The sequence below is a fragment of the Phyllostomus hastatus genome, unplaced genomic scaffold (assembly GCF_019186645.2).
Source record: "Phyllostomus hastatus isolate PE091 unplaced genomic scaffold, TTU_PhHast_1.1 phas_contig_40, whole genome shotgun sequence".
In the NCBI taxonomy this organism is placed as follows: Eukaryota; Metazoa; Chordata; class Mammalia; order Chiroptera; family Phyllostomidae; genus Phyllostomus; species Phyllostomus hastatus.
This window is the reverse complement of record NW_025333872.1, coordinates 78861768-78933550: the sequence shown is the minus strand read 5'-3', so window position 1 is coordinate 78933550 and position 71783 is coordinate 78861768. Positions and strand designations below refer to the sequence as shown.

At 42.3% G+C, this 71783-nt stretch overlaps 2 protein-coding genes across 2 annotated transcripts; both read left to right on the top strand.

Annotated features, from left to right (window-relative positions):
• The first annotated feature begins 16347 nt into the window (after positions 1-16347).
• On the top strand, positions 16348-34460 carry IFNGR1 (interferon gamma receptor 1). Its single transcript, XM_045843536.1, has 7 exons — positions 16348-16537; positions 24018-24132; positions 25103-25266; positions 26833-27005; positions 28916-29096; positions 31753-31880; positions 33300-34460. The coding sequence occupies exons 1-7, from the start codon at positions 16456-16458 to the stop codon at positions 33873-33875; spliced, it is 1419 nt and encodes a 472-aa protein (XP_045699492.1). The 5' UTR covers positions 16348-16455; the 3' UTR covers positions 33876-34460.
• A 9272-nt stretch (positions 34461-43732) lies between these two features.
• IL22RA2 (interleukin 22 receptor subunit alpha 2) lies at positions 43733-59031 on the top strand. The gene is made up of 5 exons (XM_045843497.1): positions 43733-44010; positions 47474-47609; positions 49973-50151; positions 55992-56161; positions 57140-59031. Exons 1-5 carry the CDS (start codon positions 43950-43952, stop codon positions 57287-57289), a joined length of 696 nt encoding a protein of 231 aa, XP_045699453.1. The 5' UTR covers positions 43733-43949; the 3' UTR covers positions 57290-59031.
• The last annotated feature ends 12752 nt before the right edge of the window (positions 59032-71783 follow it).

Sequence of the window (71783 nt, the reverse complement as noted above, 5' to 3'; positions counted from 1 at the left end):
TCTAACCCACCTGGCTGGCAACATGCCAGGGGAGGAAAGATCAGGGAGAGTTTGAGTTGCATGACCAGTGATAAGAAAGGTCTGGAGGTCTAAACCACATATATAATCAGCAATATGTAATGTCAGAGGGTTTTAAACACATGACCAGCAATATACTAGGGGAAGGAAGGTTACCCTGGGGGCAAGGTCATGTTTTCCCAGTTTTGCCCCTTGATAGACACCTGGGGCTTTTCACCCTGGTGACCTTCTGTACCTGGCCCATTGGCCTCCCTCTGTCCCTGTGTGTCTAACTGCGTACCACAAATTGTAATTCAAAAATACAAACAACCATTGTCTAATTCATCTATTTTCTCAGTAGGGAACTTAATTCATCCCACTACAACAGGCAAACAGTTAAAAAAATAATAATAACAGTGTATACCTTAATGCTAATTAGTCCCAGATTTTCACATATAACATTAAATACCCCAAAAAGCATTTAAAGGCTAGCAAAAAAAATATTTAAGGAACATACATTTATGGAAAAGAGTTATGCTATGAATGTAACTTATCTATGCATGTCTACTGGTGAGAAAATGGATAGCTCTTTCCTTCAAGGCAACGAGGTTTTGCAAACAGGTGAAATGCTGGAGGAGAATGAGGACAGCCAAAAAAAAAAAAGAGAGAGAGACCAACAAGAACACACCTGAGTATTAGTAGAACAGTTTTCTTTGAAAAACTCCCAGTGAAGCATATGTATCAACACATGTATTAACATACAGTGTAGATAATTAAGGATATGGGGAGCTAAAAAAAATTAATACTTCCCCCCCACCTTCTAAATTCATCTAACTGGGCTAATACAAATTAAGAGAGGTAGATTAGGAGGAGAAAAACAAATTTTTAATACATGTGCATGAGAAATTCACGTAAGTATGAAAATTCCAAGACAGTGAGGCAAGATTGGGTATATATGACATGTTTGGACAAAGGAGAAAGGGGGACTTGGGGTTTCAGATTTCAGAAGTGAGATGGCTGATTTACAGGAGTCGCTGATGAAGAGCAGAACATGCGTGGCAGGGAAACCGTTACTAGGCGACTCAGAAGCAACAGGGCATGGGGTGGCAGGCTTGGCAGTCTTCCTGACCTACGCCAGCGTGAATATTCTTGAGATGATTAAGCCAAGGCTTCCTTCCTGAAACAGGTTTTTCTGTCTAAATCTCTTGGCTAGGAAAGGGGGGAGATCAAAGGTCCTTTCTGAGTCTTTCGTTTCTTAATAAACAGGTTAAAATCAGTACCCCAAAAGGCAGCTTTAGAGTAGCAAAACTTCAGTCCCCTTCAAGGGCATGGTATAGAAAGCAAAACACAATGTTGGGAAATAAAATTAATTTTTAATTGATGAGCATTTTTAGCAAAAACATTGTTAAAATTAGTAAGAAACATGGCCAGTGGGAAATGTACTGGGAAGTACATGCTTCAGAAGAGAGAAGGGAAAATAAAAACTAGGTGTCCATTTTCCTTCTCTCTTTCGCTTGTTTTCAACATCAGGAAACTCTCACCACCCTCCTGAAAAATCCCCGAACTATAATCTTGGCTTCCTCAGTCTTGAAACAATGACTGATTTGTTTAGCAAAGCTTAAAATTTCCTCTTCCCACGATCCAAGTAAGGAAGGAAGCAAAGTGAATTGGACATTGTTGAGCATAAGCAACCAGGGATCAGAGGGCTGTTTGCTTCACCAGGAAGCTACAGCTTCACACACTCCAGGGGATCACAGCATTGTAGGCCAAGGATTAACATGCCTCCTTCCCCACCTCCTGTACCGGTTTGATGAGCGGAGGAGAAGGAGGTAAGCAAGTGAGCAATAGAAGTCAAAATGGAGCAAGGGGAGGTGCTTGATCATAGAGGCCCCTCAGTCTAAGTAGGGGTGGACCCATTAGAGGCCCACCAAAGTTTGGAAAGTTAGTTATTTTTAAAAAGCTCCTGGTCCTTCCTAAGCAAGCCCAAAATAATTGAATCCCAGGGGAACAAAGAAGCGCACATGCGCGCGCTCTCTCTCTCTCTCTCTCTCTCTCTCTGTCTCTGTCACTGATCCTCAGTGCCCCTCTGCATTCCCGCATTCTCCTTCCATAACCTTGTGTCCCCAGCAGCAGTGTGGATTGCAAATGCAGGTTCCAGGCGGGAGCCTGGATACAGCAGCACAGCCGGGAGCAGCGCCAGGCTACCTGGATGGGGACTGAGACTGCTAGCAGCTACCTCCAGGCTCCAAAGGACTAAGCTTTAACACGGCACAGGATTTCTGGACACTGGCCTTTATTTGGGCCTTGATGAAGATGAGACTTGACTCTGCACAGAAGGACGGAGCTGAACCCAGGACAGCCCTTTGTGTTCACTTCAACTTCAGTAAACCTTACCACAAGACCATACCTCCCATAACGGGTCCCCGGAATGCTTTTCTTGGGACACCATGAAAGAGCTCTGTCTCTACAGCAACACAAGGAGTCTTTGATAGAAAGTAGATGAGGTTAGCCCCAGCTGGGGTGGCTTAGTGGATTGAGCGCTAGCCTGCAAACCAAAGCGGCGCCAGTTCAATTCCTAGTCACAGTGCATGCCTGGGTTGCTGGCCTTGTCCCCAGTAGTGGGGGCGCTGGAGAGGCAACCACACATTGATGTTCTTTCCCTCCCTTTCCCTCTCTCTAAAAATAATTTTAAAAAATTTTTTAAAAAGAAAGTAGACAAGGTTATTTGGCAACTTTTAAAGATATGCTTTCTGTCAGAGGTCAGAGCCGAGGGGATTTTCCTGCAGAAAGACAGTAGCAGGAAGCCTACAAGAGTAGAAAGAGTCCTGGATGCTTGGCCAAGAGCCCAGCCTTCAGGATGAACCAACCAAGGCACCTGACTTAAGACTCTGATAAGGTCAGTTGGTTCATCTACACCTCTGTTATCATTGACGGGAGCCAGAGTTTTGCCACCCTGAAGCTGCCTTTTATGGATATTGATTTTAAGCTGTTTATCAAGAAAAAAGATTCAGAAGTAACCTTTGACCCCCTCTATGAGCTAATGGATTCAGATGGGAAAAAAAGGCCCACTCCAGGAAGGATATTTGAGGGTGTTTGCTAGCCTAATTTCAATTAGGTGTGGTAAATAGGTTTGATTCAGGCAGAGGCCTGTTGATTGGATTTCCGCTATGTCCCACTGTTTCTGAGCTGCCTAGCAAAAATTCCCATGCAATATATATTATGCTCTTCTTCAGCTACCTATAAATCGCCCATTCTCAAGTCTGAAATCTAATGCCCCATTCACACTGTCTTTTCTCCTTTGTGTAAAATGTCATGTCATATATACATATGTTGTCCCACTGTCTTTGGAATTTTCATGCATATATGAATTACCCATGCATATGTATTAAACTTTGATTTCTCCTGTTAATCTCTGCTAAATTTAATTATTAGCCCAGCAAGAAGAACTTAGAAGATGGGAGGAAAAATATTAATGATTTTAGTTCCCATACTACATAATGTAAAATGATAATAACCAATAATGGTACTATCTACAGCTTATAGTTATGGGCACTCAATAATATAATGGCTATTTAGAAATGCTTCCTAAGCTGTAAAGCAAACAATGAAAAGTTCCTGTTACTATTATTATCAGTCAGTCAATATTAACATATGATGTATTTTCTCAGGCCAATTACATAGTGAAGGATTAAAAGAAATATTAAATATAGTTACTAGGACATGCCCCAAGCTACACTTGTCCACTTTAGAATCAGACTATCAATAAGTGCCATTCTCCACCTAGGGTGGAAACAGACTCATGGGTACAATTCAGAAGGCATCCTGTAATGGCGTGTGGGCTGGGAGGCCCCAGGGCCCACCAAAGGGGAGATTTGTAATGGGGTCCAGAACTTGGGGTGTCCAGGAATGTAGGATATCCTCCATAGGCCTGGCTGGGGGAAAGGAGACATGGAGCAGGGCCATGGAGAGTTATATTGCATATCAATAACAGCAGACTAGTTTTCCAGGCCACAGGGCCATGCCTGCTGGGACTAATTATGGCAGCCAAGAAAGGCTGAAAATACAGGAGTGCTAGCCAGTGTAGCTGATTGTGGGAGGAGTTGGAAATGGGGTTACGGAGGTGGTTCCAGGCTGGGGTTTAAACTAAAAGGGGGCCACTCTGTGGGACACAGATTATGGGAGACGATGCAAGGACAACATGAGACCATGCAGGAAGAGGGAAGAAAAGGGATGAAAAGACTTTGCTAGTGGGCCATGAGGAGGTGCCACATGGTTTTGGATTAAGAACTGGAGATCATGGCGGCCACACAGCTGATGGGGCTGGGGACTGCGGGAGACCTGCCCAGTAGAGCACGGATTACTGGGAGGAACCAGGGCTCCAGCCAAGCTATGGACTTCTGTTTCTTTTTTCCTGAGATACAGTACCCCCCCACTGGCCTGGTTAGGCAAACAGGGTATGGGAGGACTTTGTGGGTGTTTTAAAGGGACTTTGAGATTTTTAACAGTGGCATTCTGCCATTATTCTAAACCTGTATAACTTTTGAACACATCATTCCTTTCCTTTTTACAGCACTGAGAGCCACAGTTCCTAATACCTGGTGATGGGCAAGACCAACCTAGAACAGAAAGGCCCTGCGGGAGAGGGGCTTGTCTCCGTAACAGTATCTGGGCTCCCCGACCCATCCATTTGGTAACAATCCAGTAGCCTCTGAGAGGGTGCATAGTTTTTGCTGCTCCAAAACACTCTTTTTGGAATACTGATCGTTTTAAGCTGGTTATTTTTAAAAAACCAAAGACTCAAAAGAAAAAAAACCTTTGAACCACCCCCCTTACATGCCTAAAGAAATTCAGATAGAAAAACCTGTCAGGGGGGCTCAAGGAAGGAAGCTGTCACCATAGCATCATAATCTGAACTAAGTGTGGCAGGCAAGGAAGAGGCTGCAAAATCTGTTTGACTCCCTTCTGGGTCCCATTGTTTCTGGGCCTCCTAGCAGGACTTTGTCTACCAAATGTTTCTCCTTCTCATCCACCTGTGAACTACCTACTTTCCCTTTAATGTCTCAGCTTCCTGACTTCCTCTGCTTAGTCCAGAATGGCATGTAGGCCTCAACTGCCCGATTTGGCCTCAGGTCTCATATTTTTAGGGAATCATCATAGGTAAATATGTAATAAATTTGGTTATTTTCTCCTGCTAATCTGTCTCATGCCAATTTGGTGATTAGACCAGCCAGAAGAATCTAGAAGGATAGGAGGAGAACTCTTGTCCCTCCCCTATCGTGGAATGAGGTGGGAGTGAGTGTGGTGGCGATGGCAGGCGTTGCAGGACCGGAACAGAGCCTGACACCAACATGGCGACCCCAGGTATGCAGAGAAAATGGCAGACATGAAGGACATCATTTTCTGGTCCAGTAGATTTTAATGAGTCACATATGTCATTTTAATTTCTAGTAGCCGCATTAAGTATAAAAAGATATAAAGAAACAAATAGAGCCCTGGCTGGTGTAGCTCAGTGGATTGAGCACGGGCCTGCAAACCAAAGGATTGAGGTTCAATTCCCAATCAGGGCACATGCCTGGGCTGCAGGCCAGTTCCCAGCACGAGAAGCAACCATATATTGATATTTCTCTCCCTCCTTCCCTTTCCCTCTAAAGATAAATAAGTAAAATCTTTTAAAAAAAAGAAACAAGTAGAATTAATTTTGATAATACATTTCATTTAATCCATTATATCCAAAGTATAATCACTTATGTGTAATCAGTATAAAAATATTAGTGATGTGTTTTACTTTTCTTAGCACTTAATCTTCCAGATTTAATATGTATTTTGCACTTACAGCACCTTCTATTTGGACTAGCCCCATTAAAAGTGTTCAGTGGCAATATGTAGCTAGTGGCAAGTATAGACTCCAAAAACCTCTTTAGATGTTTTACTCTTTTTCATTTCCTAACCCCCAAACCAGGCTTGGATTTTTACATCCAAATCTTCATCTTTAAAAAGTAGATTGTATGCCCAGTCCATTTTTTGTTTTGAAATCTTCCATTTGAAAGAGAAGAGTCTGCTTACGTAAATTTTGGCTCAAGCAGTGTTTACAGCGAGTGTTCTAGCTAAAAGCTACAACCATAGTTGAACAATCTCCACAGCACCTCTTCACTGCTGACACTGCAACACATGCATTTGAAGCCGCAGAGTTGAAAAACCAGATCTTTTGAAGTGATAATGAAGTAATGATTAGAATTTCACACCTTCTAAAAATGAAACTAATCTTTACTGCTATTTAAACTTCTAGGTTCTCATTCAAAACCTCCCTAATTTTTTCGACTGAGAAAATGAGAACAATTTTTACCGTCAAAAAATTCTCCTGTCTTTTCTCTTATTTTCCTAAAAGAAATATATGGATAATGTAAATTTAGTATAATCACAACTAACAACCATTATATAATGAAAATTTGTTGGAGCTGTTAAGGCTATAAGACATAATCTCAGAATCTCTTCCTTGTAAGGTTGGACACAGTCAACAGTAGTTTAAGGATTGAGGGGTGGAGATGAGGGGGTCGGGGGTGGGGGGGGTGGAGTGTGTGGTTCTCATCCTCATGTAGTCAGAAATAGAGCCCATGTCCTGCAAGGCAAGTTCATGACACTACTCACCCTTCTAATTTCTCCTGCCTCAATTTCCAACTTTCCTGTGTTATCACACCCAGAATGTCTGGTGTTCCAGACACCAATTACCTTCTTCCTGAAGTTGATGATGCTGACTTGTTTTCCACTGGATGTTTTCTTTCCAGAGGTTATCGTGGCAATTTCAGCTGTGTGGCTAGGAGACCAGGTCGTTCCTTATTATCCCAGGCCTGCTTCTGTGTCAGTCTCTAACTCCTTCCCGAGCCTGCTCAGAGACGAGTTCTCCCAAACTAAATAGGAAGCTCCAGTTGTGCCCATGTCATCAACCAACACCTGAGTGAGTGGGACAATCTATGTGCCCATGGATGGCATTATCCTGAGAAAGTGTCAGAATCTATGTTTATATTTAGTGTCTATCTTGACAAAAAAATCTTTTTCACTTTTGTAGAACAAACAGGATAGTTGTGATAGTTAATTTTCTGTCAACTTGAGTGGGCCACAGTGCTCAGATAGTTGGTCGAACATTTTCTGGACACTTCTGTGAGGGTGTTTTTTGATGAGATTTACATTTAAATTGTCAGACTTTGTGTGAAGCAAAACCCTTGACAGCTATGCAGCAGGAGAGGGCTGGGGTAGACATTACAGGAGACAACCACAGTGTTCAGAGCAGATCCTCACACTTTCCTAGGTTTGGTCAGAGAGAGCTAGCTAGCATCATAGTCTATTAAATCACCAATGAAACTTGTGAAACAGTAAGCATCATTATATAGGTCAGGATTCCCCATATACCAGAACCAATAGAGCGGGGGCGGGGCCCTTGGGCAGGGAAGAGAGAGCCAGAGATTGGTTTTAAGGAATTGGCTCACATGACTATGGGTTCTGGCAAGTCTAAAACCTGCAGGGCAGCCGGTGGCCTGGAGATCCAAGGAAGAGTCAATGTGCAGTTCAGGTCCAAAGGCTGTCTGCTGGTAGAATTCCTTCTTGTAGGGGGAGGTCAGTCATTATTCTATTAAGACTCTTAACTGATTGAATGAGGCTCCAATAATGGGCTGGCCCTGCTGCCTATCATGGGCCCTCCAGCACCTGTGTAAGTCTCCTGACCATTCTATGACGCACCCAGCAAGTCCCTAATATTTTGTGATCATCCAAGGCTTGTTTGTTTTATGCAGTCTGATGAATCAAGTGGTTTCACCTACCACCACCTGCCAGTCTCAGCTTCAGCCCCTCTAAATAATGAAAGTTAACAGCAGGAAGGTCAAAGTGGAGTGGGCTTGCATATAGAGTGTGTTGGCAGTGAGGGCCATAGCAAAGAGGATAAAACTGTTACCAGCGGATGCTGAAAAAAGAGAAATACTGGCTGATTTCTAAAGCACTTCCTCTGTGCCAGGCACTACATTATACTCACACACACTCACTGAATTCTCACATCTGCCCTGTGGTGTGAGTATGACTATTATCCACTTTTCAAGGATCAGAAAAGTGAGGCACAGAGAGGTATAAGAACTTATCCAAAGTCACAAAGCTATGAAATGATGGGGCCAGGATTTGAACCTAGGCAGTTCAGTTTCCCCACACCCTTAGTTAACCCTTGTATTCTCTGGCAAAGGAACTAGGTATATGCATAAGTAGGAAAGGACATTCTTTATGGGATTCTACTGGAGACACACTGAACAATGTTGCATTCCTGAACTCCACATTTTTTCATGTGTTTTCATTATAACCATTCCTCTTCTTTTGATGCAGTTTTAAAAATTATGCTAATGTCTCCACTTAAGTCATTATTAACTTATTCTTCCCTCCTTCAGCCAAAGGGATAGTGTTGGCTTCATTATATCTTGATCTCAATAAGCAAGCTTGTTTATAGATACAGGGAACAGACTGGTGAAGAGTAGGCAAAATTGGTAAAGGGGTCAAATGTACAAACTTCTGGTTATAAAAGAAATAAACCATAGGGGTGTAAAGTACAGCATGCTGGCTATAGTTAATAATACTATATTGCATATTTGAAAATTGTTAAGAGAGTAGACCTGAAAAGTTCCATCACAAGAAAAAAGATTTGTAACCATGCATGGGGTTGGATGTTAACTAAATTTATTATGGTGACCATTTCACAATATATACCAATATTGAATTTTCATGTTGTACACCTAAAACTAATGTATTGTTATATATCAGTTATACCTCAGTTTGTTTGTTTTGTTTTTTTTTAAAGCAAGCTTTTGTTATGGTCTTCTACCAGACTGCAGATGTACTTGACTAAGGAATGTGGAGTGGGGGTGCATAGCTTGCTTGCAGGTCTGTGGGTGCAGGAGCTATAAAAGGCAAAAATGGGGGAAATGCAAGCTGATGATGCTGATAGATTTGTTACTTACAATCACCGAAATCTTACATAGTAAGCGTTTTTTTTTGGATCAGAGATAGTCATTTCTTATTCATCTATAGAAAAAGACATGCTGTTAAATTTTTTGTTTTCTTTTCTTCACCACCACTTGGTGGTTGCTAGGAGCCCAAGGTGAGAGTAGAAACTGGTTTCAGGATTTAGCTGTAAATAATTTCCTGACTATACTTCATCTCTTCAGATAGGACTGACCACTCTCTGCTGTGTTCTTACCTAATCTGGCAAAATTTCTATTGCAGGGCAAAGGTATAATGCCATGTTTAGTCTCTCTCAGAGTAAATTCCTTCAGAGAGAGAATTATAGCTTATTTTCTTTAAATTGCTGTGGTGGGAGGATCTAGCAAATAATAACACAAAACTAATGTTCACGTGCTTACCCATCAGCCCTGGGGCTGAGCACTGCTCACAGTTGCCTTACTTCACCTCCACAGAGGTCCTGTGTGGTGCACATCATTCCATCTCCACTCACAGGTAATGCAGTGGAGGCACAGAGAAGGTAAGTAACTTCCCCAAGGTTACAGTTAACTGTTGGGAACCGCCCTGACTGGTATCAGAAGCTGAAACCCCCGCCTAGGCTAAGGCTAAGGGAATGCCCTTGGAACTGTAAGCCAGCAAGGAGACAAAAGCTTATCTCCCTGGCAGGTATGCTGCTTCTGCTGCTGAACCCCAAAAAGCTTGGTCAGTTAGCCAAAGACTGGTAAGATTCCCCACGGGGGGAACGACCTAAGCCAGGCACGATCACTTTTGGGAGGCCCCCCAAAAGAAGGACTTGGGGGGCTGCAGCAAAAGGGGGTGATGGACCCTCGCTCCTCGGCTTTGACATAGCCTGAGTTCTCATCGTCTGGGAGAAAATCTCCTTATCTCTTGGTTACCTAGTTCCCTTGCTCCACCTAAGCCTGAAACAATGACAAGGTGGTGCAGCTCGGTACTGAGAAGTGCGGTTTCCCCAGGGTGATCAGGCCTAAGAAAGAATATGTAAATTACTGTGAAACCTTCTTTGTTTAGAATGCTCTCAGTTGAATGAGAAGGGTCTTAGGAGGAAGTTATTTTGTTCCTCAGTCTTACAGCTCTTTGACCCCAACTCAATAGACCGGCAGAGTTCTTTGTTTTCTATAGTTCCTTACTTCCCCCGAATGAGTACTGTACTTTACCTGAATTATTATGCAAAATGAGCCTAATAAAAGCAGGTATGGACGGTAAATCAGCGCGCTCCCCACTAGGGGGGGTGGCCATTTCGTCCCTACTTCTCCACAGAAACTAGTTTGTCTCTGTGCATGTTTTTTCTCGCGTGTTTATCGTCGAGCCATCCACAGCGTTCCGTGGTCACTGCTGGCCGGTGACCCACGCGCAACAGTTAACAGTGGTGGCCACATTAAACCCAGGCGGTCCAGCTCCAGAAGCTTCCTGCTTGATTACTGCACTATGCCGACTCTCCCGTAAAGTGCCTGCTGATGGACTGCCGAAAGGACAGGCTGTCTTGCTCACTCCTAACCACTAGCTAGGATCCTGCCACAAGATTAGCACTCTTATCCACGATACATTTCCACGTAGGTAAAATTTTTCTCTACATAATTTGGAGTAGTGTCTTAGTCTGCTCTGGCTGCTCTAACAGAACGCCATAGTCTGGGTGGCTTATCAACAGCAGAAACGTATTTCTTATAGTTCTGGAGGGCCCACTTCCTGGTTCACAGAGAGCCATCATCTTCGCATTGTGTGCTCACATGGTCAAGGGGCAAGGGCACTCTCTGGGGTCTCTTTTACAAGGGCTTTAACCCCATTCTTGAGGGCTTCAGCCTCATGACCTAATCACCTCTCAAAGGCCCCAGCCACAAATACCATAACTGTGGGAATTAGGACTTGTATGAATTGTGGGAGACACATTCAGTCCATAGCAAGTAGTAAAAATTATCTTTTCATTTTGACTTCTAGTCTGAAAAAATCATATTATAAATTTTTCATTCACACACTTAATATATTTCAATTCTCTTTAACGATAGCCTGGTGGCGAGCTATCATTAAAAGTTAACTTTAAGGCCCTGGCTGGTGTAGCTCAGTGGATTGAGCGTGGGCTGCGAACCAAAGTGTTGCAGGTTCGATTTCTAGTCAGGGCACCTGCCTAGGTTGCAGGCCATGGCCCCCAGCAACTGCACATTGATGTTTCTCTCTCTCTCTCTTTCTCCCTCCCTTCCCTCTCTAAAAATAAATTTAAAAAGTTAACTTTAATAAAGGACAATGTGAGGTAGTGGTCCTAAACTCAAATGCCTACAGGAACCAAGAAGGCAGCATAAATTAAGCAGCATGTGTGGTACTTAAGACAGTGGGCCTCTGGTTCAACTGGGGAACTGTGGGCTGTACAGAAAATTTTCATTTCTGTACAGTTAAATTTTCTGAGCAAATTTTACTGACATTTGGGATCTAAGCTAAAAGAACAACAATGGACTGAATTTACAAGTGACTACTGGATAGGAATTCCAGAGAGATCTACCTCCCCAGACCTGAATGTGTGTGTGTGTGTGTGTGTGTGTGTGTGTGTGCTTTTTGTCAAGGAAAAATGAAGACTCTCACGCCACCCTCTCCCGGGACAATGGAGGCATTTCCTGGGATGTAAAGCTGGATACTCGAGTCTTATCTTCCCTCTGGAGAAATTTATTTACAGCCCAAAGGGTAAGAGCCCAGGTTCCTTTTCTTTTTGCATCCGCCTGCAGATTATAGGCGGTATATGGATACAGATTTAGGTCTGTATACCTAAATGTTGAACGAAGATCAAGGTGGAGAGAATCCTTAAGCTGCAGCCTGGTGGAACCCGTGCAGTTCTAGGTTCTCAAAGTAGGAGGACTCTGGGTCTGTAAAAAGCAGCAAGAGGGCCCTGGGCATTAGGGTGGTGAAGGAAAGCACTTAGACGAAGAGGAAGAAGCCCTGAGAGAGGAAGTGTGAGCTACTGAGGACAAACTGCCTGCTTCTCCATGTTGCTTAGTTCTTTTTTAGCAACAAGTTTCTGTAGGCCAGTGTTTTATGTGATGTGGAGAGTGTTTTCTAAGACTGGTAGCAGTCTTTTATGAGACTGACCACACGTGGCTAGAAATTTATTAGGTGGGCTCCTTTAGTTGCAAGGACAGAGACACTCAGATTACCTTCAGTGACAGGTGAGTCTGGTGAAGCTGTGTGGGAAATCAGAAGAGGAAAGAGTCACCTGTGAGCTGGTCCTCTGGGGCTGCAGTGAGGGAGCACTGATCAGAGTATACAAAGTGCTGCCAAGTTTCTGGCGACAGCTACAGCTCCAAGACCTGGGCTACTTGTTTCCTCCTCAACAGGGTTCTTCTTTGCTTACTATCCTAGTGTTCTGCTTTCTGTCCTTGAGTTAGTTGTTTCTTCTTTTCTCTTTTCCCCCTTCCCCTCAGCCACCTTCCCTTCCACTGTGGTTTGCATTCCAGCTCTCCAAAAGAGAACTTAGATAGATTGACCTGGCCCCGAGTGAGAAAAATTTCACCTCAGTTCATAGAAAAACAAACTGGCTGTGGCTTAAACAGAAAGACTCTATTTTTTGTCCCATAACAACAATCTATCAGTAGGTCTTTGCAAACATTGGCTCAGCTGCTGGAGGCCAAAATCAACACCTCAGGCTTATCTTTCTATTTTCCCATTTAGCTGTTGATGTTTTTATCCTCAGTCGTGTTCCCTCCTGGTTGGTTGCAAGGCGGCTGCTGCTGCAGATCCAGGCAGCATGTGTCTACATGGAAGGCAGGAAGATGTGAGAAGGGGCAAGGGCAGCAAGCTCTCCTATTGTATCTGTTGCACGTGCAAGCATGCACACAGGAAGACTCCTGCTTAGGTCTCATTCACTGGAACTGTGTCACATGACTATGCTTAACTGCTGTGAATTTTGGGAAAGTGAGTGTTGAGCATTTAGAGCCTCTATAGTAAGAAGACCACAAGGTGCAAAGATATTGATAAAGGTTATTAGTGGTCACCTAATGGAAAGTGTCTGTCACAGTCACTATCTTGCATATGGCATCTGTCTTTGGCAGTGCTCAAAGATAAGCCATCTACTAGAAGACTTTTTGCAAAATATTGAACACTTATTCAATATTAATGGAACGATTAGACACTTGTCTGGATGCAGTTGTTCTCTTTGGGTAATGCTGACCATGGTATATCACAAATATATAATACTTACATATTTGTGAATGATAGCAAGTGCTATAAAAAACAGAGCTAAGAAAGGGGCCGTGTGGAGGCATGGATAGAGTGAGAGTGGGGGGCATAGAGAGTGAGAGGGGAGTATTGGCTATCATTTATAGAACATCAGTTTAGAGCTACATGCCACAGACGTTTCAATCTGCCTCTTTTAAAGGGAAGCTGGGAGGCATTTCTGCTCTAGTGAAGAAGGTAAGGAAATGCATGGCGCCAGGAGACAAGCATATACAGTTTTGACTGCACTCCCAGTACTGTTCCCATTCAAATAGCTGTTCTTTCAACTTCCTTCCTCCGGGCTGTGTTGAGTGTGGACTACAAACTGTAGCCTTGCTCCTGAGCAGCGCTTCAGTTTGCACTGCTCTGGAATTACCCACCCCTCACCCTACACTGGTTTTTAAAAACTCTCCAGAGGACATAGTAGGACCAACTTATTCTGGGATATTCTTTAGCCATTAGGCACTGGGTTTTTACCAAGGAAATGGGCACTGCTCATTTGCCTTCTGTGTAGCTATATAAAATCTATATATTGAATTTTAGAATATATTTTACTGATCATCCTTCTACCTCTCTTACCAGCTTGTGACCCCCCCACCCCACCCCCACCCCTCAGCTTTATCCAGGTTAATTCTCCCTTATCCTTCGCCTCATAATTGTAACTGCCTGAAGAAAGAATTTTCTTAAAAATTAGACTAAGCTAAGTTTCTGTTTATGCTCCTGTAAATCCATTGCCCTCCTTGATAATGATGACCACAGTTTCAATAATTACTTGTGTAATAGTTTGATTAATGCTTGCCTAATCCCTCAGTAGACTGTAAGTTCCAGGAGGGCAGGGATTTATCTTTCTTGCCCGGGTCTATATCTCGGTGTGTAGCAATGTTGGACAAACACACGGTGGCACCCAATAATCTTTAGTAAATTAATGAATATCTTTAGTCTACAAGTGACTAGCACAGTGCCTCAAAAGGACAGTCTGCTGTGGTAGATGCTGACTGTAAAGCTCTGCCTAGATCCCCCTTCAGAAAAAGAAGGCTTAGCCTCTGAACCCCCCATCACTGGCAGAAACCCTCAGCTCTCAGCACTCTTTGGAGAACGATGCCTCAGTTAAAAAAAGGAAAATGGACAGCCCCAAATCACATCCACTTCCAGGAATGATTTGCATCCAATGTCTTATCGATGCTGGCAGTTGAAGGCCCAGCTAGTCATACCAACTCAAGATACCTCTGAAAGGCCACTGCAGGCCCACGGGCCTCTGCAACCTTTGCTGAGATGACAGTTCAGCTTCTGCCTCTGTCCAGGCCTGTCTCCTCCATCTCATTCAAGAGGCTGTCCTGAAGAGCATACATGGGCATGTCTTGTGTCCTAATCTGCCCCCAGACTCTGCTTCCTGGGTAACCCAACCTGTGGTAGCTACTACAAAAATGTTTACTGAACTGAACCAAGTATTATGTTCCATCCTACTCCATAAACTCCTAAACAGCAAAGATCAGTTCTTATTTATCCATGCATCCTTGCGGTGACTAGAAGGTGCCTTTCCTATAGTGAGTGCTATGGTGCCCCCAAAATTCACATGTTGAAATTCTAACTCTGGAAGGTGATGGTATTAGGAGGTTGGGCCTTTGGGAGGTGCTTAAATCATGAGTGGGATTTAGTGTCCTCATAAAAGAGGTTCCAGAGAGATCCCTTCCTCTTCCATCATGTGACGTTACAACAAGAACTCTGCTACCTAGAAGAGAGCCCTCAGCGGTCCATGATGGCACCCTGATCTCGGACTCCTACCTTCAAAACTGTGAAAAATAAAATTGTTTTTCCTAAGCTACCCAATCCATGACATATTGTTATAGCAGCATGAATGTACTAAGACAGTGGCATCATAAGCACATCAAACAAGATATTCCCCCAAATTTGGACTAGATGGAGCCAAAGTCTTCCTATTCAAAGTGTGGCCCTAGAACCAGTGACACTGACAACCCCAAGTATCTTGTTAGAAACGTAGTGTCTCAAGCCCCAACCTGAATCAGACCTATGGAATCCAAATCTGCATTTAACAAGACCCCCAGGTGGTTCACCTGTACATTGGAGTTGGAGAAGTACTAAGCTAAGGGATTTAATAGAAATAAAATGATCCAGCTAAAAATTCCTCTCAAGTTTGTGAAGTACTTTCATATCGTTTTTCTCTCTAAAATGTTGCTTAACACTGGCGTATCATGCATTCTTTCATTCAACAATTACTTATTGAGTGCCAACGGTTTCAGTCCTATGGAGCCTGAGAAAATAAGTATCAATATGCATATTGTAGACTGTAGGGGAAGGTGCTAAGTGCCATGAAAAAATTAGTAAGCCAGGATAAAAAGAAAGGAAGGTGGGCTGTAATTTCAAATTTTTGCGAAAGAGCGCGATAAGCAGAGACTTGAAGCAGGTGAGGAAGTTAGCTTTATGCACATCCACTATGGCTGGACTGGAATGGGCGAGATGGGGAGTAATAGCATATGTGAACGCGGGCAGATCTCATGAGAAGCTACTGAATAAATGGCTATTTGACATTTAATTGTTGCAAAGGTAATACAAGCTGTTTCCCGCCCCCGCCCCCGCCCCCTCCCACCGCCCCAGGAATAATGTAGATTTTGGCCAAGCCAAATTGACTTGGGCTGTGGAAGTTCGCACAAAACATTTCACCAGTGAAGCTTCAGGTTCCTCAGATACAAATGCAGGAATTAGAGAAGGCAGGTAAGCTTTTTCTGTTGTAAACTCTCAGGTTCCCAGATGCGTTGACAGCTAAATCGAACAGAGTACAGTGATTGTGGCTGGGTCGTGGCCTAGGGCAAAGTCCTGCAACCCAAGGATACTGGAAATAGGAAGCAGAATCTCGGGACGTGGTGCCAAGATGAAAAAAAACCTTTGGACACACGTTCCGCACAAACCCGTCAACCCTCGAAGCTGGCCTCTCCTTGTTTTCTGGTTCTACTCTCCCGTCCACGACCCCTTCCAAGCCGGGGTCGCCCACCCCCCACCCTCGGCTCCGCTACTCCTCTCGTCGCCTCGCCTCGCGCAGTCCCGCGGCCCCGCCCTGGCCCCGCCTCCCCTCTACAACTGGCCAGCGGGGTCTAGTCCCGCCTCCGGCTTCAATGTCCACTCCCAGGCTTCGAGGGGAGCTCTGGTCCTCGGCGGCGGAAGTGACGTGAGGCCCAGGCGGGAGGCCCGCGCCGGTGGACCGCAGCAGCCGCCCCGGGCGGCTCCCGGAGTCTCGGGAGCAGCATGGCTCTGCTTCTCCTCGTCCTCATCACTCAGGTCGTGAGCCCAGCTGAGACGAGCGCCGTGGGTCCGAAGCCGTCCTCGGGTACTGTCTCGTGCGGCAGGGCCGCGGCTGGATGGGGGCGGGGAGGGGAGAGAGGAAGCCGCCCTCTCCGGGAACCCCCGAGTGGCGGGGCCGCACCCGCGCTGGCCGGGTTCGCGGACGCTTGGCGGCGTCGGGCCCTGTGGGGGCGGCAGCCGGGAAGGCGACTGCGGGTGTCCGCGGTTTGCACTCTTCAGTTCCCTCTCGGCTCTTCCGTGGTTGCCGAAACAACAAAACACGCCTCTCAGTTCTTCGGTTCTTTTCATTTATTTTTACATGTGTGGGTTTCTTGGTCAGCATTTGTAAACTGTGGCCACAGGTCTTGACTTAATACTACATTGTTAGGGGGAAGCCAGAATCCTTAGGGATAGAAGCGAAGTTGTTCTTTCCCAGCTGAGAGTTTAGTGGCTGTCACTAGCCATCCTTGTTTGCGAGTGGTGCAGGGCGAGCCAGACTTGTCAAGGTGCTAAGTCTCTTCGCGTAGCTTAGTTCCTGAAAGCAGTTTATTTCTGTCTGCTTATTGAGATTTTCCAGGAAACAGATGCTGAGAATACGCTTTTTTTCTCTAATAAAATAAGTAAACCCTTCTGCAAGAGGGATAAACCTAAGTTATCAGAAACTCCGTTAGTCTTGAGTGTCTCCTCGGTGTCCGCAGCTAGCACTCGCCCGCGAGGGGTCTGGGAGGCCCACCCTCCATCATCCTTAGCAGACTGGGTCTGAGGCTCTGTATTAGGACTTACTTCTTGAGCGCCTTACTGTTGGATGTGCCGCAACCATAGCCAGCTCTCTTTTGGCTTGTTGTTTAAGAGTCAAGCAAACACACAGGCATAGTCTTTGGGGAAACCAGATGTTGGGAATACAAAAATGGGAGTTGCTTAGTTTCTGCTTTCAAGGATCATGATTATTTAGCTAATGGTTAAGTGCTTGGCACTGTTGTTCTCACATCTCATTTTCAAGGCAGCCCTGTAAAGAAGACGCTGTTGGTATCTCCATTGGAGACACTGAAAAGTCTACCCAACTTGTGGAGAAGTCACTGGTACGCAGTGGGGAGCCTGGCAGTTGGGCTCCAGGCTCCAAGTTCTTAACTACTCTGTACACTGCCATTGACAGATCAAGTTCATCATCCACAAGGGTAGCTGTAGTACATAAGAGCTTGCACATATGGGTACCTGGCTCTGACCAGGGGAGTCAGAGGAGATGACCCCAGAGTTGGAACTGGAGGTTGCAGAGAGGCTTGTCGTGCAGAGAAAGAGGTGTGAAACAGCATGTCGAATTAATGGGACATTAAGCATTTTATTGAAGAATATGTGTGTGAGGTAGGAACCAGTTAATGAAGTGCCTTGTCATGGTCACGTGTAACAACAAGGGGTAGAAACACAGCTTTGCCTGACTTAGGCAAAAAGAGGAATTGATTGGCTCAGAGATGCTAAGCAAAAATTAAACAGAGAGGTAGAGATGCCAGCCGGGCCTCAGAAAGCCGAACCAGGGAGTTGAACTGCCAAGACTCTCCATTTCTTATTCCTGACTCACAGCATTGACAGCTTTCCCTAGTTGGCAGCAGTCGTGGATGTTGACAGCTTTTGGGTTTTGACATTTTGCAGTTTCTCCCATCCTAACAAAATCCCAAGCGAAGGCTATGATTTGCCCAGCTTGGGTCAGGTCCCAACTTACTCGGGAAGTACATTGGTTCAGAGGATGGCAGTAGGGGAGTTTCTAGAAGAGAAGGAATGTTTCTGAAAGGAGTACAGGTGCTGAACTAACGAAAGAATATGCCCAGTATGCCTTGCTCAAGTCAGTAGGCAGCCATTGGGTTATTTTAAGAGGAGAAATGATTTTGAGCAGGATTAGATATGCCACTTAGAAAAACCATGCATCTGGTAAAAGAGCTTGGGGGTAGAATCCAAGGAGTGAGTCCAGTTCAGTAGCTGCTTATGTGTGGGAGGAGTTGATTAGAGGTGGCAGTTGAAATGGAGAGGACAGTTGGACGAACACGTAGAAGAAGGCTGAGTCAGCAGGACTCAAGTGACTGGATGTGCAAAAGAGGAAGAGGATGACTCAAGTTCCTGGCAGAGTGTTAAACCAATTGTCAGGCTCTCCCTTCAGAGCACAGGGCCCTCCTGAGCATGGTACCTCTCGGAAGCACAATTTCGACATTCTTGAAGCAGGCCCTGGGAGTAGAATTGCCTGCCCATCTGCCTTGAAAAGATCTGCTGTAGCCTTCTGCACACCAGCATTTTGTAAACACAGCTGTTGGCAACACCCCTGTTTTTCAGTGCATTTCTAGTCCAGTCTCCTCTAGTTTATCCAGTGCATTTTTCTACGTTCTGTTGTGTTCTCTCTACTTTTAAAGCTAGTTTAAAATGCAAAATCTTCAGAGTATAGGAGGAAACCCCACAGGGACAACCTGCTTCTGCCTCTGAGCTTCCCTGACTCCTCAGTACCTGGAGCTTAATACATACACACTCAGTGTGTTAACTCTTATTAGTGCCGAGTTTGACTGTGTGTTTGGAAGTTCGTCATAGACAAGGGAACCTGGTAGGAAGAGGGAAACACTCAAGGGATTATAGCCAGAATACAAAAAAATCCAAATGGTTGGGAATATATTACAGTTACGGTCTTTCATTAATATTTCTTAAGTTCATTTGTAGGGAAAGTAAGTCCATGTGTGCCATCTAATAACTAGTAGTACTTCACTTTTCAGACACTTTTACATACTAAGTATGTGTATATTTTAGGTGAATCAGTGCCTCCTAGTGGTTAACTTCTTCCTGTTTGCTCTCCCACTCCGAGCGTTATCTGCAGCACACTCTGCACTGGAGCACAGATGTGGGACTCTTAACTCGCCTTCCCCACTGCTTCAGCTGTGCCTCCACCCAGTCTCTGACCAGAGGACCATGCTCTGCCTGTGATCGAATTTTCCATTACTTTCTCTAGATTCTGTTTTCATTTATTGCAGAGATTCGAGATAGTTAAGATAGTACATCTTAATTGTATTTAATGAGCAAGTATTAATAATAATTTTCTTCCTCATTTTATTCTGATTCATGATTCATATGGACTTTGCAGTGTCCACATTTCAGTTCTATATAAATAAATACCTAAAGAATTGAAGAGAAAAATAACCCATTTAAAGAGCTATCTTATAAAATTTGGCAGCACACACCAATAATGCAGTTGTGGTATGAACCAGAATTAAATGAATTTCTGACAGGAGGAAATTAGTTTCCTCATCATTTCCTTACTAAGGAACTGTCCACTCTAAATGTGCAGTCTAAAGAAATGATTTACTTTAATGCACTGTTCGGATTTCGCAGTGGCCTTCATTTAATTCAGATAGTACAATAAATCGGGCAAAATTACTTGAAGCAGGTGCTTGTGGAGTCATCAGAAAACAACCATCTCCAATTCCTGTTTATATATGGAGGTTATTTTCCCCTTATTTTAGTAAACTATCATAAAAATAACACTTAAGCAGCCTTTTTTCACTTCTCTTTCCAATAGCAGATATATTTTAATATAATTTTTTAAAATTATATTTTATTGATTATGCTATTACAGTTGTCCTGATTTTTCCCCTTTTTCCCCCCTCCCTCAAGCAATCCCCCCACCATTGTCCATGGGTTATGGTATAAGTTCTTGGCTACTCCATATTCTATACTGTATTTTATATCCCCATGGCTATTCTGTAACTACCTGTTTATACTTCTTAATCCCCTCACCTCTTCACTCATTCCCCACACTCCCCTCCCATCTGGCAACCATCAAAATAGTCTCTGTATCCATGATTCTATCTTTGTTCTTCTAGTTTGCTTAGTTTGTTTTTTAGATTCAGTTGTTGATAGATTTGTATTTATTACTATTTTGTTGTTCACAGTTTTGATCTTTTTCTTTTCTTAATTAAAAAAATCAATGAAAGTTTACATATTGTCAAGGCTTTAGATAACTTTTCTAAGCCTTTGTTTTGTCATTGGTAAAAAGCATGTATTATAATATTTCCCTCATAGGGTGGCTGTGTGCTTAACTGAGATGATGCATAAAAATGCTGAGCACTTCCCTTGTCACGTAGGAACTTTCAGTAATGTGCGTCATTATTTTCACAAATACATTTTAAAGTACTAAATTATTTAGGTATATCTGAGAAATTATGTGGAAAAGAAATCTCATCCACATCAATAGGAGAAGTTTAAAATAGGCTCAGCAGCTAACTTGTTCTTCTTCCTTTTCCTTCCATAGACTACAAAGGCCTATTTTATTTTTTCAGTTCCTAAATTATTTCTCAACTTCGAATGACTTAGTCCAAATTACTCTTGAGAAATGACTCCTGCCAGAGACCAGGGTGTGTCACTTCCAGTTAGAATTCATTGACAAGCCAAGCAAACCCAAGCAGATGAAGTCGAACAAACAGGCCAGAGTAAAACCCTGTGCTCAGGTCAGAGAGTGGGTGAGCAGGTGTTGACTGGGTAAGCCTCACTTGGCGGGGGTTTGAGTGAAAGGCCTGGGGGTTTTAGTTAATTACAAGTTCAATATAACCCACTAACTCACATGTCCATCTCTTTAAAAAGAGAGAGAGAGAGAGAGGAAAGAAAGTATTTCATTCACATCTGTTGCATCACATCTGGGCTCAAGATTTTAAAAGATAGAATGAGTGATAAAACCAGAATAGGTCCCCAGACAGATAGGAGTAAGAGAAGCCTGGAGGGATACTGTGGCTCTTGGCCCAGCTGAGGAACTATTATGTAGAAGGTGAAATAGACTTGAAGGATTTTAGGTGTCCTCCCTCGGAACCTTAGTTCTGAAACTTCTGCAGGTACAAGAAAGTAATATGGGGATGTAATGTACAACATGATGACTGTAGCTAACACTGCTATGTGGTGTATTAAACATTTGTTAAGAAAGAGAATAGATCCCAGAAGTTCTCATCACAAGGAAAACAATATTTGTTTTTTCTTTTCCTTCTTGTAGCTGTATAAGATAATGGATGTTAACTGAACTTACTGTGGTTATCGTTTTGCCATGTGTTTAAGTCAAGTCATGCTCTCTGTCTTAAACAATGCCATCTGTCCATATATCCCAAGAAAAGAGAAAGAAAAAAAATAAAAAGAGAAGAAGTTGGGAAGCATAAAAATAGCCATTTTACCAACATTATAAAACCATTCAGGAGGTAGACTGTGAAAAATATATATTCTGAAAAAAAGTGCAATAGTCTTGATTTGATATTTTTCACTTTTTTTCATCTGGATTTCTCATGCCATTTCTCAGTTTGCACTGTATGAAGAAATCTTTGTGAAAATACGTATGGCCCTGCATCTTCAATTTGGGGATGTTAGATTTTTTTATCTAAGAGTTACTCATTCAGGAAAGGGTCTGGATGCTTTAACTTGGAGCGTCTATTTTTGAGGTGTGGCGTCAGGTGAAGTCAAGTCCACAAAAACAATTTACTTACCGGCCTTTATTCTGGCCCTTTCACTTCTCTTTACTGCTCAGTTTGTCCTCCCATGGAAAGGCGGGTAAACAGATTGTGGAATGTCATACTTTGTCTACAGAGTATGAGGAGGGACCCAAAAAAACCTCCGAATTTATTTATAAAAAATTGTGTACTTATTTGTACATGTTTAAACTTCAGTCACCTTCAAAGCACTCTCCATTTGGTACAATGCATCTATCAAGACTTTTTTCCACTGCTGAAAATAGTTCTTGAACTTGTATATTTTAATGTCTTTCAGTGCTTCTACTGTTTTTTGTTTCACCTCTTCCACATCAGCAAAATGTTTCCCCTTGAGGACTTTTTTCATCTGGGGAAACAAAAAAGTCACTCCAGGAGAGATGGGGAAGATCGGGTGAATAGGAAGGGGGGGGCACTGGGGCCATGCCATTTTTGGTCAAAAACTGCTGAACCCTCAGCACAGTGTGGGCAGGTGCACTTGTAAATCACCCATCGTGAAATGGGCAAATGTGTTAAAAGAGTCTTCAAAATAAAGTTACTTAAGCTGAGCGCAGCCTCTCACAACAGCGCCAGCTGGTACACTGATACGGAAGGGTTCCTACAACACTCACCTAGTGGGGGAAGCCTGTACTACAAGGGGCCCGCCCTCCAGAAGATAACTCTGGTTTTTTGGAGTCCCCCCCTTGTATATGTGTGAAATTAACACCTTACCTGACAGATGAGGAAATCTGAAATAACTAGTAGTATAGCAGAAAAGAACACAGATTTCTTAATGCCTCACCAGGGAGTATTTTTCTTGTTAGAACCAGTCCACTTGATATAAACCAGGGTAATCATCATTATCATCTGAGGTGCTTTAAAAGGTATGCTTGTAGCTCTCAGAATTTCTGAGGAGTATGATAAGTTATGTTAGGAAGCCACTGCACCTCGGCCACATTGCCATTCATTTTTTTACTTTAATTATAAGTAAATCATGTTTAGTACAGTTTTCCATTTTGTATCATGTTACTAACTGTATCTAATATCTTCATGTTTATTCCTATCCAAAGGAAGGAAGGGAGGAGAAGCAGAAGGGAAAGGAGGAAGGGAGGAGATGTGTGTATGTATGCATTTTTCCTAGGATTGGTGGACAATAGCCTTTTACACTGACTGGGGGAAAATGGCTACTTTTAATAACCAGATTACAGTTTTGGTAATGTCTGATGAAAAGATGTTCAAGTGACTTAATAGGCTCACATCTTACTAACCTAAGTTTTCTGAAATTGTTTAAAAGAGCATAGGCAATAAGAAATACTGGGTTTGTTTTGTTAAAAGCCCTATGCACCCAGAGAGCAAAATGTTGATGCAGTCGGAATGGTCAATGGCTCTGTCAGTCAGTCTTGAGGCGTCCGTCCCTGTGCTGTAGGCAAGGTGCTGAGGGTGTTTGATGGAGCTGGGTGTAGGGCTTGAGAGTGGAGGTGGCAGTGGTATTTTAGAGTGAAATTGACCATCCATCCCTGGTGTAGCTGGTTCTTCTCTAGACATCGAATATAATCTATGGTATCATATATAGGAAATTCTAGTGATTAAGTGGATTATTATTACAATAGGCAGTGCATTTCTACATGAACAATGGTGTGGGGATTGCCTGAGGGAGTTGGGGGTGTTGTGTTCCAGGGGGGGGAAGGGGGGAAAATTGGGACAACTGCAATAATAGCATAGTCAATAAAATATAAAAAAAGGAAAAACAACTTCTCTATGGACTTGCCAAAAAAAAAAAAACAAACAAACTCCTAAAACATAGGAATTTATTACTTCACATTATATTTGTGTTTCTCTTATACTACAGTACTGCTTCAGTACTTTAAAATGACTCAGAACTTTTCTATACCTTTTTCAAAAAAAAATTAGAAATCTCCCAATTTAAATACTTTTATTATTCTGATGAACTCTACTTTTTAAAAAAAATGTATTTTTGTGTTTGGTTAACATGGCTTCTTATAAGGTTTGCTAATGTTAATTTCTCACTATTGTGTATTTAACTTTTTGAATCTCTTACAGTGCCTGTGCCAACCAATGTTACTATCGAGGCCTATAACTTAAATGCTTTCGTACACTGGGATTACCCAGTCATGAGGCAGACACCAGTTTTTATCGTAGAGGTTAAAACCTACGGGTGAGTATTACTCTCTTATGCTTTTCATTCTGTTTCTGTGTAGGTCCTGGCACATTCCGTAACTCTCTGTGTTCCCTTCCAGCATCCTTCCTTCTCTTGTGGCAAACTTCCTGAACTGCTTGTAGATTTCCAGAAGTGCTCACTAAGGACACAGATCAGTTCTTTTCAGAGTGCTTCCTGACCCTTAGTTCTTGCTGTCAGAATTGAAGTAGACAAGTATTACTAACTCCCCAGATTTTAAGGTACAATAAATAAATATTAGAGTTCTGTATTAAAAGTAATGTCATCTTACTTCCTATGTAGTATATACTTACTATTGAGTAAAAAGATAAACATTTCAAAAAAAAATTTTGACAAGTGTCGGGAGTCTTTGCGATGTGTTGGGTTCTGTAATTTAGTAACGATGTATGTTCATGGAAACTACAGTTTAAAGAGCAGACTTTTTTTTTAATCCTCACCCAAGGACATTTTTTCCTTTGCTATTAGAGAAAGAGAGAGAGGAATATTGACGTGAGAGAGAAACATTGGCCACCCTCTCGTGTGCACCCTGACTGGGGGCCAAACCCACAACCTCAGTAGTGCTCTGATCAGGAATTGAACCTTTGACCTTTTGGTTTATGGGACAAAGCTCCAACCACATCACACCGGCCAGAACTAAAGAACACATTTTTTAAAATTACATGTGGAATGTGGTTGTACAGATCTTGTAATTTGAATTGAGCTTCTTTATTGTAAAGAAATTGTAGTACTTCTACTAAAGAAGTACTACTGAAGTACTTTATTTAGTAGTACTAAAGAAACTTGTGGTACTTCTAAGCAAAGAATAAGGGTTTCCTTCCTACTCTGTCCAGCTTCTCCATCCTATTCTTACTTAGCTCTTTCTACCAGCTCCATGCCGTGAATAAAAAGCAAAGCATAGACAGAGATGTGTTTCTTTATGTTTATGTTCCTTTATTCCCCTTCATTTTAGGCAGGGAGCATGGAGTGCCGCTTGCAGTACCTCTGATCATCAATGCGACATCTTTCACCTGATTGATGACCCAATAAGTTCTGCCTGGGCCAGAGTTAAAGCTAGGGTTGGACAAGAAGAATCGGCCTTTGCAGAGTCAAAAGAATTTATTTTGTGCAGACAATGTGAGTAGAATGTACACACATCTAAATTTTAAATTCGAGAGTACTTACACATGTCTTCTATATATATTTGCTTTTATTAGCAATTGCTAAAAATTATTATAATGCCCAAGAAGCATTTGGAGCAATTTAGGGAATCCGCATTTTCCTCTTGTCTCAAGCCTCCAAAATAGGGCTGAGGTGCCCATCACTTTGCCCCTACTAAACGATTACATTTCCACTCCACATAAATAGGCGGACCGGTGCTGTCACACTAGCCTCTGCACTGCCCTTCCCCTCCCTGTCTCCGTCGCTCCTTTCTAAATTATATTCCCTGAGGACTTTGGCAACTGCTCTTATCTTTCCTCTAACTTAAATCCTCAGGGCCTGTGGGGATTTTAATACCAGCTTCATACATTCAAAAAGTATCAGAATTCTGTAATCTCTTCAATCCCAGTAATTTGAAGCTCTTCATGCTTCCAGCATTCCATTGCCATAGTACACCCAATCTTTATCATCGCCTCAAGCTCCAAGTCTTCAGTGCTAGTCCTCTTTTCTGACTAACATCCTACTCGTAGCTCTTAAATATGCCCTCATGCCTGGGTAAAAGAAGCCTTTCGTCACCTGCCTCCTCCCTACGCTTCTCGACTCTCAGTGCCGTGCGCTCCAGTGTCACTGCCTGCCTTGTTCTGCTTCGTGCTCCGTCACTTCGACCACCACCTCCTTCTGCTCCTGCTTTTCGGACTGTGCCGACTTGGTCTCTTCCACCGCCCTTTCTATACTGGCCCTTGAAATAGTTTATTCCCCAAGGTCACGCTTTATCATCTGTTAACTATACCCTTTGCATGCCATGCTTCCCCACATAGATTTGTTAAGGACATAGACATTAAGTCTATGCCAGAACATAACCTAGGCCCTGAGGACACATTAGTGAGTAAAAACAGACTTTCCTGGCACACAGTAGGTGTACAGTAAATATGTGAAGACCAGTTAAATGGTTCACCAACAAAGTCCCAAAGACACATGATAAATATTTGTTGAATGAGTGAATATCTAATTCTGATTTTCACAATATAAAATTGAATGCATTCAGCGAACTTTTATACAGCCTTCACGCCAGACATTCATAGGGGCTGGAGATAAAAAGCGTTTCTTTGAGGGTTTAAAGATAACTAAAATGCCTTTTCAGAAATGTTTCTGAGAAAACCATTTTTTGAAAAGCTACAGAACCACAATGAAGGAAAAATAATTTAATAGAGTTTCTAGTGTGTCAAGGTTTTGTTTTGTTTTTTTTAACCAAGATTCATGACCAGCTGTCTTTCTGTAGGATTCAAAATGAATTTAAACTGTTAAAGAGGAGTTTATATTAGATAAGAATACTTTTTGACTGAGAAGACATAGTAAACATTTCTTTATTAAGGGTATTTAGGCTATCTTCCAGGTCTCCTTTGAATGATTTAAATGCGGTGCTGCTTTAGATCAGCAACCAAAGGAGTGGGTTGATTGATTTTGGTAATCTTATAAAATGTACTATAAAGTTTCAGGGCCAACTAATTCTACTTCTTTTTTGTCTCCTCCCACCCCCACCAGGGAAAGTTGGACCACCTAAACTGAACATCAGAAAAAAGGAAGACCAAATCACTATTGATATATTTCACCCTTTAGCTAGTGTGCATGCACAGGACCTGGAAGAAATGTATGATGGAGGAGGGCGTTGTGACATATTCACGTACAATGTGTATGTGAAAGTGAATGGAACTCTGGTATGCGTTTGCATTTCATCTTTTTCACAATGGAGATGTTTTCTCTCATTAGCATAAGTTGTTTATGTAGTGTAAAAAAGTCAAATGCTTGTGAATAGTCAGGCAAGACTTACAGTTTCGAGGTTTCGGTAAGAAAATGAAATGATGTATATAAATGCTATTGAACGGAATTGGTGGTGTAGCTACTCACTAACACTGCCCAGGTGAACACCTTTAAGTATTTTTTTTTGTTTGTTTTGTTTGTTTGCCTCATACAACAGCATAGCCCTAATCTAGGATATTAACCTGGATATTTTCATTTCTTAACTGGTAGGCTGAGGATAATTTTAATCTTCCTCATTGGTAGTAATATAAAATCACATGTAACTCTAATTGGAGTCAGTGTTTTTGAGAGGAAAAGCTAACAGTAGTGCTGTGGGGATATCATTACATCCTGGCACTGGTTACGCAGACCACACTTTTATTAGAATCATTCTGTCCCATCCGTTTGCCATGGTGCTGCCTTTCCTTTATCTAACAACACGTGCCAGGCATGTGCTCTGTGCCTTCTGGGCACCAGGAGAGAGCAGTGAAGGATACAAACAAAACTCCAGTGATAAGTGCTATGGAGAAAAAAAGCAGGGAAGAGAGTTGGGCAGTGGGGTCAGGGGCACGGTGATTCTCTGTAGGGCGGCAGAGCAGACCGCCCCTGCTGGACGAGGCATTGCTGGAGCAAGGGCTGGCAGAGGTGAGGGGTGAGCTCCCTGGAGGATGAGGAGGAGGGCGTTTCAGGCAAAGGGCGTGGCAAAGGGGCACTGGGCACGTGAAGGGGAGCAGCGGGGCTGCACCGTGCATGGAAGCAGATGCACTCAGAGAGGTCAGTGGGGTCCACATGTCTCAGGGCACTGGAAGGATTTTACTTTTATTCTAAGTGAGATGTTGCTTTGCACCTCTGGAAAAATCTAAGCAGAAGAGTGACATCTGATTTAGGTTTTAAAACATCTCTTGGATTGCTAGCAGAGTTGTTCCTAAAGTGAATATCTAGCCATGTTACATTGCTGCTTAAAACCCTTTTCCCAAATCACCATCAGCTACAAAATGATACCCGAATTCTCCTTCCTGGTATGGCCTGCAGGGCCTTCATGATTTGGCCGCTTGCATCCTTTCCAGCAACCCTGTCTCCCCATTTCTTCCAGTTTTTATTTTCATTCATGCTTGGGTGAACCACTTGCTGCTCGTAGTTCCCTGTAAGTAGCATGTTCTCTAGTAGAATGTCCTTCCCACTTTCTCTGGCAGATTTTCACTCATTCAGTATTCACTGAAATATCACCTTCCCTTTGACTTCCTTTCGATACAGTGCACTCTTTCCTTTCCTATGGTCTGGTTATGCCTAGTTCCATACAGTTGCCCTCTTGCAGTACTCAGTACTCTTTTACATTTCTTCCTTATCTCTTCTTCCCCATATAGTAAGTTATTTGAGGTCAGGCCCTAGCACAGGTGACCCATACACTTCGGCTGGGTGGATGAGGGTCAGCTCCCCTTCTTCATAGTACTGCCACGGGATTCAACAGCCTTTGCATAATACCTTTATTAGTCTTCCTATAAGATGCTTTTATCTCTCACCAGCTGAGTTTTTAGCGTTATAGAAGTAGGACTAATGAATATTTGTTGACTTAACTAACGGCAAACATTCCTGCTATTTGTGTTTAAAATTTATAATCCCTATAAAGAACATTTCAGTGGACTCATAGCAGCATGCCATGTTGAAGTAACAAACTGACTTACTATTGGATACCAGCACTGCTTTCAGACTCGCGCAACATTCATCACACAGGTGTTTTCTCGCTGTGTTTGGGCAGCGTGAATATGGGGACTGTTTCTTCCAGCCTGAAAGGAGCCATGTGTTTTCATTGTTTCCTTTTTCCACACAGCTCACCCTGAAGGAAGATGACTGCAATGTGACTTGGTGCCATTTAACTGTCCCAGTGTCCTCACTCACTCCCGAGTACTGTATTTCAGCAGAAGGGATCTCCGATATGGAGCTGTGGCCCCTTAAAACTGAAAAGTCCGAAGAACTTTGTTCCCCTATTATTGATCATAAGAGCATAAAAAGTAAGTTCTTACCATTTTTGCCTAAATATAGGGAGTGATAACTAACATAGGATAGTGTGAAAAAAGGAAATTTTCAATTTCAGTAGTCTCTGCCTTTCTTACTGCTTTTAGAGAGAGGGGAAGGGAGTGAGAGAGAGAGAGAAGCATCAGTGTGAGAGAGAAACATCAATTGGTTGCTTCCTGCATGTGCCTCTACCAGAGATCAGACCTGCAACCTAGATAGACACCCTGACCGGGAATTGAACACACAACCTTTTGGTGTACGGAGAGATGCTCCAACCAACTGAGCTACCCAGCCAGGGCATAATCTCTGCTCTTTTAAAAGTAGTTGCATTCCTCAGAGAAGTTCAAAATTGTAAATAAGGCTATTTGTCAGTTGTTAAAAGATATAAAACAACCAGTTTAGAAAGCAATGTGATAACCTTTTCATGCAAGAAAGATAAAGTAATAAACACATAAAACTGTACATAAATGTCTGCATTTCAGGATTATGCATATAAGTCAATTTATTCAATATATCAAGATCGTATATATTCAAGATATACTGTATATTCATGTATGTTCTATATGAGCACAGTAAGTTTAAAAACTGTGTAGTGGGAATGTTGATGGTTTAACATTTTGTGACATGTGAACTGCAGAAGTACTGGAAATTAATATTAAAAAATAAATATAGCCCTGACTGATGTGGCTCAGTGGGTTGGGCATTATCCCGAAAACTGAAGAGTCACCAGTTTGATTCCCTATTGGGGCACATGCCTTGGGGCGTGTGAGAGGCACCGGATTACATGTTTCTCTCCTGTATCGATGTTTCTCTCCCTTTCTCCCCGCTTCTTCTCTTTAAAAAAATGAATAAAATCTTAAAAAAAAGTAAATATAGATCCATTTAAATAATGGATTGTGGGTCATTTTTATAACATTTTAAAATAATTATTTCATCCTTTTGTTGCATGCGGTGGGTGTACATAATAACAGGACTTTGGAACTGTCATTCTCAAGTGGCAGGTGCCATGACAAAAATTGGAGCCTTTTTTGACATTTTGAAATTTAAGTATTCATTATAGATAGTTTATAAAATGTAAAAAGCCAGAAGAAAACAAAATTACCTATAGTTCTACCATCAAAACAAATTCTTAGTTCTCATAGTTCAGTGGGTTTTTCCCATCCTATTTTTCTCTATATAACCATGATGATATTATGTAGTATATATAATTTGGTATACTCATTTAAGCATACATTATAAATATTTTTCCATATTTCACATACTTTATTAATATTATTTTCCAGTGTATGTAGATTATTTCATTAGATTGTATTCTACTTAATGTTCCCCAAATTTTAGACTTTTAGATTATTTATACATTTTTCTCTATAATCATGTTTTGATGACTTTGTGTATGTATCTTTTTTCAATTGTTAGGATATTTTTAGAATATATTTTCTAGGTTAAAAATGTACAAAAGATTTTATGATACAAATATCCTTTTAAGAATGAAAATCTGGGCTGAAGAATCAGACCAAACACTTAAAATGTAGTACTAATAATAACTTGAAGGCCTTTATACGAGGGTTTTAAATGGGTGACTTAAAATAATGCAGAACATTTTATGCCAATTTGCCCAATGCTATTTTAAAATATTAAATCTTAATATACAAAATTTGAAAAGAATGAAAATGACCCAGACTTAACTAAGAAAAAAAACGCCTAAATGATAAACTGGTCGATACTGCAGCCACACGGTGGCACCACCACTGTGGCTCGCCCCTGCCTGCCTGTCAGTGCTCCCGAGCCCCCGCGCTAGTTTTGTTATGCAGTTACTTTTTATCTTTTTACTGCCGTAATACTTTCATTGTCCTCACATCCTCTAACAGGTGTGCTACAAGCATTCATTTAGTAGGGACTTCCAGAATTACTATTCCAAAGAAGTGACTTTGGAGTAGAAATTAAAGGTAATGAAAAGCCGTGAAACAGGCCAGCCACCCCCATGACGTGTAGATATGTTAATCTGTGGGGGAGGAAATGCTGAAAGGAAAGGCGGCCTTAGAGAGCAATATGGAGCAGTGGCTACAAACGCATGGGCTCCGAAACGAGCCTTCTGAAGGAAGCGTGTGGGGCCTGGGCTCCCGTGCAGCTTTCCTGTCTGTGTGGGTGCGTGTGTACGTCTGTGCATCGTCGTGTTTGCAGCCTTCAGTACAAAATGCAGCTAATTCCGTGGAGTGGGACTGGATCATATTAAGAGTTACAGACATTTTATAGAATGATATTTTAATGATTATAGAAATATATTTTTAAAATTCTTTTTTTTTTTTGCCTCTTTGAGATGAAAACGTAACTCTGGAAACCTACATTGGCACTGTAAGGAAATTGTGAGGAAAAGAGCTGTTTTGGCCACGTTGTGCTATGACAGTGTGGTCACAGAAAGTCTGGGGTTGCAGAGCTGGGAAGAAGATGCCGCTGTCGCTGTCGAGGACGGGGACGCAACCTTTCACTCGTCTCTCCTCTGACCTTGGTGCCACCGCTCCGCACCACTGTGACCGTGCTCCCCGCCGCTACCTCTGCAGAGTTGCTCGAAGACTTTAGAATTACTTGATTATAGCAGTAGTCCATTTTCATTCCAATGTGTGGGGTTTTCCCTCTTTTTTTTTCTTTTTTCAGATTCTGTCTGGATTCCAATTGTTGCTGCTGTCCTAATCTTTCTGGTACTTACCCTGGTAGTTGTGTGTTGTAACATCAAGAAAAGAAATCCATTTAAGAGAAAAAGCATCATGTTGCCCAAGTCCTTGGTAATGTATTTAAGTATTTTTCTTTAATTATATATACTAAAATGTTGATTTGAACATTTTTGATAGTTTCTTAAAAATTTTTAGAAGTTAAAGTGATGTTTAGCAGCATGTCACCTATGGAAAGTTACTTAAAACTACCACACATTCAAAACCACATACTTTTCACCACACACTAGGTACCTTTTTATGCATGTGGCAGAAGTACAGTTAGATAAGTCTGTTTAATGAACTTAAAGTCTGGTGGGAGAAGTATTCAGTGGGCGTGCAGTGTGATAGGTTCAACAAAGGAATTATATACGCACCAGCAAGGACTGTGTTCAGAGGCCGTGCCGCGCAGTGCTGAGCGACGGGGAGGGGTTTATCCAGGTACCAGGGGACAGTATGTGCTAAGGTCCAGCATCAGGAAAGCATGGCCTTCGAAAACTTGCAAATACAGAAACATGCCACTGTGGCTGGAGTGTAGAAAGCAATATGGTCAAAAGTGAGATTAAAATGGAAGTTTGACATTCCAATGTCTAACATCTAACATTTAAAATCCTTTGTATGATGAAAAGGACATTTAAACACTAATAATTATAGCTTTCTGAATCAAATATGACAGGAATAATATCTGTGACATTCAAAGGGCACATTTAAATCTATTATGAACACATTACACTTAAATAAAGTAGATAAGAACTATCAACAAGTAGTAGACAATTCACATATATAACACTCATTCTTCCTAGTAATTAAGCACACAGCCATCTCGTATCACACCATTTTACACCCACTGGAGAAGGAAAAATGAACCTGAATACCCAGGAGCAGCAGTAGTTGTACAGCTGGTGTATGATGCTTAAAAGTCGCATAGCCCTGGGGGAAGATAAGCGTACAATGGATACGTAGCATTGTAGCTCCATAAACATGCCACACCTTTGGACTCAGCAATTCCACTCTTAAGAATTTTTTCTGAAAGATAATTTTATAAATAAAAATGTGTAAGAATATTTATTTCAACATGTTCTTAAATAGTAAAATTTGTTAACACTTTAACATCTATTGTTAGATTATTTAATCATCAATGTAAAGAAATTATATGAGCCGATAGAAATTTTGTCTATGAAGGTACATGGTAAAGATACTGTATAAGTAGCTGGACTCCCATTACAAATGAAGTAGGCATACACGTGAAAAATAATACACAAAAATCAACATATACTGTTGAGATAGTAACTTTTAAAAAGTCCTATCTAATCTTAACCTAGTATATTTTCATTAAAAAGAAAGAAAAGGTAACCATCAGATTTTGTTACACTGTCATTCTAAATGTGCCATTTAGTGGTATATTTAGTTGTCCATTAACCCTTAGACCATTTTTTTGAAGATGGGTACATAAGTTTAACAGCTGTTATTTTTAATCTGATTCCTCTTCCTTAGGTATCTGTGGTAAAAATTGCCTCTTCAGAGACAAAAGCTGAGTCAAGATATGTATCACCCATCACCTATGAACCAATTGTCCCTGAAAATGAAAAGGTGGTCTCGGAAGAGCAGTGGTCTCCAGCAACAATTTCAAGTACACAGACTGAAGACGATCCAGGAAAAGTAGAACCCAAAGACCTTTCTAGTGAGACGGAAGTGGTGATCACGGAAGAACACACGTCCGACGTGGCCCCTGGTAGCCCTCTGACTCCAGTGAGGAAGGCGGATTCGGCCCATTCGAGTGGAAGTAACCAGTCCGAACCCTGCAGCATCACTCTAAACGCCTACCACTCCAGAAGTGGTTCTGACAGTGGCGTTGTGGAATCCATCAGCTTCTTGTCTGACTCCGAATCTCCTCCAGATAACAAAACTGAAGTAAATACGGGAGAATCAGAGCCCATAATGCTGAGAAACACTATTACCTCCTTTGGTTATGATAAGCCCCACGTGTTAGTGGATCTGCCTGTGGATGAAGGTGGTAAAGAGTCCCTGATTGGTTACAGAGTTACAGCAGGTTCCAAAGAGCTTTCATAAGATCGACCAAGACGCCAACCCAAAAGGTTCTGCTTGTCCTGCACGGTTTTCTGCTCTGACTTCATGAAAAGATCGTGATTTCAGAAATTGTGTCTTTGTTGACATTAACCAAGTGGAGTGCCTTGGCTTAGGTGAAAGTGTAAAGAGCCGCTTTGGCACTGTCGCATGGGTCTGAAAGCTGCAGTGACTTTAAAGAACAAACCCCGCTTGCATGTGGACCTTTCCGTGTGCCACAGAAGGGTTAGTGGTAACAGCGAACGCTCTCTCATACTCCTGCTTCCTGTGACAGGAAGTCCTTCCCCAGGGTCCTTCCTGACCACCTCAACAGACGTAATGGAGTTTTTTCCTTTCCTCTGGTTCTGTGGGGTTAGGTTTCTGTTTTTGTTTGAAAGTTTATGCACAGTATGGAGTATTTTCAAATGCTTACTTTCAGAAGAAATCCTGGAAGCTTTTCAAAATTGCATTTAAAAGTTGAATGCCAACCAAGAGAAGTAATAAGGAATATGTAAATATTGTAGAAACATGTATATAATTTTTATGGAACATTGCATTTAAAAGCTTTTAAATAAAGATTTGAAAAATTTATTTTGTATTCACTTATTCAAGCATTTAGGCAGTTAGTCACCTGGAACATTTTTAATTCATTTGTTTGTTTCCATGCATTCATGCCAGAGAATCATTTTTTAATTATTCATATATAATCTGTAAAATAGTTCTAAAAATAGTTTAATCCTTAAAAAAATAGTCCTTTTATGTCTATTTCAGTATTTATCATCTAGTTTGCAGAACACTGTTCCAAACACTTTGGCGGGGGCTGGGGGGAGCACATTTATTTCCAGAGCGTGTGGACTGAGGACTCTCTAACAGTGTTGAGATGGTGGTCAGAGCTGTGCAAGTGGGTGTGGGAGCCCTCGGAAGCCTCGGCTGTGAATGGGGAATTCTCCATGAGGGGCAGACAAGAACTAGTTAATGTCTACCTACATTATACAAGGAGTCCTTGGAAATACTAAGAGGATAGGAATTTTAATACTCTAATTAATTAACTAGAAGTTTTTCATTGATATAGCTTAGGTGAGTAAATTAAATAAATTATGGAAAACGATTTCTCCTCAAAAGTGAAAATTAAAATGAGGTGCTCTTTTTGTCTTTCTTGAGTCATGGCTGTGGCATTCAGTCTCTCCTGTCACATGGCATTCTTCCCTTTGTGTCCATTTCCAAATCCCTCTGTAAAGACACTAGTCGTCGGATTAGGGCCACACTGATCCAGTGTGATGGTGTCTTCACTTGGTTAGATCTGCAAAGACACCGTTTCCAAATAAGATCATATTTATAGGTACCAGGGATTAGGACTTCAAAATATCTTATTGGGGAAACACAATTCAATTCATGATATATTTTCACCTGAAAAATTAGTTGTCCCAATAATATTAAATCATACCACTTCTCTGCTGGTTTAAAATGTCACACATCATATGCCACATTCTCAGTACTCCTGGGACTGTGTTTATTGTTCTCCTGTATCTGTATCACACTGTTTCAATTATCATGGGTTTGTACTGGGACATATTTTAACTTTTGAGGCCCTTCATTTCCCTTGCACAGTATACTAAATTGGTCAAGAGCTCATAACTGGGTAAATTACGTAGCCTCATGCGAGTTGTATGAAACTTTCTCTACCTTTTGGGTCCTCTTTTTTTTTTTTAAGATTTTTTATTTATTTTTAGAGAGGGAAGGGAGGGAGAGAGAGAGAGAGAAACATCAATGTGCGGTTGCTGGGGGCCATGGCCTGCAACCCAGGCATGTGCCCTGACTGGGAATCAAACCTGCAACACTTTGGTTTGCAGCCCGTGCTCAATCCACTGAGCTATGCCAGCCAGGGTTTTGGGTCCTCTTATGTTAACTAATAAGGGGATCCTCTTCCTGACCGTCCTGCTTCTTGAGTTAAATCTTTTTTTTTTTTTAAGATTTTTTATTTATTTATTTTTAGGGAGGGAGGGGGAGAGAGAGAGAGAGAAACATCAATGTGCGGTTGCTGGGGGTTATGGCCTGCAACCCAGGAATGTACCCTGGCTGGGAATCGAACCTGGGACACTTTGGTTCCCAGCCCGCGCTCAATCCACTGAGCTACGCCAGCCAGGGCTGAGTTAAATCTTTTCCCTAAACCAAAAGTGGAGTTATTGCATCAGTTCATGCCAAGTTAAATTGCCTAAGATTACTGCCTGTGTCACATTTAAGGTATAGTACTGGTTCTTAATGGATGAGTTGGATAATAAATTCCAACTTTGTAGGGTGATTTGTTAGCTTCATGTACGAGATACCATACTTGCTCTGTATTTTCCCCTTCTGTGTCTTAACATTCTGGGCCTTGGACTCAGCCACTCTCTAGGAGAGCTACCAACCAGGAATGAATGAATGAACAGAAGAACAAATGTATAATTATTGAACTGTTTTCAGAGATACCACAGCTCAAATCATCTTTACAACACCCTATGAAGAAAAATTGCTGTTCCCGTTTAAGGTGAGGAAACCATGAGTCAGCAAGTGACTCGTCCAGTGAACAGTGGAGTGGGGATTCTGTCTCATCACTTTTTTGCCAGCAAATCTCAGCTGCTGCTGGTGGTTATTTGCATTTTGGGTGGTAAGAAATGGTAAGAGAGAGGGTAGAGAATGTATTCCAGGATGCTTAAGGGCTGGCAAGAGACTAAAAGTAGGAATATTTTAGAGGTAGTTAAAAACTAAAGGGAGGGAGGAGGAAGTAAGCGGATAGAGGAAGATAAAGCCAGAGATAGGTATCTGATGATTATCCATGCCGACAGGACGGAAGAAGGATTGCTGGGTTTCAGTGTGTTCCCCATTAAAGACTAATGCTCAGATTTGGGAGATACTTTGAGATACTGGAGACACTTTGAGATTCTCTAGTACGCTCCATAACCCAGGAGCTGAGGAATAAACAACACTAACATTTATTGAGTCCTTACTCTGCCAGGCATTATGCTGAGTGCTTCCCTTGCGCTACCTCATTGCTACATCTCTGTATTTCCTGTTTTTTATAAGTGAAGAAACTAAGGCTTAGAGAGGAAGACTAACTTCCATCGTGTCACATAGCTGGTCAGTGCAAAGCCACGTGTTCAAAGTGAGTGTGATTGGGGTTGCCAGGCTCAAAGATGGAAGGAGGGGGGAACTAGTGCACCACTGAGCAGACTGAGACAGCCCCTCTCTCCTGCTGGTGAGAGGTCAAGAATGGCACGTGCCGAGCATGCGTAAGGGTCAAGTGTGTGAGCCTGAGCAACGAGACATCACTTACTGATACTAACATACCCTGGCTTAAAAATTATAGCTGGGGAAGGGGTGCTTTAAATTCAAAATCTCAGATGGGTCAACTTGAAGTGATTATGTGGTCTAAGAAATCTCTCTTTTTAAAAAAAGATTCTATTTATTTTTCCAGAGAGAAGGGAAGGAGAGAGGGAGAGGGAGAAAAACATCAATGTGTGGTTACTTCTTATGCATGCTCCCTACTAGGGACCTGGCCTGCAACCCAGGCATGTGCCCTGACTGGGAATCAAGCCTGCAACCCTTTGGTTCACAGTCCAGTGCTCAATCCACTGAGCCAAAGCAGCCAATGCAGAAAACTTTTCTCTCAGTCAACATTTATTCAGCACCTACTAAGAGCCAAGCACACACTGGTGGTGGTCCCTATTCTGACTCTGTGTAGAGCAGTGCTTAACTAAGAGCAGGGGCTCCGAAGTCAGACCCTTGTGTAAGAACCCCAACTTTGCTCATCGCCCAGTGAGTGGGAGCCAGCGCTCTTTCCTTCAGTTTGCCGTGAAGCAGGGGTAATAGTACTTCGCTCATACTGTGCTTATGAGATAATCTCGGGAGCCCTTGGCACAATACTTGGCCAGTGGAAACATTTAATAAAAATTAATTACCCTAAGTGTGGGAAGGAAACAATTAAATCATCAAGTTCTTAATGGAAGGGAGCGCTGGACCGCTGCTGGAGTGTGACAAGAGGACCTCACTGAGGTCTGGAGTCAGCTTGGCCTCTTGAGGAAGTAGCATTTAGGCATAAATGAAATGGTGGCTGCCGGACAGTGAGTGGGGAAAGAACTTCCAAACCTAACAAACAGTGAATGTAGGGTCCTGAGCTGCAATTTTTTTTCATATTTGAATGTACATAAGGGTGTTATTTTAATCCCCTTTTGTTCTCTGCTCTTTCAAACTGTCCTTTCATCCTCAGTTCAGCAGGGCCATCGAGCAGAGGCACGCCTCACCCCAGGAGTGATTGCCACTTGCTGGCCCAAGCTAAATGGCTTTGTTTTGCACTGACCCAGATAAGGAAAGACCTAAATGGAGATGTTACAGCTTCCACAGTTGATGTTTCCGACCCAACACCAGCCCTCTGCAATACTAAGGTAGAGCCCCTACTTTGGGGACTGCAGGATTTTTAAACACGGAAATATAATTGGCATATAACATTAGTTTCTGGTGTACAACAGAATGATTTGCTACCTATATCTAATGCAAAATGATCACCACAATAAGTCTACTCAACATCTATCACCACACATAGCAGCATTTTTTTAAAATCTGGTGATGAGAACATGAGAAAGTTGCTCTCTTAGCAACATTCAAATATACGATATAGTATTGTTAACTCTAGCCAACACGCTGTACAATACATCCCCCGATCTAATTTATTTTACAGCTGGAAGTTTGTACCTTTTGAATGTGGGATGTTTAAAAGGGTTCAGGTGAAGAGTCTAGAGACTCCGGAAATCAAATGAACTTGGTGTCCTGGGTTTCCCTGGGCATTTGGGGAGGGACTGTGGGGATAAGCAATAGCATCCTGTGATATTTGAGTACCAGGATGAGGACCCCACTGTAAGTGGGGGAAACTCGAAGAAATATATTTTGAGGGATTTGAACTCAGGTTCCCCCTATCTCCAAAGTCCAGGCTTTTTCCACTTTGGTCTGATGCCTTTAGCTATCTGTACTCAAAAAGAGACATTAAATCTTCCACTTGTCTTTGAATGCACAGCATGCTTTAACTTCGACAACCCTGAAACTAGCTCCAGAAATAGCCTTAGGTGAAGCTGGAAATACATAATAAGTTACTTATTATGGTGCTCACACATAATGCTTCAGTAACTGAGATTAAAAAAAAAAAAGTCATAACTTGAAAAAGGTATTTCCCTAACTGGGTTTCATGAGGATTTTAAAATTTTGCTTAGGAGCTCAGCGTACATCTTGTCGGCCTGGCAGGACACTTAAGCCATTGTCTGGCCATGGTTATTTTTGTTCTTGAATAATAAACTAGCCTCTGCTGCCTTGTCTCCCCACCTGCCAGCTCCCAGCAGGCAAAGTCACAAGGGAGGGGATTTCCACACTGTGCACGGTTGCATAAGGCAGCATCTTTTTCTTCTCTGGAAACCATGCAAAAGCAACAGTGAAGACTAAAATTAGATAGCTTTTCCACTGGGAAATTTCGTTTTTAGTGCTCTTCTTTAAAACCTTGGGATCAGAGAAAGTAATCTAAGTTGTAAATTGTTAAAGGAAAAAAATAAAGAAAATATCTCACTTCAGAGCCAAAGAGAGAGCCTCTGGGATGCGTTTCAGAGTAAATTCCTGATGTGAATACTTGTATTAATGTAAGATGAGGAATAAAACAAACAAAAAACATCTGACTCAAGGAGTTCTTATAAAAATAATAAACAAATTCCATGAAAGACAGAAAGAAAGAATTTTAAAAGGTGAAAGAAGATATGAATGAGAGATAACATTTTTTAAAAAGTAGTTACAAAATCTGGTTCCTTGAAAAATATTAAAGATAAATAACTAGCTAACAACTAAAAAATAAGAATAGGGTGACAATATTATTACTTAAGATAGAAAATTATAAAAGGGAAACCACAGAAGCAGGGGAAATTAAATACCTCTTCAGGGAATAATTTGCTCAAATGTGCAAATAAATGGAAGAGCATGAATGAAATGGACACACTTCTAAAGTCCATATAATTTGTAGAAACTGAACCTGCAAGAGATTGGAAATCTAAAAAGACTAATGATCCCAGGAGAATTAGAACTAGAAAACTGCCAAGGAAATGCCACACCCCTGGTTCCCTGTACCCCACCTGGAAAAGCACCCAGACGATTTCTCTGGGGAGCAGCTAATTCCTAGGTCACACACATTAACTGGTCCCGCAGAAGAGTCGGCCATGGCGCCACTCAGTGTTGCTTGTGTGTGTCTGACTGAACCCCAGTGGCCTCACAGACCAAAGAGCCCATCAGGACAGCCATCCCAGGCCATAAAAGAGCAGAGAAGCATCTTCCTGTTCTTTTAGGTTAAATCTTGTAAATTCATGCCCACTCCTAATATCATACTCATTTTCACCAATTCACCAGACATTTACTAAGTGAACATGACGTACAATATCGTCTCAGGAAGAGCATTCAAGCAGAGGGGACAACCAGTAAAAGGTCCCAGTGTGGGGATGTGCCTGGCATGTTGGAGAAACAACAAAAACACCATCCCTGCTGGAGCACCAAGGGTTAGGAAGAGAGCTGTGGGAGATGAATTTAGAATTAACAGGGCCAGGTAATACCTCAACCTTGCAGGCAATGGTGAAAACTTTGACTTTTTCATTCTGAGGGAGATGGGAAGGCATCGGAGGGTTCTGAGCAAAGGCTCTGACCTGACATTTGAAAGGAACAGCCCTCCCCCCACCCCCATGTACAGGACAGTGGCAGAGGCAGGGAGAATAGAAAGGAGGCTGCAGCCACAGATCAGGCAGGAGATGATGGTGGTGGGGACCCAAGGGGTGCAGTGGCGAGGATGGCAACTGGCTGGATTCTGATCATGCCACGAAAATCTTTCTAGAGTCGAACAATGTACAGGCACGTGCTAGGGCACTGTGAGGCTCATTCAGTGGAATTTTCAAGATCAGTGAAAGACCTTGGTCAAGGACAATCAAAACAATAGCATCTTTTGTCCAGAAAAAATATGAATGAAGAACAGAAAAAGTTATCTTAATGAAGCCTTAAGTCCTATGAATGGAGATTTTAAATAATATATTAGTGTTCATAGTCTGAAAATCAATCAAGATTAAAGTTGATCAGATGGATCATTGTGTTGATTGCCTGTATTTGACAATGAAGTTCTTTTTTTTTTTTTTAATTCAAGTCCATAAACTATTTTGGAATGCATGACAATTATTTCCAGAATGCAGAACTGCTTAAGGTCATAGGTGTTCCTCAGGAGAGTTATGAGGGTTCAGCAGACGAGAAAGGACAAAATAATTTCCCAGGTGTTATTACTATAAGCACGATTCTCTGCTGGCCTGAGGGGGAGAAGGATGGTGTTCACGTTGCAATTCATTGTAGACCTTCAGAAAGCTCTCCTGCTGCTTATTAAATCACAGGATGAGGGAGCAGAAACCGGTTCCATCTGACCCCTTGGATACACCCCCCAGTGAAACAACCCAGAAGATCAGTTTTTAAACACTTTTCTGAAGACGAATATGGAACACATGGCCTTTCGCTACCCAGCCCTGGCTGAGGAAACTGACACCGGCTCCGTGGGGACTGGCTCCGCCCCCTTGCTCAAGGCCGCTGGCCTGCCACGGGGCCTGGTGTGCAGCAGGTGCCTGGTGAACGGACTCTGTTCTCTTCTTCCCTCCTTGTGGCTTCCAGCAGGCCAATAAGTCATCCAATTAATGAATCATGATTAATTGTTTTTAAATATGATACTGGATTCTGGTTATAACTGGTATTATTATTTTTTAGAGACACATTGAAGTATTACAGATGATATGACAGCATGTCTGGGGTTTGCTTCAAAATAATCCAAGGGGTTGGGGGAGAGGGCCATTGAGCTGATGATTGTTGAAACTGGGCATTTAAGTACGTAGAGGTTCGTTATGCTCTCTACTTTTGAAGCAATTCTATACAAAGCATGCTCCCAAATTGGTGGGATTTTATAATTTAATTGTATCTTTTCATCTACATTGAGGCATTGTCACTGTTGGCTTTTTGCAGGTGTGGTGTTGCACACTTAGAGAGCTCACTGAATGCTAACAGGACAGGTTTGGTTTCTGAAATTTAACATGGCACAAAAGCTCACACATTTGAGAGAATTCGGGTTTTAGTATATTGTATGCTCTTCTCCCCCCACCCAATTTTCCTTTATTTGTTCTACAAAGTCGGTAACCCAGTGGAAACCCAGATTTCATTCTCTGCTTCCCTGCTTATTAAACCTTGAATTCAAATATTTTTTTCCTTGACTGGAATTTGGAGCAATTTGCTTCAAAACAAGAGCTATTGGTGTGGAAAATATGAAACATCAATAGTGCAAATACAGATTATCATCTCCCCTTTAATACCAATGCTGTTGTCCTGGCCAAGTGGCTCAGTTGGTTGGAGCGTCATCCTGTACACCAAAAGGTTGCAGGTTTGATTCCTGGTCAGGGCACATATAGGAGGCAGCCGATTGTTGTTTCTCTCTCCCATCAGTGTTTCTCTCTCTCTCTCTCTCTCTCTCTCTCTCTTCCTCCCTTCCTCTCTCTCTAAAATCAATTAAAAATATATATCCCCAAGTGAAGATTAAAAACTAACTAAATAACTAAGTATCAGCATTATTGCGAAGTCTGGATTTCAGAGGGTGTTATCAGCAAGTAAGTGAAGAATGATGTTGCTAAGGCTAGAAGGTAAGGAGCACCAAGAAGGTACAAAGGGAATGAACCTGAGATATGCTGCAGGTTTCTTCTTTGAAAACCTGAGTTACCTTATAAGCAATGGAAACTTCACTTGGAGAAGAGGGAAATGAGGAGTCTAGATTCAGAAGTCGGATACAGCATGAAGGCACTAGGAAACCCGGTGTTATCTTCATGTACTGCAATAGCTCTGTTTCCCCCTTTCGAGGTGGGTTTTGGGAAGGCAGGGGCAATGTCTCTGTTATTTCCTGCTGCAACCTTGCTGTTGAGAACAATGCCTAGCACACAATAGTGCAGCACATATGTGTTTAATTATTGAATGAATGAATGAATGAATGAGTCAGTACTGCTCAGCAGCCATCACTACTCTTTACTAAATAGACTGTTCTACCAAGAACTTGAGACTACACAAAAGGAAAAAGAAGACAGAATATATTTCCTCTTTTGAGCCTCTTTAAAAAATATCTTTGACTCTCTTGTGCTTTAGTGTACAGTTTTAGTGCCTGTAAAGATATGTGATAAATTTTGGGGGGTAAGAAAGAAGATATAATGAATCATGGGCAGAGAACAGATGACCTAGTTTGATCAGATTTCTAAGAAGATATGGAAAAGATCTAATACAGCTCAAAATGATTTCTCCACTTCATCCTTTTAAGGACTCATTTGGTTTGACATACTCAAAAGTTACTCAAAATATTTATCAGATTTGTGGGCACTGAGGGGTGGGAATTCAAAGGAAGAGGCATTGCTTGCATGGGGCTCAAGGCCACCATAGACTGGGAAGACCAATTTTGTGGCAGTGAGCCCTGAGGAGAGGCAGAGGGTGTGGAGGGTATGAGGTACACCCGGGACATTAGTCAGAGAGCTTCCAATAAGGGAGGACTCACTTCCTTTGAACAGATAGCTGTAACTGCCAAGCACTTGACTCAGAATCAGCGTATCAACAAAATTGGGGCTGGCACCTTTGCCTCTAGGGCTCAGATTCCAAGATTTCATGAGTTCCTCCATCCACTCACCTGTGAGCCCCTTGTGCAATCCCTGCCCTGCCCTGCCCTCCACCAATCCGCAGTGGGGTGTTTTTTTTGGCTTTTGTACAGTTCATGAATCCTTAATCCCTGCAAAGTCAAGCTTCCGCATCAAAGTGACTTATAGCAGATGTCCTTGGAAGCAACTGTTTTTCACTTTCATAATTTCCCAAATGATAATAAAATGTATTAACAAATGCAATTTCTGATTGCTCCAAGAAACCACTGTTAAACTCGCGTGAAGATGCTCCTCCGCACGAGGATTCTGACTTCCTTTTTTGTTCAGAGCTGTGCTCTCATTCGGGGGAAGGCTGGTGGCCAGACCAGCCCCACTCGCAACCATGACGCCTAAACACAGCCTTCTAGGCTTCCTCGTCAGTTTCTTCCTGACAGGTGTAGCAGGTAAGTGCTTCATTTCTTTTTAACTGCTCACAGTTTTGTCATCTGAGTGTGTTCAAGGGACTGTTCGAAATGGCACTGATGCTTTCCTGGGCTCTGTAAAAACTTCAGCTTTCTTCTGTCACAAAATGATGAGCACAGATGTAGAGTCAGTTTCTATCTGGAGCCTGAATAAACCCACGTGGGCTTATGGAGTGGCTGCTACCGAGGAGGCACTCCTAGTGGGCACAAAACACTTCATGAGGCCCAACGCGCACCCACCTCTGTCTCCTCGCCACTTCCTTTGCCTTCGGGGGACGTGGTAGCGTAGTGGGTACAAGCAGTCCTCTAAGTCAGACTGCCTGAGTCTGGATGTCAGCTCTGCCATTTACTCTTTAAAAAAACTTGGGCAACTGACTTACTATTACCCCTATGCCTCAAATTTCTCATCCGTGGAAGGGGAATCTTATGCATCCTGAGGATTAAATGAATTAATATATGCTAAGTACTTAGAGCTGTGCCTGGCACAGACTAGTAACAGTAAAAAACATATAAGAATTTGCTCTTGGTATTCATGGAGAACTCTTCAAGAGCAGAGACCATTTATCACCCCAACACACCTCTGAGCAAGGGCATCAGAAACCCTGGTTAACAGATGGGTACCTGTCAGTGTAAGTGCCTCAAGTAAGTTTCCTGAAACTGTGCAGTTGCCTAGTGATGGATAACATAAAAACAGTTCAAGCCTCCATCTCCCAGGATGGCATGGAGTTATGTGGAATATGCTTTTGGTCCTTGGTAGTACCGAGGACTGAATTAGCATATATGGCAGGAACCCGTATGCTGCTGAAATGATCCTGGCTCTGCAGCTTACCAGAACAGTAACCTTGGGCAAGATACGCAACTTCTTTCAGGCTCAGTTTCCCTATTGTAAAAACAAGAATAAAAATACCTGCCTTATTTGGTGTTGGTGGGAATGCAATAAATAAGAAGTAAAGCTTTAAGCATCATGCCTGATACATGTTTAATATTCATATATGTTCAGTGTTCAATGACTGCCAGCTGGGAGGAGGAGGGAAAGGAGGAGGAAGAATACCTCCAGCCTGTAGGTGTTTTGCTCTCCATTAGCTCCCCTCTCCTGAGGCTTTGTTCTTGGTTTTCTGTGGTGACAGGCGGGCTCCGGAGTTTGTTGCTGCTCAAGTTCCTTCCGCTCCTCAGGGCTTAGTTTTTAGTCCGTAAGAGGAAGATCACAATAGTACGTTTTTCACAGAAGAGCCACGCAGATTACAGGAGTTACTGTAAAAGCCCCCGAGTGTCCGGTACACAGTGTCTTGATGGTCATGATGAGAGAAGAAGTCCCTGGACAAGTGAGATAAGGGGCCCTGAGCCATGCCTCTTCAGAGCAGCGTCGAGTCTAGGCAAGGGCTTTGTGCGTGTGTGCCTGTCAGCTCCTAAAAACTTTTGGAATTTTTATGTACTAAATATGATTGGTTAGGTAGCAGTTTTGGTGAGTAAAATTAATGGTGGCAATGGACTCTTTCCAAGTACATGCCACCATTTGAGGTACTGAAGGAGGCCCAGAAAATAAATCCCCTCCTCAAATAACAGTATTACCACTATTCGGTTCATAGAAAAACACCTTAGGAAATAACAAATCTTTAGTGTTCAGAAATGAGGTCATGGGCTTAGGAGTGTTTGCTTCCACTTCAATGATATTTGAGCAAAGAGTTGAGGTATGTGGGTATTCCAGGAAAAGGGAAGGACTTTTGCAGAGACCCTCGGTGGAGACCACACCCACCGCCGTGGAGCAGGAAGAGAAAATGAGGTCGGGGAAAAACAGGGTATGTTCCTGACTCCTCCATCTGGCCCACTTCCTACCCCTTTTCAGAAACTTTGGGTCTGCCGAGGAGGTAAAGCTTTACCTCTGCACATCTTAGGTTTATGGCTGGGATTGTTTAACAAAAAGAAATATTAACAAGAGAAAAACAACTTATTAATGCATGCAGAGCACATCACAAAGGAGAAACCTAAATGAAGAGTAACTCCAAATGGTGGGTTAGAATGATATATATTAGGTGTCAGAACTTTAAATGTTAGATGTGAAATGTTAGAACATTTTTATCTTACATAGTATCTTCAGGGGAAAAAATACATTTGTAGAGACATGACAGGAGAAATGCAAACAGTTTTAGCCTTCCAAAAGTAGAAAACTCTGGAAAAGTTAAATATGGGACAGGAAGCTGGATAGTTTGCAGATTCCTCAGGTGCCATCTCCAGGTTGACAGGAATCTGTCTTCAGCAAAAGGAAACTTCATGTCCTGCCTTTCGGCAGAAAAGGGGGAAGGTTTAAAAAGGCTTTCCTGCCCTGGCTGGCATAGCTCAGTGGATTGAGCTCAGGCTGAGAACCAAAGTGTTGCAGGTTCAATTCCCAGTCAGGGTGCATGCCTGGGTTGCAGGCCATGACCCCCAGCAACCGCACATTGATGTTTCTCTCTCTCTCTCTCCCTCCCTTCTCTCTCTAAAAATAAATAAATAAAATCTTTTTTAAAAATCTAAAAAAAAAGGTTTTCCTGAATATGTTGCTTACTTGCCTTGAGCTCACAATAATTTTCATGGCAAAGATACATATTTGGGAGTGACATTCTGGTTTTCTCCCGATTCTAGAAGAACATTTTGTCAAAGGTCTCTTGCCTCCATGGGACTCAGTGCAGGTGAGCCTGGGCCACCCATGCCACATGACCCGAGGAGGCAAGAACAAGCCATGTCAGTGCACAGTTATCCCCCTTCCTGCCACGATTGCTGTTGAGACCCTTCTCAGGGACACTAGGCCCCACAGCAGGGCCTGGCAGTCTCCCTCGATAGCATCTACCAGTTTGGGCAACTGTGCTGGGCCGCCTGAAGCCGGGATGCAGGCAGGTGAGCACAGCCATTCAGGAGTAGGACAGCAAAACCGATGACCTGGAACACAGCGAGGTCGCTGGGAGCGGGGAGGACACTGAGGCAGGACCCAGAGGTTGAGCAAGAGCCTGAGAAAGGAGGAACCAAGTGCTGGCCTGAGGTTCTGGAGCCAGAAGTGATCCCAGGCGAAATTCTGCCCCAGAGCAGCAGAATACGGCGGCTCCCAGGCAGGCGTGCGGGCGGCCTCGGTGGGGTCTTTCATCTCAGTCATTACATTCTGTGGCCATCGGGGAAGGGACTAAAGACAGTATTTTCTCACTGCTATTTACCTCCTCCACCGTTTGGGAATGGGGTGGGAGGATGTATCACTTACATGTTTTTAGTCTGAAGCACAATTGTTCTGAAACTCCAGCGTGCATAAAATGATCACATTGAAGATTCAAAATGTTGATTTCTGGGCTCCACTTCCACCATCTGCAATGAAAGCGATGACTTTAGGAAATCTCGACTCAGGTATTACATTGAAAACTACTGCTAATAGCAATAGCACCCATATCAATTTTCGGTGCTTTTCCTTTTCTTATTATTTTAGACACCCATCCAGCCCACGAGTCTCTGAAGCCTCAGAGAGTACATTTTCAGTCCCGAAATTTTCGCAACGTTCTGCACTGGCAGCCTGGGAGGGCTGGCCCCGGCAACAGCAGTATCTACTTTGTGCAATATAAAATGTAAGTAATTTGAGTTTTCTCCAGCTGATGGACATGGCCACTGGGAGAACATGGTCTAGAATGCAATGGAGTTTTAGAATCTGAGCTTTTTTTTCAGTTTCAGAGAGATTGAGAAAAAGCAGAGGTAGGGACAGGATTGTCTTCTCTCCCCTGAAGGCTACCTGGTGACGCAAAACACGTGATGCCATGCAGCTTGTCGGGGACATACGTCAGCCCTTGAAAACCCAGCACCGAGCCCTAACATGCTGCGCCTTCGGCATCACAACAGAGTCTGCACGCGGTGGACTCTCAGCACGTGTTTGTCAAGGGAGCGTTAGAAACAACTTGCTTAGCACATAGTAGGCACTTAACTAAGTTGACATTATTGACACTTGAAAAAGAAGTTGTGGGACACCTGGAGGTCAGTGTGTAAGATACATTTTTATCTTAACAGTCATTTTTCTTAGAGTGGGTTTACTATTTAGGAAATCCATTTCAAAAATTAATGACTCCTGTAAGCTTGAGCACGAACTGGAACGTGCTGATGCGTGTTCCTCTCGTGTGGTCTCCCAGCCAGTTCAGGGGCATCGCTGCCAAAGCGTAGATACAATCCATGCCTCTCCTGAGCGGAGGCCTGGAAACAGGGGTTCCTGGTTTGCAAACGGCAGGTTTTACCACTCGTACATTTCCTGGGTTGGTTGGTTTGTTGTTGGTTTTTGAGGTTCTTCCTTCTCTTACATACTTTGCTGTGCTGGCTGGGCATGAGACAGGAGTTGTTATGGTGTCATTTTCAAGGTGTTTCATCAGGCATTCAGAAAATCAGATGCAGCTATGGGCCCAAATAACAATTTGTATTCCATAAATTGTCTCTCCATCATGATTTCATCGTGTCTCTCCAGCATGGAGTTAAGTCCAAGGTCAGATTTTTTCACTAACTAACTTCTCACTAACTGCAGAAGGGATATTCCTAGAAGTTTATCAGTCTTTAACTGCTGCTACTTTTCTTACATTTGGGTATAATTTACAAATCTTTACAGTAAATATTTCTCCATTCCAAGAACAGACTTGTGCATATTTGGAAATCCTTCCTGCATGCCGGAAGCTGGGATTGGTGCTCTTTTTGTCCTCCTTCCCCCGTAGGCAGTCTAAATAGCTCCAAAGTGGGCCTGCTGGTGGCCCAACATAAAACAGTGAGTTCTCATGATACTAATTAAGGTTAAAATTTAGGGCAACATGTAAGAATTGTATATTCACAATACTTTTTTTAAAGAGAACTCCCAAAGTTGAATAAAATTCAGACTGCCCGGATCTGTTCTTAGCTCTGTGGTATTTTCCAAAGCACAATGCGGATTTATGTTTTTGAAACCTTTCACTTTGGCCCTATCCAGTGCACGTGAGACTACGGTTACTGTCTGTCCTGTGTGGGACAGGACAAAAGGACAAAGTGTCACATTAAAAGAGAGGCCAGTCATCACAGCTGAATTCAGTAAAGACAATGTCTTATCAACACACAGCAATTAAAAATCATTAAATTGTGCTCAACCTGTGTTGTTGGTTCTGTTTTAATGTTACCTCCTGATATAAGAAAACTGCTGATACATCGTTTACAAAGTAAAGACATTAGCCTATTCCTCATTCTGTGGAACGTCATAGATTTCAAGCCCTCTAACAAGTATTTTGGAAGACTTTCTCCCAGCCTCTAATTCCTGCTCTGCTCTCACCATCATCTTGCTGCATTGTCTTTGATTTGTCACTGATAAGGAAGTAAACATTAATCTTCCCTTTTGCTGCTACCCTATCCCCGAGTCTCAGGATGAATCAATCTATCTGCCTCTGCCTCACTAACTTTTTTTTAACTTTCATGGTTACTCCTCCCTCTCTTCCAGCTCCTTATTACTAGACTCCTTATACAGCCCTAACTACAATCCCCACTTGATTTTCAATAAAGAAATTGACTGTATGTGTTGGCTAAGCATCACCTGAGATCAAACATAGTAGCAACTTCTCAGAATCAACCACATTACTCAAAAACAAGCTGATGAGAAGTGAAGAAAACCACAGAGTTGAAACCTCTGAAGCATTAAGGATGTGGAGAGCTAGTTTTCAAAAACAGAAGTTGGTCCATACAACAGAAGAAAAACTGCACTAAGTATACAAATATTTATAGAAGGTTTCAGGCTCAAGTTTATCTTTCAGCAAGAGATTCCTCTGGTTAACCTGAAGAAATCTTTTTAAGAATACTCTGGAGTAGCCATAAGCTTTCACAGTAGTACTGACATTGGAGGGTAATTTTCAACCAGTCCGAAAAACCAACAGACTGAAAAAACTGCAGACTCATTCAATGGAACAAAGAAACTCAGGTATTTCTCTTCTCCCTTCTATAGGTATGGACAGACACAATGGAAGAATAAAGAGAACTGTTGGGGTATTCAAGAATTCTTTTGCGACCTTACCAATGAAACCTCAGATGTCCAGGAGGCTTACTACGGGAGGGTGAGGACAGCCTTGGCTGGGATCCCCTCTGGCTGGACCATGACGCGGAGGTTCACTCCCTGGTGGGAAAGTGAGTTCCATGAGTTCCTTTGCATTTGCTTTTCTTGCCCTTGAATAGCCCTCATAGAGCGCGGCCAGCTGTGAGGCTCCGTGCTTTGTGGAGGTCCACGCCATCGTTTTACTGGATCTAATACTCAGAGCAATGCTACAAGATGGTGTTCACTCTCCCTATTTCCCAGGCCAGAAAATCAAGGCACAGAGGCTTCAGTAGTTGCCCGGGTCCAACAGCCTGTATAACCTCCATCAGGATTCAAGTTCCGCTGCATCTGACTGCAGAGCCGACACTGTATCCCTCTGCCAGATTGTTACCTCCTGGGTTAAAAGAAAAAAAAGAGTTTTAGACAGCAGAAAGGAGCTGTATGACCCTAAACCCCTCCTAAGAATGGAGGTTAAGTTCCTGAAAATAATCATTGGAAGAAGAATATCATAATCTAAGATGTAAATTAAAAAATAAATCATTACCAACAGACCTTATATAAAAGAGTAGACAAAAAGGAAAGAGGAAAGAGAAAAAAGAAAGTGTTTAATGTATATGTACACAGATACTCATAGCAAAACAGGAAAGAACATAAAGCGTTTATTATAGTCCTTGTAGCTGCCACCATCATGGAGCTTTTGTTAATATTTATAACTTCTCTCATTATTAAATCAACGTTCACTTTGTTTCCAGCCAGCACCTCAGCTCTTCAGTCTGGAGGAATTTGAATCTTTTTGGCCTTTCCTGTGTAAGCTTGACAGAATCTTACATTAATTTTTTGTCACAGGATACAGAGCTCTAAGAGGTGCCTCAGAGGACACCACACACACTTCTCTCTGTCCCCACTGTATCTATAGCAATTCTATTTCTCTCTCATAACCAGAACACATTGTCCTAGACAACACAGGGACCTCATTTTCTCCTTGTTGCTTAAATGCCTCCAAGAGCTTCAAACAGTTAGGAGGAAGCCTTACCTTCCAATTCTTTCAAACCTTTGCTGTTATAACCAAAAGGATTGAGGATCAGGTACATGGGAAACAACTACTTCATACGCCATTCACTATGGGAATTGCCCCTCCCACTCCCACATCCTGTATCTTAAACCAGTGAATTCTGTCTATGGAAGAAATAGCGCTATATATCATTGGTCACACAATTAGAACATACACCAATTCATAGATGGCTTCTCAAGGTGTTGTCTCCCAAACTGAGCTTTCCATTATCCACTTTACTCTTCTGTAAAGCCATGGGCTGCTGAGTGATGACATATATGGTAAGGCTTCACTTCTTCCACATTCGCTTAGTTCTTCTGTCATAAGTAATACATTGTGGGCCACCAGCCTCATGAGTAAGGTGTCCGTTGCATCCGTGGAGGGGGAGTGGTCAGGGAGATTGCTCATGAAAGCACTGAAGCAGGGAAGACAAATCTACAGTCAGAAAAGTACCTATTCCAGCATCACTTGTCCCTTCCCTGTTGAGATGAATCAAAAAATCTACCATATAAAAGGAACTATACACTAGACTTGGTTCATCTTACTGGGAAACTGGACACTCAGCCGTGTCAGTGAAGCCTTGGCAAGAGGAAGTTCGGACTGTTGAGTGTATATTTGGTCTCCATCCATTTCTCACCACCGCTTTGTTCCTGAATGTACCAAGCAAGTATATATAGGTCATTGGGAAACTAGGTCTGAATTGCCCCTGCCTAGATTTTTTAAAACAGCTTCTTAAAACAGCTTTATAGATATAATCACACCTTTATAATTACCCATACCATGTGGACAATTCAATTTTTAAGTATATTCACAGATACTTACAACCATCACCCACACTCAATTTTAGAACATTTTTATCACCTAAAAAGAAAACTCCAAACACATTGACGTCACCCTCCTATTCCTTTGCTTTTCCAGCCCTGCAGCCCTAAGCAACACCAGTCCACTTTCTGTCTCTGTAATATTCCCCTTTTTGACATTTCATATGAATGGAATCATATAATTTGTGGCCTTTGGTGACTGGCCTCTTTCATGTAGGATAATGTTTTCAAGGTTCATCTATGTTTCATCATGTTTTAGTACTTTGTTTCTTTCTGGGGATGAATAATATCCCAGTCTCTGGATATACCACATTTTGTGTACTCATTCCTCAGTTGTGGACATTTGAGTGGTTTCCACCTCTGGACTATTATGAATCGTGCTCCTCTAGACATCCGTGTACGAGTTTTTGTGCAGACATGTGCTTTTATGTCTTTGTGGTACATACCTTAGCAATGGGATTGCTGGGCCACGTGGTCATCTGTGTGTAATCATTGGAAGAACTGCTGGTCTGTTTTCCAAAGCGGCTGTGCCATTTTACATTCCCATGAGGTTCTGACTTACCCACATTCCCAGAAACACTTACCTGACTTTTCCATTACAAAACTTCAGGTAAGTGTTGCTGAGGATGTAGAGACATCAACACTCAAAAGCTCAAAAGCTCATGGGGCACTTTGCAAATGGGTAGCGCAACTCAATGTGGTGTGTGTTCATCCAAAAGTCATAGACGTCTAGAGGTCAAGCCCAGGGAAAGTTTCTCAGCACTAGGGGTGCAAAGTAAAGCCACTTGTCTTTTCCTAGAGAGGAAATGTCTAAACAAGCCCCAGAGGAAATCTAAATCCAACATTTTGCTCTTAAAGCCCCTGTAGTGCCTAGTACTTCAGGCACAGCAAAGGCAATCAGTGTCGTGTGATCAGTTTAGTGGACCAACCTGACATCCTGTGACAGGATCAATGACTCCGTACATTATCTGCGCCAGAGAGCCAGCCCGACTCTGAAAGTCATGTGAAGGGAACTGTTCTGGTACTTTCTAATTCTTGGACAAAGGAAGAGAAAAAATCATTCTCTCAAGCAGTAACTGTACATTAAAGACTGTGCTGGTGGGCTGCAGAACAGAGATGCTATAACGAATAGAAATCACACCACGGTCACCATCTGAGCACCTTTACAACGACCCCTTTTATTATTCAATCTTTTTTTTGGGGGGGGCGGGGTATAATTCCAATAAATGAGTTAAATGGGGAAGTGATGCATCTTACTGCCTCTGCATCATTCGAGGTGTTTGTGATGCACGAAACTCTGCAGTGTCCCCAGGGATACAACGGTACTTTTGATTTCCTATTTTGTTCAAAGGAAGAATTCCATTGGCTTCTATTTGACCTTTCATCTCATAGTAAGTTTCATGCCACAGCTCAGAAAACCAAAGTGGAAATCGATTCTGTTAGCCATATGCATCTATATCTCATTGAATTTGTTTTTATTACCTGACAGCTATAAAAACCTGCGGTGCATTCCAAATCCCCAAGGATTACTATCAGCTCAGAATCAGGATCCATTATTAGGCAAAGCAACTGTACTTACCTTTCTCCATTTTGCAATTACCCCCATGGAAAGATGAAAGAAGATTTATCTTAAAACTTGCAGCATTATTACCTCACTTGCCTTCCAGATCTCACCCTAATGATCTTGTTACAGAACAAAGGGGCCAAAGTGGGGTCGATATACTATTACCGAAAGGAACCCCCCTGGTTCGTTATGTCCGCCACCTTATAGGAAAGACATCTCTCAATGCCACAGATTTGTGAAAAGGAAAGAAAATGTTTATCTAATGCTATACAGACTTAAAGTAGTGACCTAATGTCTTCATCAAAATCCCAAAGTCCCTTAAAACACCCACAAACACACACACAGTCCTTCCTTCCCCCGCTTTGCCCAGTCTGGGGTACCGTATCTCAGGAAAAGAAATAGAAGTCCGTGACTCAGGCAGCCCCTGGTTCTTTCCAGTAATCCATCTCGGCTGGTAGGCCTCCCTCGGTTCCCAGCACCATCAGCTGTGTCTCCAGTATCTCTGCTAAAGCTGAGTAGTGGTTCCCCCTACTAAAGCTATGGGAGTCCCCACTCTGGCAAAGCCACGTGGTTCTCCCCTCCATTGCCACAGCTGCATGGTTCTCTCACCACAATGGCTGCGAGGAGGGGCGTCACCACTCTGCCACAGCGAGTGGTGGTTGTCTCTTCACAATGGCCAAGGGAGTCCCCACTCTGACAAAGCCACGTGGTCCTACCTCCAATGGCTGCCATGTCTGGGTTTAAATCCCCACACCAATCTTCCTCTATAGCTCCTCCCACAATCAGATACACTTGCCAGCACTCCCATATCCTTCCAGCTTCACTGGGCTGCCATAGTGGGTGTGGGCAGGATTGGCCCCATGTCATGGAATCAATCATCTCCAAGCTCCCACGCAGGCACTGTAACTGGGGGACCTACCCCCCAGTTACATCTTGGTGGAGAAGTTACTTCCATCCCCCTGGCTCAGAGCAGGGCCACAGCTATTTAACATATCTAAGCAACCAGTTAAAGGTTATAGATATGTTAAATGTCCAGGCCAGAGGTTAGCTGCAAAACTGTTGCTATGCAAAACAGCTCTCAATGACCCTGCTCCATATGTCCCTTCCCCCAGCTCACACCTGTGGGGGAAGGGGTGAGGACATCCTAATATTTCCTGGACACCTTGAGTTCTGGACCCCATTCCAAATCCCTATTTGGGGCCCCCTCTTGGCTGCACTCTGTGACAATCTAACTGGTACGATGCCCGTTTTCTCTTCCTTCAACCAGCAGGGGAGCAGAATGAGAATTAAGCCAACCAATCCTTGGTACCCAGCACATTGTTTCTTGGGATAACTTGAAATTTGAGCTCAAACCACTGCACCCATGATTCTCTTGACGAGGGAAAGGAGATTGTGTGACTAAGCTGGTATACTCCAGTGAGGGGAATTTTTCAGGGTAGTGTGCTTATTGATTTCAAGCCTAGAAAGGGGGTCCAGTTGAAATTTATCCATCAAACAAAGCCTTCTTAATTATGACCCATTAGGATATTTGGTAACATTAGCCAAAGAGATTGGCTGAGATGAGGTGAAGCTGTGGCTCAGTTATATTTAAATTGAGATAGTGTGGAGTTAAGAATGGTTTGTATTAATTCTAGGCCCTATTAAGAAAAAAAAATTAAAAAGCTTTATGCCAGGACCTTATAGGTAGAAGGATAAGAAAACCAGTGTATAAAAATAAAACAGTGAAAATCTGAGCGACTTTGGCTGAAACAACAGTGAGAGCCCCTCCTGCTCTGCCATCTCCTCACCCTCCAACTTGGCCTTCTCCCGCCACAGACCCTGAGGCTTTCTGAGGACACGTTTTAGAAAACGCAGTTCTAGGATGTTAGGACAGCATGTTCCTAGAGTCTGCGGAATGGGCCTAAGGAGCCAACTGGATGTACTGACCTACCTGGGAACTATTTCTGAGTAGTGGGCATCATTTTAGGTTACCAGGTTCTGGTTCCTGGTATCTATCTAGAGACAAAGCAATATTTTTTTTAAAAAGTTGCTTAAGTTAAAAGCAGCATTTGAGGTTTCAGACACCTAGGGGAAATGTTTATACAGATCCAGGACTACTAGAGACACAAATTTGTGGGTCATTTGCATATAGTACAATAAGCACTAATAGAATTGTCTAGGAAGAGAATATTGTCTGGGAGGGAATGTTGAGTAGTAAGAGCAGGTATTAAGGGAATCCTGACAAAAGATGCCTTAGTTGGGGAGGCAGATCTTAAAAGGAGACTGGGAAGAAATAAGTGTACTTTTACAGCTAAAACAGAATCTCTTAGTCTTTGTAAATAAAGAAGTATCTTCAGAGAAACTTCTCAGATGTTCATATGGTAGGTGCCAGCAGTATCTCTTCAAAATTATTTTTGCCAGATCTCTGAATTTAATATTTGTTGTTATGCAAAATGTATCCATGTGAACATTACATTTTTAGAATGATTTGTCAACATTGCCTATTCTTTTCTCCAGCAAAAATAGATCCTCCAGTCATGAATGTAACCCAAGTTAATGGATCCTTGTCTGTGATTCTCCGTTCCCCAAACACACCGTACAGAAACCAAAAGGGGCGAAATGTACCAATGGAAACTTACTATGAGCTGGTATACCGAGTCTTCATAATCAGCAATTCACTAAAAAAGGTAAGTTCAGATGAATAGATAAGCCTGGCGTTTTGTTTTCTTTTGTTCATTTGACTAACATTTTAACCATAAAATGTCTTCTCTCTTGCTACTGTATCCCTTCTTACTGTTTTTCTTGTATATTTTCTAGTTCCTTCTCACTCACCCTCATTGATAAGGAATTTGTGCTCCATGATACCTTCTTGGGGTGTGTGTGTGTGTGTCTCTGCGCTTTTTCAGTCGCGCGCCTTGCTTCCACCCGATCTTCCACACATGTCCAAAGATTGGCATCAGCAACGTTCCATCCCATTTCACTGCCACAAATATTCATTTGTATGGACTTTCCACACTTTATTTTAAAGTGGCTTTCAGGTCAGAGAGTTTTGTATTTGTGCCCATTTTGCTATGATATTTTAATTCATTGTCTGTGTCTTTATCTTGATTTGGTGGTTAATTCAATATTCCTTTTTGGGTGGCCATCTAAGACAGGGATCCTTAAGTTCTGAGGAACAGAACCCCAATCAATCTGATTCAAATAGAAAATAGGTAGGTGGATGGGGGGAGTTTAATCAGGAAATGACGAGCAATCTTATGGACAGCCAGAAGCACCAAGTACAGAGCTGCCAGGCTCTGCAGGGTCTGGGAAGGCAAAATGGAGAAGCGGGCTGTAGAGGAGAACCCCAGTCTGCCTCTCTGTGGTCACATGTTGCATGTCTACAGCTGACTCCAAATCTACGCAATTCTCCTCACCGCACAGTTCAAACTCTGGAAAAAGAGCCTGGCCCCTGGGTCAGGCAATCAGCAGCCCTCACGTAGTACCCACACAGCCACTTGACCTCTGTTTACCCAGGACTCTGGAGAAGGAGGGTGTGTCTGGGAAGAAATCCTGCAGCCCACCTGCTACTGTGACCAGGAACAAGTTGTTGATTGCATCAAAAGTAGAGCAAATCAGTGACTTACTGAAAACTGTTTATCGTCTCTTATTTTCTCTGTATCTAGGAGCGAAAGGTCTATGAGGGAACTCACAGAACTGTTGACATTGAAGCTCTGACACCTCACACTGGTTACTGTGTAGTAGCTGAAATATATCGGCCGATGCTAGACAGAAGAAGCCAGAGAAGTGAAGAGCGATGTGTGGAGATCCCTTGAAGGGGTGTGGTGTGCTCTGCAACATGGAAATCAGAAGCTCTCTGAACATGGGTTGGCTCATGTTTGCAGGGGCTCATTGACAACTGTTTTCATATCTTCTTAAAGCCATGTTATACTTTTGGGACTTCTTTGTTTATCCATTCTTTCTTCTTTTATATTTCATTTGTAAACTAAATGTAAGCAATGTGCCCCCCCAAAACACATTAGAATTTAAAGAAGAGGCAGAGAATAAAGGGTCTATGAAATACAGAGCTTTACTTCTGAATGTAGCATCCCTACCAAGAATCTCCATTCTTCTAATTGAAGAACCATGAAATAGTAGGCATTTAACAAACTGTTGTTGAATTAAGTTTTGACAAATGCCATGATAGGCAAGCAATCCTGAAGCATTCTTCTTCACTCTCTATTGAGACAATTTGACATAGATGTACCAACTTTTATATGAATGAAATTTTTACATAAATGAATTATTTTCCCATATATTTCTATATTATATGAATATAGTTTTTCATGCAATTATTTTTTATTATAAATTATTTCTACTTGATGAACAATTTTTTATCTATGTAAATAAGAATAGTATTTGAAAAAATACCTCATGGTGTCTGGATTAATATCCAGATAAAGATGATCCACAATAGCATCCAAATACTGATGTCTATTCAATTCTATTTCCCCTGTTTAGCACACACCCACATTAAGGTTTTCATTTCTGTTTTTGTTTTGTTTTTTAATATCACCTTAGAAGAATTTAACCTTATTCTCAAAAGCAGGCATAGTATTTTTCAGCAACAAAGTAAGAAAGGAACCTTAACTCTGATACACACCACACTTACTGTTCTACCCTCCCTACGGAGAGTCTCTGGCTGGTTGCATGTTCGTAATTTCCATGTACAAGTCTCTTATGAATGACACTTTGACTGGGGACGGGGGTGGGGAGGGGGTGTGGTGCGTGGGATGGCTGAGAACCAGGCAGGGATGTTGGCTTGCAGCGGAAAGCACACAGGGGGTGACAGGTGACCTGGGAGACAGCCTGGTGCTGGCAGAGATTATAGGTCTGGTTAACACTCCCCAATGACATTCTAGCTGCTCCACTGGCCACTCCACCCCCCAGGAAATGCGTGCGGCCTGAAGCCTAGTGTACACATTCTAGATTCAGTCTTACATACCCATGTAAGGTTGTCTTTCTTGTGACAGGTTAGAGAACATTTGTACAATTTCTCATGGAAATTGCCCCAAAATGTGGTAAAAATATAGTAAGTACTTCTGGGTATATATAGTTAAACGGAATAATAAATGGATTAAAAATTATTCAGAAATGCATGGAGGGAGAGAGGGAGAGATACAACAAGATCTGGAGAATTAGTTTTATTGCTTTCCCCTGTGGTCAGAAAAAAGTGAATCTGAGCATAGAACGAGAGACGGAAAGTTACTTTAACCTGAGCTGTTGAATTACGCGTGAGGAGTAAGGACTGCGTGGGGCCGGCAGCATTCATGTTTCTGAAATTCAACAGTCCTGAAGCCCGATCTGAAAACCAGCTGTGGTGGCCTCGCGAAAGCCATTGAGCAGCAGCAAGTCTGGGTTTTGTCTGTTCTGCTTTGTGTTCGCTCTCACGCCGAGGCGGGGGCCCTCGGGCACGCTTAGGCAGGAGTGAAATGCTTTGTGAAGAATAACAACTGTCACAATCTTCCTTGTGTTAGGAATAGACTGTCATCCTATTTTAATAAATCCTTTAATTTTTGCTTTGCACTTTGAAATATTTGTTATTTGGGTTATTTAAAAGAAGGGTAAACTGTATAAAGTCTCTGTTACCGTGGGGGTCAGAATCGACAAGCCCCGGCCTCCGCTCATCTCCCTCTCTGCCACCCCCACCCCCGCCCACCTGTGCAGGCAGGTGAGGTGCAGGTTGTGCAGAACTAAGAGAAAAACCCCTGCAACCGATCTCCTCAGAACAGGCGTAGTCCAAGGACAGGGACCGTGATTCCAATGCCCCAAAGATACAGATTTCTTATCCTTATAAGCTAAGACCTCAATTCCTTTCAGCATTTCTTCAACGACAGCTGGTCTCTCTTCACCCGCAGCACCTGGGCCTGACGTGGGCGGGGGCTGGCCCGCTGGGCGTCTCTCCCCCTCTCAGGAGCCCTAGGCCTCTGACCTCCAGACGGTTACAGAAAGCGGCCAGTCATGCTTGACTGGTGCTCTCATGAATGAGACAGACCTGACAGATATTTGCATTTGGGACTTTCTTTTTTCCTGTAAAAGATTAATCTAGAAGCAAGTGCTTTGCCATGAGTGAAACTCACTCCAGACACACTGTGCAGCTGGAAGTATCTATATTTTAGACAGAAAGACCCTTCATCCTGCCCCTAAATCATACTGTGTCCAAAGCCGAGGGCCCAGGAGATGGGTCTATTTCATCAAGAAAGTCTAGGAAGGTGGGAGATGGGTGAGGAGAGGCAGTGTGGCAGCTGGTGTGACCTCTGCAGTTTATTCTGTTTTTCACACTAATCCCTCATTTCACCCACTAGCCCCAGGATTCCCACATGACAGGGCCAGAACTCTGCTCACTGTCTCCCTTGCCTGTCCCTTTGTCACTTTATCAAAGGGATCCTTCTCAGCTCCCCAATGCACATGTGCAGCACAATCATCTAGTGGGACGTGACTCAGGTAGGTCATTCAGAGTTCTTTTCAAATATTGATGCCGAGAGTAGAAGAAAGAAGTCTGCTCTCTCTTCTGGGATTATGCGTTGTAAGGACCAGCCAAGCTTGGAGCTGCATTGGCCAACGTTCCCCCCAGACAGAGAAAGCCCCTTAGAGTAGGAAATCAACACAGAGGAATGGAGAGCAGAGGTGGAAAGAGACAGATTTCTGCTGGCATTCAAGCAAATCCAGCTGTGCTGAAAACCAGCCTAGCTTCTGCCCTGGCTGATGTGGCTCAGTGGATGGAGCTAGCAGACTGAAAACTCAAGGGTCACCAGTTCAGTTCCCAGTCAGACCACATACCTGGGCTGCGGGCCAGGTCCCCAGCATGGAGTGTGTGAGAGGCAACCATACATTGATGTTTCACTCCCTCTTTCTCCTTCCCTGCCCTGTCTCTCTGAAAATAAATAAATAGTTTTTTAAAACTAGCCCAGCTTCTGACCTTTGACTTTGAGCAAGTAATTTTCTTTCTTCCGTGCTTCACTTTCACTAGACTTTCTATCATTTTCAACCAAAAGACCCTTGACAAATGGAATAAAATAAGAAGTGTGTATGATGTGATTTGCGTGCTGTATTAACAAAAGTAAACTTTTTTATGTCTACTACAACCTGCAAACATTGAGAGGAACATTGCTAGAAAGTCTGTATTTCCACGGATGATACAATGAATGCAGTTTGACCTCAGTAAAGCCCTTCAGAAATGTGCCTGTGATGCTGGTCAGGATTTTCTCAGAGATGTTGCCAGCCAAGGTCTTCTGTGTCCAGCACATTCTCCTCTTGGTTATATCCCTTGGTTTCACAGCTATCTTGGTATGAAATACATGTGGAATTTTATTTGTACTCATTTTCATAATAGCAATCAAGGTCCCATTAAATATTCTTCAGAAATCATAAGGCTGTATGGATAGTATAACCAAAGAGCCAATATTTCCCTCTTATTCTATTAATATAATACGCAAGGTAGGAAAGTCCTTTTAGAATGCTCCAAGTTCAGGCCACAGATATTTACTGATATCTTAATATATGCTCAGGACAATGCTAGTGGCTCTATTCCATATACCACATCTACAATGTCTACAGAACTTTTTTCAAATGCTCACAGCATTCTTGTTCTCTCCCTCCCTTCACACACACGCGCACACGCACACACACACACACAGAGCATCTGCCATTATAGGCTCCTAGCATGTCATCTCCACTCTTTTGAGAACAGGGCTGTGTAATTCTGTCTAAATTCCAGCCAATACCTGACTTCACCACTATCTTTCATCTTTGCATTAAAAAAACAATATTTTGCATTGCTTAAAATTAATCTGTCATTTTTTTTTGTTTTTTCAAACTAACTTCAGCAAAGAGGAATGTTTCCAGAAACAATTGCTTGTCAACTCTTTGTCAGTCCAACAGCCTCCAAGTTGACTTTTGTTCTTGTTTTTGATGTTGCAACTATCCCCCAAGGCACAGAGCCTGGGCCATCAAAAGTTTTGCAACAGTGGCAAGAACGGAGCTGTGGAGGCAAGGAACTGAAAACTTGCCAAGACCTCCACAAGTTGGAACTTACTGCCATTCATAAGTATTGCAATGGTTCAAGTTCATTATTAAAAGTAATCAGTCCTTCTCTTTTAAGAAAAAGTAGTTGAGATCATTACTCTTGCTTTTCATAAACCTGTAAAAGGAAACGTGGACTCATGTTGGTCTGAAAGTTAAAGAACTGATCTACTATTTAAGATCTAAACTTAATTTCTCAGCAGCTTCACCCTGAATGGGCACAAATTCCTTCCTTTCCTGCAAGTAAGGGAGAAAAGACAACAATTTAATAGAAAAGCAACCCAAAGGTTTCCTTCAGTGGCACAATGACTAGCACACATGGACACACTCTAAGTATTTGTTGAGAAATTCAATTACCTACCTTGTGCAGACATTTGTTATGCTTTCAGGATGCTTAATGTTGGAATCTCTGTCTTAAGTTTGAGGGATCCCCAGTTTATGAGATGGTGGCAGGTGCTCTGTCTCCAAACCTCTCTTGCAACTAAGAGGCAAGTACCGAGGCTCTGCCAGCCTGCCCTCCTGAGGCCCTGCCCCAGACTTTGAATTGCAAGCTTGGCCACAAATGACCAGTCTTGTGGCTAATCCATTCTGGCCAGGGCAGTGGCAAGGTGGCACAGAGAGCTGTGGCTGCAGTTTTGGTGACAGTAGCCCACGTCTAGTGTTAGAGCTCTGAGAGGTGTAAGCTATAGGTGGCCCTGTGGCAGTGCAGGAGTCTTTAATGGACAAATCTGTGACTCAGCTGGGACACTACTCCTGGCTTCACAGCCTCCACGTCTGGTTCTCTTCCCCAGCCCAGCCCTGTGGAGGGCCTGTGAGTTACCCCAAATCCATTTATATTTTTAAATTCTTATAACACATAAACAAAAGTACGCAAGTCTTAAGGATGTAGATTTGTATTCTGTACATACTCCAGATCAAGATGCAGAACGGCTCCAACAGGCTGAAGGCTTTTTTGCAGAGTCCTCCCTTTCAGTGCCCTTTGGGGGCAACCACAACCCTGATTTCTATCCCAGGGACGGGTTTCCCCTGTTTTTGAACTTTGTATAAATGAAATCCTACAGTGTGAGGTTTTCTGTATGTGGCTTCTTTCTTTTGACATTATGTCGATGTGGTGGCATGTATCAATTGTCCATTTTTAAATGAACGTGTAAATTTCTTTTGTATATCTGTAACACAATTTATCTATTCCACTCCTGGACATTGGGTTGCTTCCCGTTTGAAGCTATCAAAGATAAAGTTTCTACAAACTTTTTATGAATGTTTCTGGTAGACATATTCACAGATTTCTGTTGGATATATTACGCAGAAGTAGATCATTGGGTTTAAGTATGTTTAGGTTTAGTGGTTACTAACAAACCCGTTTTTTCAAAGCAATTGTTTCAATTTATACTTCTACCAGCAATAAGAGAATTCTAGTTGTTCTACATCTTTGCACATACTTGGTATTGTTATTATTTTCAATTATAGCCATAATGTGGATATTTAGTCATGTTTCATCATGGGTTTTATGTGTGTGTGTGTGTGTGTGTGTGTGTGTGTGTGTGTGTCTTTAAGTGAGCATGTTTTAAAGATTTAAATTATAAAGAGAAGAATGGCAAAGCTTATTCAAAGGATTATAGGATTGGGATAAGTATTTAGAGTCATTGAAAGAAAGAATGCTAACTTAGATACAAATGCAATTAATGTCCTACACGTCAATAAAACTGTAACCTTTAAAATTATCTTTTCCATGGAAAATCATTTTTATCGCTACTGGAAAAAAATTATTTGCCTTACTTTAGTGAGAATAATTTACATGACATTCAATTTTCTAAAAGTGAACACCTATCTCGAGTTGTAAAATATCCTAGTAAATAGCAATTAGTGTGGCAAGGATGAGCCTGTTGGACAATGAAAAGACTTGTAGTTTACTGCTCTGAAGCATTTACTAGATGAACTGAGAAACCGCCAAGTTTGAGCATGACCCAAAACGAGAGCTGGCTTTCTAGCCAATCCAGGGCAATCAGCTCAGCTCATTGGTTATTATGACCCAGAATAACCCATTCATTGTGCGTTTGTGGATACAGCTGAAAACTAACTGATGAGACACCCTGTAGAAAGCAGCAAGGAAAGGTATAGAAGAGAAAAGGAAATTTAAAAAATAAACGTATATGTACATATGTATGTTTAGGTATAAATACATATGCATATACATTTATTTTTTAAATTTCCTTTCTTTTCTACCCCTTTCCTCACCACTTTTTATCGGGGGTGTTGGTAATTGTAACTTTTCAACTTTATCGACTTTGTTGGCAAAGAAAGCCACACCCAGGGAAAGATTCCAGCATCACCTTTCTGAAGCTGGAGATGAGAAGCATGTAGTAGGAACTCATGATTTCCCTCCCCTAATACCCATTCCGTGTTCTAGTTGTCTTTCTCCCTGAAATTGTTGAGGATGCATGATGGGTGATTGACCCAGACCTTCCTTCCCAGGGCCTTGGAGCCCCATCTGAGTTTAGTTCCAGCAGCTGTTCTTAAACATTGACCACTGGACATGGAAGGACTGGAAAAAACCCCAAAGAACATCTTGGGTGCCACACAATGCCTGCGTGACTGCATTGGAAAGAGCAGTTATATGTATTCTTGAAGGTCAGAACAAGTTACCCCAGACAGTCACTTACCCCATTTGAGGTACTCACACTGTAGCATGAGGAACCTAAATTTCTACATAGCAGTTTCAGTTTCCAACCTGTTTAAGCCATTGGAATTGAGTCTCTGTTCCTCCTAGTGGAACATGATCCCCAGCTAATGAAGCAAGTGCAGAACTGTGAAGTCTTGCTTGTCACACATAGTCTGTGGGATTTTAGCTCATGAGCCTGCAGACTGGGAGAACAGGAAAACGTCGTGTTCCCTCTCCTTGGGATGTCCCTCCTCCCTTTTCACTCGGCTGGCTCCTTATCCTGCAGGTTTCAGCTTAAGGTTGTCTCCTCGGAAGTTCTCCCCTCCCTCCGCTCCTAGAATAAGTCTCCTTACCTCTATACTACTATGTTTCACAAGGTTTTGTTTTTCTCCTCATTGAAATTACCATGCTTTTTGCCGATTTTGTTTGTTTACATTCTTTTCAACTCTCCCCAGGCCCCACTAGATGTAGCAGTGCCACAGGTGAGGCTGCTCCCTCTTGGTCTCTGCTGATTCCCGTGACCTAGAACTGGCACATAAATGGTGTTCAAGCATTGTGATTGAATTAATTAATGATTTTTAGAAGCAAAAGCTGTATCAGATGTTAGTTTTAGGAAGATCACTCTGGCTATCACATGACAAATAGATGGGCAGGAACAACGCTTGACCAGAGACTCAGAAGGAAGTCTGTGACAAGGCTTCATAGTAGGACACAGCCAGGGCTTCTTGGGTTTGGGAGCAAAATTCTACCCTTTTCAGCAAATAACTAGTCTAGTTCTGGGAAACAACTATTGGCTTGTTACCAGCTCCGAGGGAGGCTCAAAGGCTGGCCATGGGAGGCTAGGTGACCACGAGACCTGACCTTCCAATCCCAAATGGGTGCTCTCTGGGGTCGTCAAGCTAGGAGGAAGGGGTCATAGTCAAGGCTGGACCCAAATACGTTCTTGCAGCACAAATAAGCTGTAGGACCTGTGGAATCAACAGACAAGGTGACCTCCTCTGAGAACATGTGACCCATTCAGCCTCTTTCCCAGACACAATAGTTATTCTCAATGTGCTCGAGAGCAGCTATCCATTCTGTAAGGATGAAGATTATTATGCATGACTTGGGAGCATAAGCTTCCTCTGATTGAGGCTCACCTGACTACCGCCAGTCTGAGTTCTCCTCAGCAACAGCAGCAAGCAACCTGTGAATACCTTGTAAGTTATCACATCTTGGAGGGGGCAGTGATTTGTCCCCACTGGAGTTCCCAATCTCCCTTCTCCTTCCACATCTAGATTTACGTTTTCTCTCCTAGCCAATCATGCTTCTGGCTGGCCTGGACCTATGGACTTACTAAGTGTCTTATTCACTAAGCCAGTACAGGAAGTCCAGGAAGCCCAGAGAGTCCCAAAGAAGTTGGACCCAAGGAAGCACACACCAAGGCACATCATAATTACATTAGCCAAGATGAAAGATAAGCAGAGAATCTTAAAAGCAGCAAGAGAAAAAGAGACAGTTACCTGCAAAGGAGTTCCCATAAGACTATCAGCTGATTTCTCAAAAGAAACCTTACAGGGATGAAGGGGCTGGAAAGAAGTATTCCAAGTAATGGAAGGCAAGAACCTACATCAAGATTACTCTATCCAACAAAGCTTTCATCTAGAATGAGAAGGCAGAAAAAGTGTTTCCCAGATAAGGTCAAGTTAAAGGAGTTCAGCATCACCAAGCCCTTATTATATGAAATGCTAAGGGGACTTATCTAAGAAAAAAAACAAGATCAAAATTATGAACAGTAAAATGACAACAAACTCACAACTATCAACAACCAAACCTAAACACAAAAACAAAAGCAAACTAAGCTAACAACTAGAACAGGTATAAGAATCACAGAAATGGAGATCACATGGAGGGTTATCAATGGGAAGGGAGATGGATGAGAATGGGGGAAAAGGTACAGAGAATAAGTAGCATAAATGGTAGGTACAGAATAGAGAGGGGGAGGTTAAGAATAGTATGGGAGATGAAGAAGCCAAAGAACTTATATGTATGACCCATGGACATGAACTAAGGTGGGGAAATGTTGGTGGGAAGTAGGGTGCAGGGCAGAGGGGAATAAAAGGAAGAAAAAATGGGAAAACTGTAATAGCATAATCAATAAAATATTTTTTAAAAACAAAAATAAAAGTCTACTATGATATGCAATTTAAAAAAACTTAGATTTAAATTATTTTGGACTATGCAACCCAAGAACTTGTGAGTTCTGCTCAAGTATGTACGACATCCTCAACAGTGGCTTTTGTGCCAGAAAAAAAATTACTCAGGAGATGTTAACATTTTGTTCAGTTGGTACTTGATTTATGAAAAGTACAAATTCAAATTCATTGAGGTCTTTTAAATTCAATTCATCAGCGTCATTACTGTGCTTATAAGACTAGAAACTTTTAACAATCACTTTTTTTGAAAGATTTTATTTATTTATTCTTAGAGAGGGAAGGGAGGGAGATAGAGAGAGAGAGAGAAACATCAATGTGCGGTTGCTGGGGGCCGTGGCCTGCAACCCAGGCATGTATCCTGGCTGGGAATCGAACCTGTGACACTTTGGTTCACAGCCCGTGCCCAATCCACTGAGCTACACCAGCCAGGGCAACAATCACTTTTAAGAGGGATTTTTATAACCGAATTGAATCATTTTAAATATTTATGAATTTAATATATTCGATATCATCTTTGCATACTTCAATTGCACAACAAATAAGTGATCAAGAACTGTAAGAGACCTGTTGTTTTACCCTTCTTGGAAGCTAACAAGTTAGCCTGTGAAAGTTCCTAGACCCTGGCAGAAGACACGAGACTCCAGGGTCAGAGACAAAGGGCTTTAAGACTCACAGCAACAGCAGCAACCAGAGTATCAGCATTCTGCACTGGTTCACTGTTCAACAGTTTGGCTTAGGACCCAAATGAAATGTGATGACCACATTTCTACATTTAATGTGGTACCTGGATGAGATCCAGAAACAGAAAACAGGGCATTAGGTAAAAACAAAAGAAATCTGAATAAACTATAGACTTTATTAATAATAATGTATCAATCAATATCGGCTCATTAATTGTGACAAGTATACCCTACTAATACAAGATGTCAATAATAGGAGAAACGAAGTGCAGGGTATATGGGAAATCTCTAGTATCTTCACAACATTTTTGGTAAATTTAAAACTCTTCTAACATAACGAATATTTTTAAGTTGAGTAAATGAAAAATATTAAATAAATGAGAGTACATATTGCACTTAAACGTTGAAAACACCATGAAAACTGTGGCCAGTGGCTGAAGCCTGGGAACACTTGTTCTGCACACAACGAGGAGCATCTGAACTCTCTGCTGAGCACTCACCCTTTCCCACCAATGTGACGGGCGAGACGTGTGATCGAACCACAGCAATATCCACCAGGGGGTTACAGCTTCAGATGGTCCTTATGCATCACTAAGTAGAAGAGTTTTTCACCAACTGCCCTGAGAATAAGCAGAGACTAACCACTGAAAGCAGAGCTGAAACTTCTTCAAGAGTGAAACATGCCTTTCTCTGGAGGGAACTGGGGCTTCTTGGTGTCTGGGTTCTCAGGGGATTTCTTGGGTGGGGAGTTACTCTATCAACACCAGGCGCTGGTTCACCACAGGGGTGTGGCTCTTCAGAAGCCTCGTGTCTTTCAGCAGACCCCTCGGCACACTTGAGTCTTCACCTACACAGATAAGACTCCTCACTCTGGGAGTGGGGAGAAGGAATTGAGGACCACACCCCATGATGCCCCAACCTCAATAGTGCCTACTGTTTGTCTTCCCAGCCTGTTCAAAATCATCTAGGGATAATGGCATTTGTCCCTCCCTAACCTCAGCAAGCAAGGTCCCAAAGTGAGAGCAGAGAGTGCCAGCGTTCCTCGTCCATAAATGAAGGACAACAAGAAAGGCTTGGTTGAAAGCAGTGGTCAGAAACTTCAGGCTCCCTGAGAATCATTGGGAGGGCCCATCACACACAACAAAGGCCACTGGGCCCGCCTCTTGAGCTCCTGTTCAACACAGGGCCAGTCATTTGCACTGGTAACAAGTCCGCAGATGATGCTGATGCTGCTGGTCGGAGAGCCACACTTTGAGAACCACTGATTTAAAGGATCTTGAGGGCATTTTCTTTTTTTTTTTTTTCTGTCTTTGTTTATTCAAGAACTATGCTGCAAATTTTCTTTCTTTGTGCTGATAGAAAAGCTAAAGGATGTAGAATACTTACATGGCAGAGAAAAAAACAGCCTATTTGCTAAATTGAGATTAAGATCTCAAGTAAGATTGGATTTGACTCTATTCTATTTTTTTCTCTCTTTATTTATTGCTGTTCAAGTACAATTGTCTCCATTTCCCCCCTGCCCCACCCCCACCGTCAATCCTACCCCTCTTTGGCTTTGTCCATGTGTCCTTTAATACATGTTCCTTGATGACCTGTTCCCCCTTTTCCCCCATTACCCTCTCCCACCTCCCCTCTGGTCACTGTCAGTTTGTTATTTCAATGTTTCTGGTTATATTTTGCTCACTTGTTTGTTTTGTTCATTAGGTTCCACTTATAGGTGAGACCGTATAGTACTTGTCTTTCACCACCTGGCTTATTTCACTTAGCATACTATTCTCCAGTTCCAACCATGCTATTGCAAAAGGTAGGAATTCCTCTTCCTTTCTGCTGCATAGTATTCCATTGTGTAAATGTACCACAGTTTTTGATCCACTCATTTGCTGATGGGCACTTAGACTGTTTCCAGCACTTGGCTATTGTAAATAGTGTTGCTATGAACATTGGGGTGCATAGGTTCTTTTGAATTGGTGTTTCAGGATTCTTAGGGTATAATCCCAGCAGTGGAATTGCTGGGTCAAAAGGCAGTTCCATTTTTAGTTTTCTGAGGAAATTCCATACTGTTTTCCACAGTGGCTGCACCATCTACATTTCCACCAACATGTGATTCTTATGATCAGAGGAGTTTGGAAAACTTCATTACATCAAAACTCAGGGCACCATCGCTGAATATGGTCTCCTGCTGGAACAGGACATGGTGGGGAGATCATGGGCATTGAGGGACAGTATGAAAGAAAGCCCCAGGAGAAATGGGTAAAGAAGAAAAAGGAGGTGAGAGGGGGTCACCAGGGTTACAGTCTTGTCTTGACCCTTGCCCACTGTGTGCAAAGCATTGCAGAAATCATCTCAATCACGTGGCATGCTTCCTTATGCATTATCAGTGCTGTAGGGTGGGCAGGGTCAAAGGCTCCAGTGGCTACAAATAGCCAAGGTAACAGTAGGTGAAAGGGCAGTATTGGAAGGTCATCAAATTCATTGTTTCAAATGTGCTTGGTTTCCCCAAACACATAACAACATATCAATGGAAAGAGCTTTGATTGATTGATTGATTGAATCAATTGTACATCCTCTCTTACATGCATAGTATTCAGGGACAAAGCTGATTTTATGAATAATTAGAGCATATGGCTTCTAGGGCCTCTTATGACTGAGGAGACATGTCCAGGTTTTCAGAAGACAATTCATTATTATCCCAGCTTCCTGTGTAGTCCTCAAAAGTATCTGAGTTTGGATGATAAATCGTATTACTTAGATAGATTAGATAAACTATTTACAGTTCTACTATCCTATATGCCCATGGGTATAATCGCATGGACACTTATATTTGTTTAATATCTTAAATCTTAAACCATATTTCTGTAAAATAAGCTGGAGGTTATTATCCCCACTGTGAAGTTTTGGAAGCACAGGCTCAGGAGAGGCTACACGCCATGACCAATATCAAAGCTGTTAGAGACAGAGTAAGGACTGAAGCCTTTTCTAAGCTGTAGCCAATGGGTTTCTTCCAAAATAGTATTATTTGAAAGTAAAGTGGTCCTTCTCTTTAAATTCTATTGTCTACATGTCCCAGAAAACAAGATTTTTTCATTAAGATGTTTGTTCCTTTGAATATTTTAGTATCAAATTAAAATCTTCAAAGGTGGTAGAAGTTCCTCTTAAAATAAAAATTTTCTAAGCTTCTATCAACTAATACATGGAGGGGGGATAAACAAAAGGGTGGTAGAAAGCTGGGCGTAGTCTAGCAGGTAACAGAGGGCATGCCACCGCCAGGACCCATGACTTCCTGCCCTGGCAGGCTGTAGTAGGCAGAAGGATGGTAAGACCAGTGAGTAGGAGATGGGCCTTCTCAGATGTCTTTTGTTGAGGGGAGTTGTAGGCCGAGGGGGGCGTTGTAGTTCTGCCTCTCAATTTTGTCTGTGTGGTCCCCAGTAATGCTAGCTGATTCGAAATAAGCAGACACTAATATTAACTCTGCCTGGAAGGAAGCAAAGTGAGGCTTTAATGTCGGCCTAAATTCTCCTCTTCTAGATTAAGGGACAGAGAGGACCTTCTCCGTATGGAGAAAGACCCGATCCAAGGATGGCAGCCAAGACGCTCCATTTAGAAGAGCATTTTCAAAATCTCACCAACCAATACAGAAGTTTATCCAGAGTGAGACCAAGAGTCTCCCCAGTATTTCTCTCCTTCTCCTCTGAAAGGCACGATTCTGGGCCATGTCATTTTTCCCTGGTGGTGACCCCCTTTCTTCCCCGAAGCAGGGGGTGGGGGCTTCTTGATTAAAGCAGAAACTCAAGGAGAAGGCTGTTAGAAAATTGGAAAGAGTGGCAGCTAGAGAGCAGATGCTCCTGCCTTATAAATTAGGAGAAGATTATGCATGGCCAGCTGTACCCTATAAATGCCCGGTTTTTACACCACGCCATGACCCACTGTGTTTATCATATGGTCCAGCATCTGGTCAATTCTGTCCTCAACTTCCATATATCTATTCAAATCAAGCATTGGCTGGGGATTTATTTATGTATACAATTCAATCCCGATCATAATACCCTCCCAAGGTCTTAACTTGCAACACGGCCGAGATTTAACCCAGCGCGTCCTTTGTGTCACAATCTAAGTTCCTCTTTCCCTGGAGGGTCATTTTATTCTCACAAGGCGTAGGCGGCGAGTGGCAGTCAAATGAGAAATACACACACACATGCACACACACACACAGATAGACATAGATATAGAATTCTCAAAGCCTTTATACACCAAGAGAACCAGATAAGGGTGCTCTAGAATAAGGTAAAATTATGTTTCGTATGTCTTCAATAACTAAGATTTAAAGAGAGAAAGGTTTCCCTGTGTTTTAAAAATCTTTGGTTCAACCTGAGGTGGCATGAAAGTTTTCTAAGTTTTTTTCCTTTGTAAAGACGTTTTCCAAAGAGAAAATCCATTAATTGATTTCTTGCCTTTGGCTGTTTTGCTTTAGATGTCTTCATTCATTTCTTTTTAATAGGACCCAAGCTGTGCGGGCCCATCTTTGTGGAACAGTCGAAAGAATACTCTGATCATCCTCTCACCCCACACATCAGAACAAATTTTAGGCTGAGCAAAGGATTAAATTGAAAAACTCAAATCAAAAAGAAACTTAGAAGAAAACACTTTACCAATTTTTGTCTGGTGTCTGGAAGGTGAAAAGTTTTAGATTATAAAAACAATGGAAGAAGTTGTAATA

What these genes read in the sequence shown, in the direction of transcription:
- IFNGR1 (XM_045843536.1), top strand. Translation starts at nt 16,456, where the DNA reads ATGGCTCTGCTTCTCCTCGTCCTCATCACTCAGGTCGTGAGCCCAGCT. An exon ending in ATTTATTTTGTGCAGACAAT is followed by an intron (nt 25,267 to 26,832) that starts GTGAGTAGAATG and finishes CACCCCCACCAG; the next exon opens with GGAAAGTTGGACCACCTAAA. An exon ending in TCATGTTGCCCAAGTCCTTG is followed by an intron (nt 31,881 to 33,299) that starts GTAATGTATTTA and finishes CCTCTTCCTTAG; the next exon opens with GTATCTGTGGTAAAAATTGC.
- IL22RA2 (XM_045843497.1), top strand. Translation starts at nt 43,950, where the DNA reads ATGACGCCTAAACACAGCCTTCTAGGCTTCCTCGTCAGTTTCTTCCTG. An exon ending in TACTTTGTGCAATATAAAAT is followed by an intron (nt 47,610 to 49,972) that starts GTAAGTAATTTG and finishes TCCCTTCTATAG; the next exon opens with GTATGGACAGACACAATGGA. An exon ending in TCAGCAATTCACTAAAAAAG is followed by an intron (nt 56,162 to 57,139) that starts GTAAGTTCAGAT and finishes CTCTGTATCTAG; the next exon opens with GAGCGAAAGGTCTATGAGGG.